Source organism: Lygodium microphyllum, chromosome 8 (assembly GCF_053477565.2).
Source record: "Lygodium microphyllum isolate KBCC chromosome 8, Lygodium_microphyllum_v1.1.10, whole genome shotgun sequence".
Lineage (NCBI taxonomy): Eukaryota > Viridiplantae > Streptophyta > Polypodiopsida > Schizaeales > Lygodiaceae > Lygodium > Lygodium microphyllum.
In genome coordinates, this window is record NC_141142.1 from 113,439,798 (window position 1) to 113,511,886 (window position 72,089).

The 72,089-nt window shown below is 40.7% G+C and overlaps 1 protein-coding gene across 1 annotated transcript; it reads left to right on the forward strand.

Moving 5' to 3' along the window:
- The first annotated feature begins 27,274 nt into the window (after positions 1-27,274).
- LOC148032754 (putative serine/threonine-protein kinase WNK9) lies at positions 27,275-34,670 on the forward strand. Its single transcript, XM_087683424.1, has 7 exons — positions 27,275-28,302; positions 28,433-28,470; positions 28,558-28,785; positions 28,866-29,089; positions 29,184-29,341; positions 29,500-29,986; positions 32,757-34,670. Exons 1-7 carry the CDS (start codon positions 28,183-28,185, stop codon positions 33,941-33,943), a joined length of 2,442 nt encoding a protein of 813 aa, XP_087539550.1. The 5' UTR covers positions 27,275-28,182; the 3' UTR covers positions 33,944-34,670.
- The last annotated feature ends 37,419 nt before the right edge of the window (positions 34,671-72,089 follow it).

The following is a 72,089-nucleotide window of genomic DNA, read 5'->3' on the forward strand; positions in this document are numbered from 1 at the left end:
GATGGTAGATAGCATGGATCTTACCTAGATGTCTCTCATTGTGCAAAAAAAGAAACCATGGAAACAAGGGTGCATTATCTCATCAAGAGAATTGCCCTTTTTCACACACACACACACACACACACAGAACCCTTTTTCTTTAATTTTCTAAAATAAACTCTTCTTTTTGAAAAGCAAGATATACACACATGTCAAAGCTAAGCAGACAAAATGAAATGTACTTCTTTTGTTCTCCATTTATTATCTTAACTACACTCATTAAAAGGATGAAAGAATGTTTCTACATATTCGCACTAATTCCTTTAGAATTGGTTGAGAATTTTTAATCCATGGATACATTATGTGTTACATCTTGCATATATCATTACATTACACATGTATTCTGATAGGCAGTGTATGTGAGGTGTCTAGAGCTATAGGTTAGATACACAGGTTCCTAGTGTAGGCTTGGGTAAGAAAGAGGAGAGTTGTGCCATAAAATCACATAAAGGATAGGACCCAATAAATCAACCCTAATTTGAAAGGGCACCTAAGAAAGAGGCCACGACATTCAATCGGGACGGTGCCTACATATATGTAATGTGTGGTGTATAAATCCTTTTTGTGTGGGATGCTTCCTTGGTTGGAGTTTAAGGACTATGCAATTAGAGTGGAATGTACATAAAGTGTTTCAAAGTATTAAAAAGTGTCTCTAGTGTACTAGTATTTTCCAACAATACTAGAGAGTGTCTCTAGTGTACTAATGTTTTAAGTATTAGAGAGTGTCTTTAGTGTAATAGCTAATTGCTCATGGGCATAGGGCCATGGGGGCTAGTTTGGTAAGGGCCAATTGTATTGTTAAGGGTGAGAGAGTTGTTTTTGGACCCATTAACAACAAGCTTGCTTGTGTTGGCAGTCATCTCATGACAATAGCTGAGCAATGATGCACATTTAGTGTACTTCAGTCTGATTCAGTGTAGTATGTAACCACTTCACTTAATTCCATCATCCTTGCTCAAAATTTGGATTCCCTATGGAAATCATAGTATCATCCATTGTTTGATAAAATTCTAACTAAAGAAGAATTTCGCATTGATGACAACGGCTTTGCAAGACCTTCCTAGCTTTACAGCCTACCTACTTACCTTTGTGGATGACTACTAACCCTACTGACTTTTCTCGTGCTCTTCGATTAGGTTGGGAGATTATAAAGGCGGTTGGACAACAATAGTTCATAGATGTAGGGATTTTGGTGAACTTGCTAACCCCTAATGTGCAAAGTAGCACTTACTATAGCCTCCTTGAAAATGAAGAACTTCACCAACTTGAGCTCCTCCATCTAATGGATTCACTTGAGATTGGTCTTGAGGTGGGCAAATTGGCTTACATCGATGAAGCAATAGATTCCCATTTACAATTATCACCATTCTATGTAGAGGGGTGACCATTTGTAGATCCTTTTGAGGAACATCCCTCCAATCATAGTTTAGAAAGAGTATTGCTAAGGAATACATGAAGTGGAATACCAAGAAAATATACCATGGATCTATCTCTCTCTATCACACTATTGAGGAAACTGAACCCTTTGTTGTTTAGGATATACCTAAGGTTTTTAAGATAAATTTTTCAAAGATACTCTTCTCATGAATTAAATCTAATTCAAACTCATGAAAACAAAATATAAGAAACCAAACATTTTATTTCCTAATGAAATGTTTTTATAAGCTTAGACATGTTCAAAGTAATGGTTTGGCCTAAAGCAAGGATCCTTAGGTTTTGTAATGTGTACCTTAGGGTACCTTTCTTTACATCAATGATGGTTAGGGGGTAATCCATCTTGGTTATACATTTAGTATAAGCAACATAAGATTTATGCAAGCATAATAAATTCAGTGGGCCTTCACCACCTTTAAAAGTTGTGAATAGGTATATTGGTCATGATTCACCAAATGACAAGTTACAAGGACGAGGGTATTGGGATCCCTTGTCTCTAAAATCCAAAAGGCTTTGCAAGAGATGTAATTCCTCTACTATTTGTGCTTTTCATATCCCAACCAATCTAGTAGGTTCTTGAGATCAACAACCTCTAACTCCCACCAACCCTTATAAATAGGTCTTGCTCTTTATAGTATTACAAGCTCATGATTCCCTTTAGGGTAATTATGGCAACAAAGAACAAAAGTGATAATTTCTTGATCTGCTAATCGAGCAAGTCCTTTCCTTATTATTAAATAAGCACAATCCACTTTCAACATTTAATGAAAAAGGTCAAACAAAAGCATTTACTTTCTATTTTTGTTTGGGTTGTAATACTATGTGAGATGTGCTCACCCTAGTAGGACTAGAAAGGACACCTTTAGTAGTCACCCATTTGCTCCTCCTAAATGGCACCACCTCAATCCTATAAAACTCATTAATTTAGTCAATTGGGTTACTTCTAGGTCCACCTCACAAGAGAAGCACCTAGCTTGACTTGCAAAGATCAACCTAAGGTATCTAGACGACTCAATTAAGTTATCTAACAAAAGACCATTTACACAAACAATTCAACTATATGCATTTGAGATAACATTTGTCCTATCTTTGTGAAGTGATAAGTAATATGGACACATGGCAAGGAGTCTTTGTAGGGGTTTCTAGGAACAAAATTGGACTTTGAAATAATCAGAGTATCCAATTTTAAGTATTAATGACTTAATGAGAACTTTGGGTGGATCTAAATACATGCAAGGATTTATCGTGTGTGGTACAAGTTGTCCAAGCTTAAAGACAACAAAAAGCACCATGTTTATAGAAAATTTACATTTACAAATTTTCCAAGAGAACTTTCATAATCTTACCCATGCTAACTTGACAAGGAAGTCTATTCGATTTGTTTTGAGTACTTGATTGACACTATTTGGGTTTTGTATGACAAAGTTATGGCAAAAATAAATTGTAGCCAGCAGGCTCAGGGCTTGTGGAAAAATGAAAATAGGGAAAGCAAAAGGCACGGCAAGGAAGGTAAAAGCAATTGTTTACGTTCAACAAGGGTAGAGAGAGAATATATGAAGCATAGATGCAAGGGAGAAGCCATGGGGTGTGATTTAAACCTATTGTATGGTAGGGGTATTAGGTTATGAGATTATGATTCAAGGTTCATGATAAAATATGTCCCTAATTTTTTTTAAAAAAAACTATAAATGCATATTATACACATGTTCATCTTCATCTTTTCTTTCTTAATTTTTATCTTGTTGAGTTCTCATAGCCAAAGACCTAGTGTCTTCTAAACTACACTCGCAAAATTCCTCAACATCTTTAGTAAACCTAATTATAGGGTGAGGGTTTAAACATGGAATTCACACTAGATGCAAATGTAGTTTGTGAAGGGAACGTATAGATGATTCAAACAATGGTAACACATATGCATTACCAAATAGTATATATGTAGCAACAAGAAGCCGCATTTGCAACCTATATGTAGCAACAAGAAGCAACATTTGCAACCTATATGTAGCAACAAGAAGCAATGCTTGTAACCAATATGCAACAATAAGAAGCCATGGAAGCTGATGAAAGGATGGAAGATTTAGCAATAGAGGCATTTTTGTCAATTGGCTATGAACTTGGTCTATTTGATAAGCGAGATATATTTAAATATCTCAAAATCTATGACAAGCAAATGCAATTATGAGGTGTTCCAGATTGTGAAGAGTAAAATCAAGATGGAGGTTCAAGATATATGATTGAAACTTGGTTCAATCTAGGAAAATTTCAAGCATGCTCTTAAAAAAGAATATCATAGGCTAGATCTAGAGCAACATGACGATCTAGGGATTGAGCATAATGAACTTGGGGATTTTTATATTGCTTCTTTGGATTATGTTTGTGGTGTTGAAGACATAGATGTCTTCTCTGATGTATTGACTAATGTTATAGATTTGCTCTCCACAAATTCTGTGACCATGATTATTGATGGTATAGGTATATTGATTGTGGGTGTAGATCCTATATTAACTATGAATGTAGATGATGCTTTGACTAAGGATGCATATGGTATATTGTCTAAGAATGTAGAAGCTGTATTTTCTAAGGATGCATAAGATATGCATGCCTTGTATGTACTGCAAATATGTTATCTATCGATGCTTTTTTATTATGAATGTAGATGGTACTTTTACCAAGGATGCAAAGGATACATATGCTTTGAATGTGGATACAAATGTTACATTACCTATGAAAGCAAATGATATATCAACGGTATAGAAGATATGCATGCTTTGCTTGATGATATTGATGTGATGGTTATATACGATATTCAAATGGCATCACCTTTTATGCTTAATCCAATTGTAGAGGTACCAAAAGGCTTGAAAGAAGGTAAAAAGGAAAAGGTTGTAGGATGTATGGTAGATATGCATGATACATGTGATGAAGTTTCTTTACATGAAATTGCAAAAGGGTTTATGTGATATGAATTATCAAAGTTGATTGGAATTAGTATATCTAGAGAACAGTGATATTGAGTTTATGTTTATGTAGCTATTGGATGTGATTCTAGAAGATCTTGTATAAGCGTTGACTTCATTGTGGATGCATAGAGTGGGTTACAAGGATAGAGGGGGTTAAGCTATTCCACTCGTGTTTCTATTTATGTTGCAAGGTGTCTAGACATGGATGCTAGAGAGAGGAACAATATGCTTATATGTACATAATGGAGTTGTAATGAATGAAGCTGAGATGAGAGAGAAGAGCTAAAGACAGAGAAAGAGAGCAAGGAGAAGAGGAAAGAATACTAGAAGAGGAGAGAGAAAGACAGAAAAGAGGAGAGGAAGGAGGAAGCCATGGAAGCTGGAGATGAAGGTGAAGAGTATGTTGTTGATAATAACTGGTTTCCCTAATCTGGGACTCTTACACCTAATATACCCCGATAAGTATGACTAGGTGTCTAAACCCTAGTCAATGTGTATCCCATTTGTTACAATCCATCCCCACCCTAAAGGTTTTAGCCCTCAAAAACAAGGAGAAGTAGAGGGGAGTGATGGGTGGGCTAAGGGAGGGTTGCAGAGTACTCCTCTTAGCCCTTTCACAATGAAAATCGGGTGGGTAAATACTAGGGACAACATGTTGTCTAGGATTGGCCTACTAAAGTAAACGGGCCATAATTTTTGATAGGCTACTCCAAATAGGGCATACCACATGTCGAAAAGGAGCTTATGAAGAGTACTTTTAGTCTATGTATAGTGCACATGCATGCGATTTGGATAGGTACAAAACTGTTCTAAAACAGTGTGCAGTCTGTAGGTAGAGGGTGGTCAAATGGGGCATGATCGGCTAGTCTTCAGGTCGTGGGGCCTCTTGGAGGTAGGGGAATTCATTGACAATGGTTGTTGGGTTCCAAGAGTCTTCTTCCAAGGGTAGGCCTTGCCATTTTATGAGGTATTATTTAATGGATTGAGATCATAAGTGCTTATCTCACTGCCCAATGATTGCCTCAAGGATATACTGAGTGATGCCTTCTTCATCTATGGGGGGAAGTTATCCCACATAGTCCATTGAGGAGCCCATGAAGGGTTTTAGCTGGCTGACATGAAACACATTGTGGATTTTGGTGGTAGCGGGAGGTTCTAAGTGGTAGGCCAAGTCACCAACTCTCTTCAGAATCCGATATGGACCATAGAAGCAATGGGCCAGCTTGTTACTGCCGCCCTCTTTGAGTGTCAAGTAGCGGGACTTAGGCACTTTCAAAAGGACCACTTCCCCTTCGTGGAATTCCAAATTTCTTCTTTTCTCATCAGCATAGAATTTTATATGTGTGTGGGATTTTTGAAGGTTCACTTTGCATTGTTAAAGTAAGGCTTGCATGCGATCCAACTTAGCCTGACTCTGAGGGTTGATCTTATCATTAAAAAAGACTATGGTGAGTGAAACCTTATACCCATATAAGGCCTCAAAGGGAAAAATCCAATGCTAGAGTGTGTGGAGTTATTATATGCAAACTCAGTCAAGTGGAACCACGTATCCCAACTATGTTGTACGTCATGGCAAAATTGCCTCAAATATGTCTCAATCCATTTGTTCACTCTTTCAATATGGCCATCATTCTGAGGGTAGTATGCAATGGATGGAGCAAGTTTGGTCCCATGGAGGTGAAAATTGTCTGCCAGAAGTTGCTCATAAACTTTGCATCCCTATCATGTACTATGACTTGTGGTAAGCCATGCAACTTGAAGACATTTTCCATAAATTGAGTGGCCACCTAAGAGGCAATGTATTGGGTCTTAGTGGGGATAAAGTGGGCTGCTTTGATGAGGCAATCAACTACCACATAGATATTGTTCCACTTCTTCTTGGTCGTGGGAAGGCCAGTGATAATGTTCATTGTGATTTGAGTCCATTTCCCTTCAGGGATAGGGAGATGCTGCAAGAGGCCAGCGGGCCTGAGAGTACTATCCTTGTTCTATTGGCATGGAACACATTTGGTCACAAAGTCCTTGACATCCCTCCATAAGCCTTTCCAATGAAAGCTCTTGGTAATCCTATCATATGTTTTGAAAACACCCAAGTGACCAACAGTGGGGCAAGAATGCATCTCTTCCATGATCTTCTACGTGAAGGGGGAAGTGTGTGGGATGACAATCTTGCCATGGGACCATATAAGGCCATGCTTGAGCTGATATTGGGAGTTTTTAGCCATGACCCCATGCTGTAATTTTTGGAATGTGTGGCTGAAATGATCATCTAACAAGTAAGCCTCTTGAAGCTCTTCAATCCAATCATTGTGCAATTCAGAGATAGAGGATACTCTACATGCCCACATTCGAGAGAGTGAATCAGCCAAATATTATCCTTGCCATGAGTGTGTGAAATATCCAAGTCATAGTTTTGTAAGGTTGCCACCCATTGCCTTTACTTAGGAGTCAAAGTGGACTAAGTCAAGAAGTACTAGAGGACACGGTGGTCACTTTTCACTTGGAAGTGGTTACCATATAAATAGCGGTGCCATCTCTTGATGGCATGGAGGATGGCCAACATCTCCTAGTCATATACATTCATTTGCATCTCCTTCTCACCAAGCTTGCAGCTCTCAAATGCAATCACACCATGCTCTTGCAACAATACTGCACCAATACCCCTGCCACTGGCATCACAATGAATGGTAAACAACTTAGAGAAGTCATGGCAAACAAGGATGGGGGCGAAATTAAGCACATCCTTTAACTCTTTGAAGCTATGATCAACAGTGGCATCCCAAATGACTCCTTTTTTAAGCGATCAGTCAAGGGTGCTGCAGAGGTGGCATAATGCCTAATGAAGCATCTATAAAATGAAGAGAGACCAAGGAAGCCACGCAAAGACTGTCCGCAAGGATGAAGACATGATTTCCATGGATACTTCCTTGAATGCGAAGGGTGCTAGGGCTTCGGGAAACCATCCAAGCCTCCAAGGAGATAGAGCAAAGGGAAGTGGTAGATGGGTAGGATGTCAAATCAAGTATACGTGATGGATCTCTGCCTGGGCCGAAGGAAAACCCATCCTCTGGGTCATAGAACTACTCGTGATCAACATCCTCTGTAGGCTCAGCCTGGTCGATGGGCAGGTCATCCTCATCATTGTGCCAATCTTCAATGACATACGTGCTATGAACCTTAACCTTAGCTGTCTTGTACGAGCATTTGGAGGCATGATCAACAGTGTACTTATCTCTGCATATAAAGCATAGCCCCTTTTCCTTCCGTTCCTTCACAACATCCAGAGAAATGAGGCATTGGCTACTGGATTCATGGGAAGGTGATGCAGTGGACTGTTTATTTTCAACATACTTATTCTCAGCTTTAGAGCCAAATGTTGTCCCAAAAGTGCCCGTTTTTCTTATAGCATAGAAGGAGGGGTAAGTGGGGACTTTGGGGCTATTATTAGGCATAGAAGTGCCTCGAAAACCACCTCCATATGGGGCTGATCGTGAAGGGATGTGGGGTTGTCTAGAACCTTGCCGAAAATATTCATTCTTACGATACTTTCTTGCATATCCCTCAGCTAGTTCAATTGCATCAAATAGTGTGGTAGGTTTTTGAGCCATGACATTTGCCGATAGGCTTGGTTCCAACCCATAAATATACTTGTGCAATTTAGCATCATCTCTCTAATAATCTACATATACATTGTCAAGTTCATGAACTAATTTGTGTAATCACATACAATGAGGTTACGTTGGTCAAGAGTGTACCATCGTCTTGCCAATCACTCTTTTTCCACACATGAGACACAAAAACTTGGACCATATGCATTTTAAAATCTTCCCAGTTAATGAACTGATGATTCTCTCGATTGATATAGTGCCACCATGTGTAGGCAAATCCTTTCAAGTGGAGAGAAGCAAAAAGTATTTTCTGATCATCAGTGTGAGGGTAGATATTAAAGTAGGACTCCAACTTGGACATCCATTCCTCCAAGTCAGATGGTGAGGGGGATTGCCCATTGTACTTTGTGAGGATGATCTTGTCATGCAATTCATTAGGGCCATGCTGCCCATACTTCCCATGGTGGCCATACATGCCTTGATGTCCATACATCCCATGTGGTGCATTTATCCCGTGTTGTCCATTATAGCTTGTTGAGATATTTGCAATCACACCTACTGTAGCCTATTTGTATGAGGAAGTTCTGGGCTTAGGACATGTAGGCAGACTGAATCCCATATGCACAGAAAGGGAAAACTACTACCATCCAACAACTATAAAGCATTGTACTTAACTACCACTTTTTGAGATATGATGAATACAATAGCATGATGCTTTCACTTTTCAGTTAGTGTCGTCATTGTCAGTCTATGCACAAGATTGTGTTTATGAGTCCAAGCTTCCATCTTGGAACCTAATTCACTTGTGCAACAATTCAAGTCTTGTCTATGTCATCATGAGCTTAATCTTCATCTTTCATCCACCATAGCTCCCTACCATGCTCTAGATCCTCATCCTTTCACATAGCCCAAGCTATCTATGATTGCCATGCTGGCCATTGGTACCATATTGTCCATGATGGGGCTGATTCATATAGGGTGCATGGGGGCTTCTAGGGAGAGCGGGGGAATTTCGACCAAGGGTGGGGGAGGGCCTCAACGGGATGTTGGCTACATGGTTGACGAGGGAATTCAACAAGGGCTCATCTTGTGCATGAGAGGGTTCACCAATCTCATAGGTAGAGGGGGGATTCCCTTAGCATCAAGTATACCCTATGGACCATGCAATGGATCCTGATGTGGAGGACGTCTGCACTCATGCCTAAAGTCATTGACCTTCTCTTGGGAGCTGAAGTGGTAGCTAATTGAGCAACAAGAGTAGTGAGCTGCTCCAAGGTCTGTTGAGTCTTTGAGTTTGAGAGGGCCATATGCTCAATGGCTTCATCAAACTTGGACATCATTTGGTGATGGTTGGTGACCATGTCATTATGCCACTCCATATGTGATGAAGCTCATGCTGACATAGGGTGTGATTGAGTAGGGTGTATGGGTCCGTTTCGGGCATTTCCTCCTATATATCACCATGGTAATCTTGTGCCGAGCTCGATTCCTCATTCATGGACGTCTAGGAGTCTCTAATCTCCCTCTAGAAGTCGTCTTGGGCCTTGTTTTTGCCTTTCTAGTGGCCAACCATCTAGATGCACCACTCCATAGGACCTGCTATCAGTAAATGGGGCGTACTTTTTGTAGGAAACTCTAATTGATGAGACTTTTGGTTTAGGTCGGAGGAGACAAAGTACTCTTTGAGATGAGCTATTCACTTTTGTGACTCAAAATGATCAGAATTTTTTGTAATGGAATTACTGTGTTTGTCCTAGAGCAATTTGCACCTTGTCCACAGTGACCCTGGAGCACAAAAATGGGCATAACTTCCAAATGGTAGCCCCAATTGGGGATATTTTTGATTCAAACCGGAGGGGACAAGGCCCTCTTCAAGGTGAGCTATAGGATTCACTCCTAGATTCAAAATAAAAATTTCTACAATAGGCTGTTCTTGACTATCCTACAGGACTATGACCAAAAACATTGCCTGGCTCTTATATTATAAAAGCCTTATATGGATGGAGCATAGTTAGAGAGGCCTAATCAGCAACATAAATAGCGTCCTGAGCATACTCCAAGCATCATTGCATACCCAATTTACAATGGCTATTATTCACTTTGAGGCTTATCCAAGGTCACAAGACAAAATGGGGATTAATGTCAGCCAATACAATGAATTTTTAGGATTAGATATGATGCATGCATGCATGCAAAGGGGATTGAGCTACTAAGCCTATGTAAATTTTAATCTCTCCAACAAGGGATTAGGCTCAGCAAGTGGCTAAATTTGAGAGATTAAGATCAGATTGACATACCTCTTCAATGCTTGGGGAGACCATTGAAGCATAGCTCATCATGATGCATGTTTGCTCCATCAATCAAGCCCGGTTGGTTAGGGTGTTCCCATGGAAGAAGGCTTCAACATTCGAATGCTCCCAATGATCATGATGACTCCCGTGCTTGTTTCCAAGCTTGAGCTTCAAAGGAGGAAAGCTTCAAGTGAACCTTTCATGGCTGCCCACAAAGCTCCCATCCATGTTGAGCTCCATGTCTTCAATCCGGGTAGGGAAGGGGCAAAAAGGGTTGAGAGATCTCCTGATGGCTGAGCTTCAGAGGTTGTGGGCTGGATCAAGAGCTTGGACTAAGCAATAATGGCTGCCCACAAGCAATGTACAACAAGGGATTCAATCAAGGGTTCAATGTCAAGGGGGGGAGAGAGGGGTCAAATCTTATTGAAGAGGGTTCAGCCCTTGCCCTAGGAGGCCAACTGTGCCAGGGGGAAGGCTAGAAGGAGGAGCAAGAGGCATGAAGAAGTCAAGGGCAGCATCGCAATTTGCACCGCAAATTGCGAGCTGCTGCATGCTACCTTTGGCAGGGATTCCCTAGCCATCCAGGTGTTCAAACTATAGCTGGAGATGGTGGGGATCAACCTCTGGGGTTGGCTGATGGTTTGGAGCAAGCTTGGAGGGGTTGTGTTGGTTGGCAGCCATGGCAGCTTGTAGGAAGGAGAGAGAAGTAGGACTGAGGCAAAAAGTAACTGGGATTTTTGCCCTCTTCCAACTCCTGGAACTCCAAACTTGGCCTGGGACCCCTAAAATTTGCATGAAAAGAAGTGACGACCTGCTATTTTAATCGTTTTACCTCCAGCTATGTCTAAGTCTCCAACCATACCTCCTACTTGCTCCAAAAAGTTGAGGTTAACTACAGTCCTTCTTACTAGTACTTGTAAGCTGAGTAACTAGGGTTTTTGGGATTTGAAAATGAAGAAAGGGGAAAGGAGAAAAGGACCAAAGCCTCAAGCTTTGATACCACTTGTAATGAATGAAGGTGAGAGGAGAGAGGAGAAGAGTTGAAGAGAGAGAAAGAGAGCAAGAAGAAGAGGAAAGAAGACTAGAAGAGGAGAGAGAAAGACAGAAAAGAGGAGAGAAGGAGGGAGGAAGCCATGGAAGCTGGAGATGAAGGTGAAGAGTATGTTATTGATAATAACTAGTTTCCCTAATCTGGGACTCTTACACCTTATATACCCCGATCAATGTGACTGGGTGTCTAAACCCTAGTCAATGTGTATCACGCTTGTTACAAGAACATATGCGAATATTCTTTGTGGGTTGAAACTATTTGAGTAGATTGCAAATGGATGTGGGAATACTGTATGCTATTGTATGATCCACATAGAACTCCAGTCTATGATATGCTTCAAATATTTGATGGGATAACTCTACCTCATGATCTAGGTGGAATTGTTGGTTATGATATGCTTCAAAAGTTTGACGGGTTAACTATACCATATGAGGATCTATGGATGGATACATGTTATTTGACCTACACAAACTATTGATATCAAATGATCCAAGAGGTGGAAAATGGATTGAATACATGCCTATATCGGCAATACAAATACGAGTTTATGATCTAGAAGGATTCTACGATGCTCGTGACTTACGCAAGAGTATTATCTGGGTTTTTGATCCTAGAGATGACAATATATTTCTTTGCATGATACTGCAGATGACTATGTGGCCATTTGACCCAAGAGGATTGAGCAGTGTGGCACATGTTGGAGAATGTGCAGGTTTAAAGGGGGTGGATTTCATGTGGCTATATGGTTGATGGGATGCATAAAGTATGTCAAGCATGTCAATTTGGAAAGCAAGCAGGGCATGTGTTTCCACATGAAAAGTATGTATGCAAGAAACCACTTGAGTTGATACATTCTAATGTGTGGGGTCCTACAAAGAGTGCAACTTTGAGTGGTTGCAAGGATTATGTTTCCTTCATTGATGATCATACTTGCAAAGTATGAGTTTACTTTATGCATAAGAAAAGTGAGGTGTTCACTCACTTTAAAAGCTTTAATGCTTTGCAATGAAGGAAAACCATATCTTGATGAAGTGAGACGCAATATGGGTACACAATAGGGAGTCTTTACAAAGCTTTCTAGGAACAAAACTAGTCTCTGAAATAATTGAAGTATCCAATGCTAAGTTCTAATGAGTTAACGAAACTTTGGGTTGATGCAATGACTTATGAGTAGTACAAGTCGTCCAAGCCTTAAATGATCAAAAAATGATGTAGTTATATAAAATGTAGCTATTCTAGAAGGAATTTTTTTATTTTTCCCATGTTAGCTAGTCAATCAAGTCTATTTGCTTCATTTTGAGTACCTAGACAACCTTGCTTGGAGTTCATATAGCAAAATTATGGGCAAAACAAGTTGCAATCAAACTCATGGCTTGCACCACCAAAATGGAAATAAGAAAAGCAAAAAGCAAGGCAAAGAAGATAAAAGCAAGGTTTTATATTTAGCAAGGGTAGGGAGAGTATATGAAGCATAAATGAGAGGGAGACCCCATGGGGTGTGATTTAAAGCTAATGTATGATGGATATTGGTAGGAAAATATGATTCATGGTTCATGATGAAATATCTCCCTGAATTAATAAAAACTATAAATACAAATTATACACATGTTTATGAGCATCTTTTTATCATACTTTTTTCTCTGATCAAATTCACACATCTAGAGACCCAATGTCTTCTTGATTGTGCTGGCAAAATTCCTCAATAACATATACTAAGAGAGATCACTTATGTGGTCAGTCAAAGTTCAAAGTAGGATAACACTACACTTGGTTCAATGAGAGTGAGAGACAAGGGGTAGTAGAGTATCAACCTCTCTACTGATAAGTCATAATCTCAACTCGGCCATCTAAAATGGTGTTGAGCTAATTCTAAGACACAAACCCAATGTCAATTCAATACATTGGCTCTATTAGCTTGATCCCAAGCTGTTGGTAGGATACTTCTATCATTAGGGAGGTTCTCCATCGACGTCCACCTATTAAATATTTGGAATACGCATTGATTATTTCACAGAAAATAGAGATTGAATCGGTACAAAATTCTCTCTCTCTCCCCACACACACACACACACACACACAACATTTATATTCATGCATGTCTAGGCATGCACCCAAGGCATCCTTTAGTTTCCCCATTTAATTAAATCCATTAGTTAACTTAGACATGGACAATAAAACAAACCAGTCCTTTTCAACCTATCTTTTATTTTAATCAAGAAGAATATAATCTATTTGACTTGAGATCATCACCATCTATGATTGGGTTGAGTTTGCCCATGAAATCCACCATCCATCTCTTTGAGAGATCATTGGGCTCACAAAGTATGTATCCCTTTCTCTACATCGTGGTTGTTATTATCAAAGCCCCACTAGTCACCACAATTCTCCAAAAAAATATCATAAGACTATAGGGATGCCTCTTGTCATCACAAGGTTGGTCTTAGCACCCATGATGATAATCGATTTCTAATGGAGGGAACCTAGAGATCAAGAAGCTTGGGGCTAGTCATTTCTACCCCCTATCATCTATATAGAGCTATTTGGTGAACGCCTTTTATTGAAAAGCATATCCAAAGCAAGCAATATAATTTGACTTAGATATCCTTTTTCTAGGGAAAACAATCCTTTTGCGATCAAGACTTTCCTTTTTTATTTGACTCATTACAAGAAAAAAGTATCACTTGATGCTTACATTCATACAAAATAGTTTCAAATTTACTATTATATCTCTTTAATTAGACTTGGGTATCCTTTGGATCAGGATCCTTGAGTTTTAAGTTTGTTGTCTCTATCCTTCCTTCCTATAAGTGATTTTTTAAGGAGTTCTTTGCTTCTTGATTACTGCTTAGATTTTACAGTACTATCCTTAGGCTAGGGTTTAGACATATTGTTTAGATTTTCCCCATCACAACTATCAACTTCAATTAAGATTCTATGGTATCGTGATCCATAGGGTCACAATTGGCAATGTAGAGTTGATCTAGATATCCTTTTGGCAAAGAAGTTCTACATTTTATTGAGAGAAGTTTAAGTATTATATGCATTTAAGAAAAGACAAAGTTTGAGGGGCTATTAGACCAGCTCTATTTCAACAAGTAAATTAACTTCTTTAGACTTATTGAGAGGGAGACCACGTTCCACATTAGTTTTGCTTATTCATTCTTAGAAAATTGACCTAAATAATCTTAGATCATAAGTTTAGATTCATCGATTAGAGTTCTCTTCATGTAGGTATCTAAAGGACTTACATGATGCTGCATTGCTTCTATCAATGCTTCTACTTGACAAATTTCTAACTAACAACACACTCTTAGATTGGTTTATCCTTTGTATGTACTGCTATTCAATTTATGCTTGACATGATATCTAAGAAGGCATTTTGAATGCTTAAGGAGGAGGACGAGAAGGTGGAGCTACTCTTGCAGCTACCACAACTTGCCCCACTCTAGTCACAATTGGGTGCCATCTTGACATAGTGCTCTGGTTGTCGATACTCTCTAATGGGTCATAATTATCCAAGGACTTGAGTAGCTAGATTCACAACTGGTTAGCATGATGAGCTACTCCTTTGCAACGATGAAGTTGTTGAAGCCTTTGAATTCTACCATAATCAAGGACCTTTATCAAACTCTCCAGTCACCTCTCAAGTTTGCTATGAATGATGATGGATTAGATGACAAGTTAGATAAAAAGAGTTAGAGTGGTTATAGATAATGATGAATTGGATGGTGGGTAGATGTAAAGATTAGGATTGCAATAGGTGTTATGGAATTGGGTTGCAAGAAGGGTAAGGGCAAGAATTGGAGATGAATATGGATTTTTGAGACCATGGTACGAAACACAAATCTAAGTTGCTCTAGCATCAATGATCTCCTAGATGAGCCAATCTACATTGATGATCTACATAGGAAAAGAAGTAGGGATAATAAAACCATAGGTAGTCTAAAGAAGCACTGATAGCAAGAGCTCTTGCAATGGCTGAAATATTGAATTTGTCCCGAGACTACCAGAACATGTAGTGCATCCATTATAGAGGAGACCTCCCTTTGGAGTGCTTAAGGCGGTTAGCATGCACTTGCACTAATTATGGATGCTTTGGGCATCAAGAAACTTATTGTAGAGCTGCTCAAAGACACCCGACCCTAACTTGAATTTTGGCTATCAACAATTAATAGTGGCTTCAACGATCCAAGACAATCACAATTAGCACCACCATTGGCCTTATTAGCTCCCAAAAAGCAAAGAGAAATAGCATAGAAAGCTAGAGTCAATCCCTTAGGAATCCCTAGACCACCAATCCTAATAATTTACTTATGCTCCTAGAGACTCTCTTTTTTATTACATTGAAAAACCAATGGAGGATGGGGAGCACATGAACCCCTTTGTTTGCTATGACAAAGAGAGCCATGCCATCCAAATGGAATATCTGCCATTGCCAATCATCATGTTGGGATGAGGACAAGGATATGGAATGAACCAACCTCAAGAGACAATAGCTTGTTGGAATTGTGAACAACCAAGACACATATCCTCATGTTGCCCTTAGAGACAAGACTAGATTAAAGAAAATAAAGTAGACCAATGGTGGCCCTAGTATGGATTCACTCACATGTATCAAGATTGTCATAGACATAAAGCGAGTAGTAGTGAGCCAATCATAACCTTGATATCCTTATCTTCATTGTTGAGATGATTAGCTAAGGACAATGCTGAGAATGTAATAATGGCAAAAAGAAAATCTTGAAAAATATTTAGTCCTCCTACCTATCCTAGCTCACAGGTCACCCATGTCTGAGCCTAGGTTGTCAAATTTAAGAAAGAGGTAGTCACCATTGACTCTTCATTTAAAGAAAAGAATCTTGGACTTGATGGCTTCCTTGATGAATCCTACAAATAATTCAAGGATTATCTCATTAAGCCTCTTCTTTCAATTTAGAGAGGACCTATAAGATTTGGATCCTTCATATTAGTATCAATTAAGGAGTTATTAAGTTGAGTTATAAAAGAGATGAGAAAAAAAAATTGCACAACTAGAGACCTATAACTTGTCTCACATTTGCCCCTAGCTAGAAGAATCTCCCCATACTTGGATGGCTAGATTGGGAAAGAACATAAAGGTTTTATCAAATGAAGATATATGCTTGATTCCATCGTTGCCTTATGCAAAGGGATGGAACATCCTCAAAAGCCACATTAAGAATTCATTTTTTTTAAAAGAACATGGCAAAGCCTATGACCAACAAGAATGGCATTTCATCTTGCAAACCTTGCATCATGTGGGCATTGGAAGCCTATGTACAAGTGCTTTTGGTAATGCTAATGCTATTAGCAATCAATGGTCGAATCGTTGAATCCTTCCACTTGAGGAGATTGAGAAAGGTTGTCCTCGGTCACCCTCCTTTTTTCCATAGCTATTGATGCACTTGGATGGCTAATTCAACCTAGCTTGGAAGCTAGAAATTTGTGGTATAAAGTTTTCCAATCTTATTAGAGATATGGTCCTTAGCTAATTTGTAAATGACACCAATGATACTTTAAGGGATGACCCTTAATCTAGTTCTATGTTTAGAGATGTCTTCAAACCTTTTGTAAAAGTATCCAAATTATAATCACATCTACTAAAGCTAGAATTGAAACCCTCATAAATGACCCCCCTTAGATATATTATTGAAGCCACTTGTAGAATATGTTGAGATAATAAGCTCAACACATGCGGACATTGATCATGGACCGCCTGGTTAGATGGGTCCACACGTCTACACTTAGCACATCGGTGGTCATTATGACTCTCACATGGCCACTAACTCATTACTTATTATATTCAGGTTGTTACACCTATTTACAGCTGGCATAGTTATAGCGCAAGTCGACTAGTGTAGTCGGTTATGCATTGTTTGACTTAGTAGGCCACTTTCCTTTATGTTGTATCTTTATCTATACTTTGTGTACATTGTAAAGTGTGTGGAAGAAGAAGAAGAAATCAGCAAGAAAACGTTTTGGCCTCCATCTCTCTTCTTGTCTCTTGAGTGAGCTTCTCCTTGTGCATTCTGTGTGTGTTTAGCGCAGCATCTTGAGCAAGTCCCCCCACCACGCAATTCTTGATATGGTATCAGAGCCGCGCCACTGAGAAAGGCTGATTTCGAAGGGGCTGAAGCAAAGGAGAAGAAGCAAGGTTCGAGCAAGCAAGCCACGGGTAAGAAGCTCTCCCATTCTTCCACTCTCTCTATTGGATAGTGCATGTGGAGGCAACGGTAGTAGGCCAGAGCAAAAATCTCAGATTGCAGTGAGATTTGGTGTGCGCGAAGAGCACTGTGTATTCTGCAGATAGACCCTTCAGGGCTTTCTCGCAGTTATTTTGGGCATCTGAGGCCGTTTCAGGCCCCGTTTTAGAGCCGCAAGGTTGCGAACATCAGTTTCAGGGTACACTGTGACTTCAACTATATTGACCGAAAGTGGGTGCACAAGTTACAGATTTCAAATCTGTAAGTTCAAAGGTGTTTACCAGCGAGTAAACACAAGGTTTATCTGCAAACTAGTTTGCAGATTGCATGTATTGTTGAGCAAACAGTGAAAAAGGCTGTTTGGTGTATTGCTGTGCACTACAGGTCAAGGGTTGCAGAAGATTTGCTTGCTGTTGGTATTAATTTTGTGATAATGGCAGAGAACAGTGAAAGCCCCATCATTAAGAAGCTCGACAAGAACAACTATCCTTCATGGAAGTTCCGTATCACGAACTTCCTTATTGGAAAAGGTCTCTACGAGTTTGTTTCAGGTGAAGAAAAGGAGCCGGAGGTGAGTGATCCTCCAAATGCAGAAGAGACAAAGGCACGGAAGGAATGGAATGCAAAAGACAAGAAGGTCATATATTGGTTGTCTGCAGTAATTGACAATAGTATGCTCGGACACATTAGAAATGTAGAGAATTCATATGCAGCTTGGACCATACTTGAAAGTATATTTTCTGTAAATACAAAGGCACGAAAGATTCAACTCAAGCAAGAGTTGAATACATTGAAGAAAGGAAAGATGTCTATCAATGAGTATGCACTGAAGGTAAGGAGCATTGCAGATGCCTTGGCAGCAATTGATGCAATGCCCGATGATGATGATTTGGTGTCGTCTACCTTGAATGGACTTAACAATGAAAAGGCTTGGAAGTCTTTTGTAACTTCCGTATATGTTAGAAAGCCATTTCCAGATTTCGATGAGTTGGTCTCCCTTATGATCACTGAAGAGATCAACATGCAGAGTGAGACATCTGAAAAAAGTGGTGAACAGGTCCAAGCTTTCTACTCCAGTTCAGGAAGGGGACGTGGCAGATTCTCTTCAAGAGGTCGTGGTACATGATGTGGTAGTGACAACCAGCAAAACAGATTGAATCAGCAATTTGGCGATATGCAGGTTTCAGGAGATCGTGGTAACTTTAGAGGCACGGGGAGCTTTAGAGGAAGAGGTGGATAGCAGAACAGAGGTTCTAACAACTCTGGTATTGTGTGTCACTACTGTGGCAAAACAGGTCATATGGCAGCCCAATGTTATGCTAAGAAAGATGATATTCGCAGTGGTAAGTTGCAGCAAGGAAACTATGCATCGTCTTCACGACAGAATGAAGACAAAAATGAACGTTTGTTTGTTATGCAGCATATGCTGAATGCTATTACAGGAAAGGGAACACATGATGATGTTTGGTATGTTGATTCAGGTGCATCCAATCATATGACCAGCCATGCAGAATGGTTTGGAGAGATGCAGGATTTGCAAAATGCAGGTTATGTGCAAACGGGTGATGATTCATGCCACCCAATTTCACACATTAGAAAAGTTCCCTTGTCCTTGCATGATGGTAAGACAAAGAGTCTTTCAGATGTATTACATGTGCCATCTATTACAAAGAACTTGGTGTCAGTCGGTCAGATGGTAGAACAAGGGCTGCAAGTCAGATTTAATGCAAAGGGTTGCTTTGTAGAAGACTTCAATGACAAGTGCATGTTAGTTGCAAAGGGAAGTAGAGTTGGACGTATGTTTACTCTGGATGCTGGAATTCCTACTATGAATGCTGCTATGTATGCTAAAGGAAAAGGTGTTGTTGTAGATATTGAAATTTGGCACAAAAGCATTGGACATGCAAATGTACAAAGGCTGAAATTAATGCAGCCCAAAGGGTTGGTTACAGGTTTGCCTACATTTAGAGTTGCAGAATTTCATAAGGTATGCGAAGCATGTCAGTTTGGTAAGCACTACATTTAGAGTTGCAAAATTTCATAAGGTATGCGAAGCATGTCAGTTTGATAAGCAGGCAAGACAACCCTATTCACATGACAGAGATGTAAGCAGAAATATCCTTGATGTTGTGCATACAGACATTTGGGGGCCTACACAAAATGTATCACTTGGAGGCAGTTCATACTTTGTCACATTCATTGATGATTGTTCTAGAAAGCCGTGGGTATATTTTATGAAGGAAAAGAGTGAAGCGTTTGAACACTTTAGAACTTTCAAGGCTGTAGTTGAAAGAGAAACAGGCTTGAAAGTAAAGTGCTTGAGGTCAGATGGAGGGGGAGAGTACCTCTTGAATGAGTTCAGTGATTTTCTGAGGTCTCATGGGATAAAGAGACAGTTCACATGCAGGTATACCCCACAGCAAAATGGTGTTGCAGAAAGGAAAAACATGTATATTGCAGAAGTTGCACACGCCTTGATGGCTGAAAAGAATATGCCTAAGCATTTTTGGTCTGAGGCTGTTCATACTGCTGTTTATATTATGAACAGAACTCCCACAGCTGCAGTTCATGGGATGACTCCTGAAGAATGTTTTATTGGCAAGAAGCCTAATGTATCGCACTTTAAAGTATTTGGCTGTGTTGCATACGTTCATGTGCCAGATGAGCTACGGAAGAAGCTTGATCCAAAGGCAAAAAAATGTGTCTTTATTGGATACTCTTTAGAGTAGAAAGGGTATCGCTGTTATAACCCTGTCACATGTAAGTTCAGAGTGAGCAGGGATGCCATCTTTGATGAAATGAGCAGTTGGTATGCATCAAGTGGTCATGCATTAGATGATGATGATGATCACGACACTCATGTGCAGGCTAAAAAGCAAGAATCACGGACTCTTAGTGGACCAGAGACATCATTTGGTAGTCCTTGGTCTGGGAGACTAAGGAGTAGCTCTACATCTTCAGGTGCATCTAGTAGCACTACATGTAAAGACAAAGGAAATAATAAAGTGTCAGAAGGCATTAATGCAGTACTTGATGGAGACTCCAATGGCTCAGAGAGCTTGGATGATGAGCTTGGCATTCCTTCAGTGAGGACACCAGGTGTACAGAGAGCTCATAATAATGTAAAGGCTCTATTGAGTGATCCGGTGGTACGCAGATCTAGCAGGGTCAGATACCCTGTTAAAAGATTTGGTTTTGAAGGTTATCCAGCTCACAATTATGCTTATATGGTGAAACTAGTTGAGGATGTTGAGCCCACTTGTTTTGAGGATGCTGTTGGTCATCCTCATTGGGATGCAGCAATGGATGAGGAGATGGCTGCATTAGAGGCCAATAAGACTTGGGATCTAGTATCATTGCCGAAGGGCAAGAAAGCTATTGGATGTAAGTGGATTTATAAGATTAAGCACAATGCAGATGGTTCTATTAGTAGGTACAAAGCTAGGCTAGTTGCGAAAGGCTATGCTCAGACATATGGCATAGATTATGATGAAACCTTCAGTCCAGTTCCTAGGATGGCAATTGTCAGATGTGTGATTGCTTTGGCAGCAGCCAAAGGTTGGAGGTTGCAACAAATGGATGTGAAGAATGCCTTCTTGCATGGTGATTTGCATGAAGAAGTGTATATGGATCAACCAGCAGGTTATGAAGATTTAGAGCATCCCACATATGTGTGCAGGTTGAAGAAGGCGCTCTATGGGCTCAAGTAAGCACCTAGAGCATGGTCTGACAAGATTAGAGAGTATCTTGTCAATATTGGCTTTTATGTTTTTGATGCTGATCACTCACTTTATGTGAGAAAGGGAGATGCAGGTTTGGTCATCATAGTCATCTATGTGGATGACTTGATTATTAGAGGTGATAGTGATAGTGGGATTGCTGAAGTCAATGACTTTTTGAAGAAGAAGTTTGAGATGAAGGATTTAGGTGAGCTAAGGTACTTCCTTGGCATTGAGGTGATCAGATGTGATGATGGTATATGGCTGTCCCAAAGACAGTATGGCTTGGATATGTTGTCCAAGTATGGTATGACATCATGCAAACCACTTTCAGTCCCGTTGGAGCAGAATGTAAAGTTGAGTGCTGATGTTGGGGATGAGATAGAAGACCCTACTATGTTCAGGAGGATAGTGGGGAGTTTGATCTACATGACCATTACAAGGCTAGACTTGAGCTACGGTGTTGGTCTTGTGAGTCAATTTATGCAAGTACCTAAAAAGCCACATTTGGATGCAGTCAGACGCATATTGAGATATGTGAAGTCCACATTACATTATGGACTTTTCTATGAGGCAGGTACAAATGTACAGGTGTTTGGATACACAAATCCAGATTGGGCTGGTAGTATGTCTGATAGAAGATCTACCAGCGGATACATGTTCTCTCTTAGTAGTGCAACAATTGCTTGGAGCAGCAAAAAGCAATCTATAGTTGCTTTGTCGAGTACAGAGGCTGAGTATAGAGGTGCTGTTGTTGCAGCATGTGAGATAGTATGGCTACAAAAGTTAATGGCTGATTTGGATGTGCAGGTGGAAGGTCCAATTGTCATTTATTGTGACAACATGAGCAGTATACAGTTGGCTAGGAACCATGTGTTCCATGCCAGGACAAAACATATTGAGGTACACTACCACTTTGTGAGAGAGAAGGTACTAGCAAGTGAGATTGACTTGGTGTATGTCAGCACAGAGGATCAGATAGCTGACATCTTCACGAAGGCATTGGGTACAGAGAAGCTTCAAAAGTTTCGAAGCTTACTTGGAGTTGTAGAGATGCAGTTGAGCTTGAGGGGGAGTGTTGAGATGACAAGCTCAACACATGCGGACATTGATGATGGACCGCCTGGTTAGATGGGTCCACACGTCTACACTTAGCATGTTGGTGGTCATTATGACTCTCACATGGCCACTGACTCATTACTTATTATATTCAGGTTATTACACCTATTTACAGCTGGCATAGTTATAGCGCCAGTCGACTAGTGTAGTCAGTTATGCATTGTTTGACTTAATAGGCCACTTTCCTTTATGTTGTATCTTATCTATACTTTGTGTACATTGTAAAGTGTGTGGAAGAAGAAGAAGAAATTAGCAAGAAAACGTTTTGGCCTCCATCTCTCTTCTTGTCTCTTGAGTGAGCTTCTCCTTGTGCATTCTGTGTGTGTTCGGCGCAGCATCTTGAGCAAGTCCCGCCACCACGCAATTCTTGACAGAATATAAAGAATGACCCCCCTAGATGTCTTATTGAAGCTACCTATAAAACATAGAGAATGGACAACTATTCATGAATTTAGACATACATATGTTTTTTGTGTCACTTTAACCCAAAGTCAGGATTCCCTCCAAGAGTAAACTAGCTTGATTCCACATCCATGAACTTTCTTTGGTCAAGGGATGGGGAAACTTTCAAGAGATGGAGAAAGTTTCAAGATTCCTTTGGTCAAGAGATGGGGATAGTTTCAAGATCCCTAAAGCTACTTGGAAAGTCTATATTGCTCCCAAGAAGGAAGGAGGCCTTGATCTTTCAAATCTTAGATCCCTTACTACCAAGTTGGCTATCAAGAGGGTAACTAGGAGTTTCTACATGATGGAAAAGGATTAGGCTATCCTACTATGTGCTAATGCCCTCAACTTTATGATTATAAGATACCCAAAGTGGAAGAACCATAATATCCTCACTATTGCCTTTAAGAAAAAATGCTGCTCTACTTTGGCCAAAATGTCTTTAGGAAGCTTGGCTCCTACAAGTTTGATATCTTTCTCAACTTTGATTAGGATTTCTCCTTGCTCTAATGTAGAGAAGACTCCATTTGGTCTAGTATCTTCCACAATAGTATTGATCCTCAATCCCTTGATCATCTGTATAAGTTGTTTAGCAAATGCATTATGTTGTGGAAAAACATTTGAGATGAGGAAGCTAGAGATTGGATACTTGATCCAGAGGTAAATCATAAATTCGACCTTAAAGAACATGACTTGATCATAAAGAAGAGAGAACCAATTTCTAGGGATCCCACAATAAAATATGTCAATCTAAAAGGAAATATCAACCCTAAAGGTATGGTTGAACCTTCCCTTCCGCTGCCTAACCTTCACTCCCACTCCACTTTCAATGCATGCAACAAATTGAACAAAAGGTGGCACCTAAAAGCTGGGACCTCCAACAATGGCATTATGAAAGAGCCTTTGAAATGAGTACAACATAGGAAAATGCCCAAGATGTAAGACTAGAGCAAAGTCAATCCCACATTTGTATATCAATTGCAAAGCTTACTATTTGACTAATTGATTTTACAATTTTTGTAGGAACTTATATTGCCCCCCCTACTACCCTTCCATTCTCAACAATAAAGAAATTTACCTTGGAGATATATATGGGATCCCTCGAATAACCTAGAATTGACTTAAAAGCTTTTAATCTTTGGAATATGGTGATGGGTAGAATAAAGGCTTTAGCAACATTGATTTTGACCCTATTTATTCTCTGAAAACGAAATTGTTGGCACAAGTTGATATGGATTGCAAACTTGTGGAGCACCAACATAGCCCATACAATTTTCATAAGTAGCATCAATACATCATATTTTGCACATTTTGGTGAAGATAATCTCTCTCCTCATTTATGCTATTTCTCTCTTAGCTTGTAGACTTAAAGTTCATGTCCACCATGCCATCAACTTGCATGTGGTGGGGCAATCAGTTATAGTCATCAAAATTCCTCGCACAAGGCATGTGACCTGCATTGTGATAGATTGATGAAACCAAAGAGCATAATACATGAAGACAATGGTAGCGATCCTTTAGCTAACGCACACAATGCTTTTGGTTTAAGAGACTTGAATATAGATAGAAAGGAAGAGGATGTGTAAATTCTAGAAGAATTTGACAAAAAATATACAAGGTAACTACTTTTGGGTCCTCTCTAAAATTTCAAGGGTTTTCATGGAATGTTCATAAGAAGTAGGGGCATTTTGGCAACTTTCCCTATTTTATTCTAGATATATCAACCAAGTGATTAAGCCATGTGACTCAAAGGTCGTGGTGGTAGTCAAGATAAAAGCTCTTTCTTTCTTGCAAGAGTTTGAAACTCATGATTACTATAAGAGGAAGGAGTCTCGTTGATCTAGTCTAGACAAAGGAATCAACCTACTCATTCTATGTTGTCTAACTATAATTGTAATTAATCACCTACGATATTCAATGAACACATAATGACTTTTCAAAGTTTCAAGACTCTTGCAATTTCTACAAAAGTTTGTAGGACACATGAAATCCTAATTATCCCACTAGATGTGAAGCCTTTGATGGGAAAATAAAACAAGAATATCAAACTAGCTTGAAAAGTTGAAGTGAGTGCCCATAAAAAACCCATGTGTATTGCTAGTCACTAGGATAATTGAAGGCCATGAAGAGCGCCCCACCCACAACTAGCTTGAACATGAACTAACCAAATCATTAAGCTTGTGGGGTGAGAGGGCCGATGTGATAGGGAAGGGTTGTGTTGGGCGTGCATGTAGAGGACCAATCAAAGCAAAGTGAAGCTAACAACTAGTTAGCTCCAATTTGGTCACATTCCTAGTCCTTTTGTTTTTTTCCACTCTTGCTTTTCCCAAAGTATCTCCAATTTTGTAGACAAAGAGCATGGGAAGTTAGGAATTTAATCAATTAACACAAAATGTTGATGCAATTTCTACGATTTTGGACATTAGGAATGGTGCCTAATAAAACGATGGGCTCATATGCAACAAACTTGGATAAAATGACAAAATGCAAGGCTTGCCCAACAACAAAGAACAAGCACCTGTAAGCTTTGTAGCTTTTGATTTCTGTGAAAGAGTTGATGTTGCTACAATATATAATACTAAGCACATATTATAATGTTAAGTCTATGTTTTGGGTTGCAAAAAAAAACTACCTCTTGGAGTTATCTACTAAGGGTTTCACTTCCCCACTAATACCTCGTGCATGTGACGGAAAATATAAAGGACTTGTAAGAATAATAGAAGAACATGCTAAACTTTTGTGAGATGAGCATGAACATGCTTCTATTAATGAGGGGAAGAAGGTTTGTAAGGTCCAAGTAGATGAGTAAGGAGAATTATAAGGTGACGTGACATTTCTAGGTTTGATTCCCAAATTTTGCATTTGTATTTTGGAAAATTGGCTGTTGTCTACTTGAAGGCATTTATGATGCAAGATGAAATACAAATTTGCATTTTTGGTTATGAGTTTAGCTTAATATAGGCCTCATGTGTGTGAGCTATCAAAAACCATTTGTAACTACACCTATCTTAAAAAAAACTAAATACCTATATTAAAGTTCCTTAAGAAAAAAAAAGGAAACTGTGTGGGGTAGATAAGAAACATTTGGCACATAATGAAGGGGTTTTGACCTGATAATAAGAACTACTGTGGGGGGGGGGGGGGGGGGGGGGCGGGGGGGGGGGCAATAGAGCTTTACTAAAGTGCTAGGCTTCCTTACAGTCACCCGAGGTGCTAAACCAATGGGCTTGGATTGCAACGAAGGTAGCCTGACAAAATTCTACGTGATGGCATTTGCAAATTAGTTGTTGGTAGGCTAGGCCTCCCATTCATTGGTTAGTGCTATCTCCCCCCCAACTAAGGGCAATGTTGCATCAAGGTTAGTAGGGGTAGTTCAAACCCCACTCCTCATGCTGACTCGAGGTTGCACTAAGGAGATGCAAGGTTAGCTTAACCTTGAAATTACCTTGTTAGCATATTTGAAATTTAGGGTTTTAACCTGGTGCTAGTAGGGAGAAAGGTTTTCTTGCTCTACAATTGGTCACGATTCACTGGGTTGATAGGTTGCTTTTGAGCCAAATCGATGGAGCCAATGAACTACGATTCTTTTTTACTTTTTGGCCATAATTAATTCTTTGTTGTAGTTCCTTTTCTCCTTTGAAGTGTGGTGCAACCATAGTGTCAGCAACACATTATTTTCACTACGTTGGGCGACCCAACTCGAAACTTGCATTTCTTGGTAGTATTTGTAGGGGATGTGAGGGTTTTAGTGAAATTTTCCACCTCCCCCCAAGCTGACCAACAGTCTTGTACCAAGGAGGATTGGAGTTACTTTGTTAGCATTGCGCATTAGGGCATATGCTTGTACAATGGTGCGGCGACAAGGTGGTGTAGGTCTAAAAAAACTTACATGTTATTAACTTCAATTAAGTGGTCTACTTAGCCTTGAAATGTATGGATATCTTGCTTTTCGAGAAAGAAAAGTTGAATTTAGAATATTAAAGAAAAAGGTGCTCTCTCTCTCTCTCTCTCGCTTTGCTGAAAAGAGGCAATACTTTTGCATTTGATTGTGTGCGCTTGTTCCCATTGCCCCTAGTTCCTCTTAGCATGACCTGGCCTTGAAGGAGGGTATTTTGGTGATTTGTAGGGATAAAGGGGGTGTTTTTGCGAAATTGAGATTTTCACTGTTGGCAGCGTGTGAACGTGCGTTATCGCATGAGAAGAGGGGACACGACGCCGTTAACAGGTGGAAGGGGGTCCGAACAATGCCGGTTCGGAACCGGCGATAGCCGGTGGGAGGGGCAGGAGGGGGTCCCGCGGATGGCTGTGGGGGCCGCACGCACGAGGCTGTTCACCCAGGCTGTGTGCGAAAGAGACCGACCGTCCTCTCACACAACACACAAAATAGAGACAGGCCAAAAACACCCCCTCATGAGAGAGAGGGGGGTGTAGCATTATTCGTCTCTTCCGGGGAGCTGGATGAGAACGCAGAAGACGAGCAGAGCATCTCGCGCATCATCGTCCCTTCTCTCTCTGTTTCTTCTGTTGCTGCTGCTGTGCCCGCAGGAGGCTCTCTCATCTCCCGGAAGACTCAGAAGAGCAATCCTCACAGCTGCGTTTTTTTGCTCAACTCTCGTCAGAGGAAGAGAATAACCATGCATTAACAGCCAGAAACCCCCGCATGCCTTCCGCAGGCTCTTCTTCAATCCTCGTTGACAGGCGCATCCAGAAATCCCTGAAGCTCCATCAATCAAACCCTTGCGACCGTTTGTTCGTCTCTCTCTCTTCTTCTCCTGTGGATGCTCCCCAAGGTATAACCTATTTCGGATTGCCACTATCTCGGATTGTCACAGGGTCCAGGTCAGTTTAAGGTCCCCAAGCTGTATTCTACGGGGCGCATCACAAGGTTACAGAGCCCGGGTCAGTTTGAAGTCCAAATTTACTTGTTTGCTCGATCGCCTGCTGTTTCCGCTTTCCATCGCTTCCCAATTTTCCTAAAAAATTTGCTGCTTCCTGCTGTGATTCTTAGACCTGCCTCTCGTGCATCGCAACTCCAAGCTCCCCCCTTCTGTTTTTAGCCTTTCTCCTTCTTGTTCACCCCTTGCAGTAGGTAGGCATGACCTTTGCCTGCACCCGCCTTCCTGCATTGTTACGAGAAGAACCCGGCCTAGGGTTTCTCAACGACCTCTGTTTTGAGCTGTTCATTACAGGCCGCCGAAGGCTCATTTGCTGTAAATTTCTTTATCACCAATCGTCCTTCGTGCTCTAGGTTGGAGCATCGCCTGTTGCTAGGCATTTGCTCGTTCCATCCGCCAATATGCCTGTGCACAGATGCGGCAGTAGTGCTCTATGCCTTCATGACATGGTCAACTCCAAACAGGAGGAGAACAGCAATTTTGAGTACGTAGAAGTTGATCCTGGCGGTCGTTATGGACGGGTAATATTTTTAAGGCATTATTTTTCGTTCATTAGATGGTGATGATGAGATTCTGTCTTCTATTTGTCTGCTGTAAAATTGCCCTACAGAAATTGAATTTTCTGTATTTGGTCTTGTATGTCGCAAACAGTACAAGGAGGTGCTTGGCAAAGGAGCCTTCAAGACTGTGTATCCTTACATCTCAGCTCAATATTGGGTTTCTTTATAAGTAATTACCTTATGACGTTGTCAAGTTTTGGCCTTGACTTTTAACAGTTACAGGGCTTTTGACCAAGAGGAAGGAATAGAGGTGGCATGGAACCAGATCCAGCTGCGGGACGTTCTTCAAACCCCTGATGATCTTGATCGTCTGTACTCTGAGGTTCATCTCTTGAAGACGCTGAAGCACAAGAGTATAATTAAGTTCTATCACTCGTGGCTCGACCGTGAAGCAAGCAATGTCAACTTCATCACTGAAATGTTCACATCAGGCACTCTCAGACAGTAAGTCTTGTCAGAGGGAAGTGTATTCCTGTTCAGTCCTTTGGCCATGGGTTGATTGAATCACTCTGATGCTCAAACAGGTACCGTCAGAGACATAAGCACATCGATATAAAGGCTGTGAAAAACTGGTCACGGCAAATCTTGCGGGGGCTTCTTTATCTGCATAGTCACGATCCTCCTATTATCCATCGTGATTTGAAATGTGACAACATATTTATAAATGGGAATCAAGGAGAAGTGAAAATTGGTGATCTTGGGCTTGCCAAGATTCTTCAACATGCTCATGCTGCTCGCAGTGTAATAGGTAAGGGATTTTCTAGTGTAATGCAAGAGCATAATATGTCTGCCAGCAGTAATTTGTGGCATTATTTTGTCTTGAGATGTGTTACCTTTATCAGGTACACCTGAGTTTATGGCTCCAGAGCTTTATGAAGAGGAGTATACGGAGTTGGTAGACATTTACTCGTTTGGGATGTGTCTCCTAGAACTGGCAACAGCTGATTATCCATATAGCGAGTGTACTAATGCGGCTCAGATATACAAAAAAGTCACATCGGTAATATTCTTAGTTGATTACTAGGGGAATCTATAAGCAATGTTGGAAGTTGAAAATTTCCATGAGCCAATATGTGCACTTATCAACCATGGAATCATTCCACTTATGAGTCTCTTTATTGAAAGCAATCTGATATGAGTTCAACTACTTCTGGCCAGGGTCAAAAACCTGAGGCATTGAAGAAAGTCAAGGATCCTGAGCTCTGCTACTTCATTGAGAAATGCTTAGCTTCTGCTTCACAACGCTTGGCTGCACGAGAGCTCTTGATGGATCCCTTTCTTCGATGTGAGGGTAATCAGGAACATGTAGATGTAGGAATGGCGACACTGAAGCCTCTTCCCATGGATGATTTAGCAGCACATGCAGATGAGTCACATGGAAAATCTGCTGTTGTGCATATAAGCTACAAGTTAATGGAAACTCTCCCGAATCATGAGTGCGAAAGTACTGGTGGCCACTTTCAATGTGGTGGGGGTATGAAGACGGGTCAAAAATGTTCTGAAACTGCAGAGGCAAATCTTTGCAAAACCTTGATGTCTCACAAAAATAAAGATGAATACTCAAGGAGTGTTGATTTCAGAGTACAGGGTAACAGAAGGGAAGATGATACTGTCTTCTTGAAACTTCGAATTGTAAATGCTGAAGGTACCATTTGTCCTCGTTGCATTTTCTTCTTTGAACTAACTAGTGTTGTGTTATGAAAGTTAAATGGTCCTCCTTTCTTTGCTAATCTTCAATGTCACAACCATATATCTCTATGATTGCTCTCTCCTAGCAACAGGTTTTCAATATAGAGAGATGGGAACAATCTGAATTCAAGGCTTGATGCAGAAAGGCAGCAGTTCCTTTCACAATTCTGCTGCAATTTGTAGCAGTTGATACTTTGATTTCCCAACTCACTGACTACTATGGATGCTAACTCTTCTTTGATAGTTTTTATATTATATGAGGCATTTCTTCAGCATAAACCTGAGTGCTCCACCTTGGCAAAACCCGAATGGTTTTATAGAGCCATTGCCACTAGAGAGTCAAGAATGAAATGGAACTTTACACCACCAATTACTTTCATGTTTGGTGTTAGCAAAATAAGGCAATGGCAACTTTGGAGGAACTTTTGTGTAGGGGATGACATTTACCAAGGTCTGTTTATGTAATATTGTCCACTGAGCTGGCTGTCTCAAAATGTTGGTTGTTCTTGTTGTCCTTGTGGCACACTTTACAGCCTTGAGAATTCATGACCTAGGAAAAATTTCCTATCCTTTTTGTTTCAAGGGACTTGCACATTACATGCCTCCACACACCTTTTGAATAGCCTGCTTTTCATTTACATTTGGCTCTCTTGTGTGTGCATGGTTGAGCTCATTAATAGACTCTTTTGATCCCGCTGGGTATCTCCATAATCTTACATTTCTACAGTCTCCTCAAAATTTTATGGCATTGGTTTACCACTTGTCAGACAAATATTGACACAATCATGATATAGGGTTTTTTACTTCTTTTCCTTGGAGGTAAGATACACAGCGCCAAACAGGTTTGCTTTATTAAGAGACTTGGCTCCTTTTTGGCTCCCTTTTTCCTTTTTTGGGGGGTGGGGGACTGGGGATCACCCATCCAAGATTTACTGTGATCTTTACTAGCAAAGTTGTGTAGTGTCCATTGTACAAGTTGTTGTAGTGTAAAGTGGTACGTTTCTCCTAGTCTCAAGACTTTTGTAAAAAAAAAAACAGCCACTGGTTTCTAATATTTCAAAATAGCAGTCATGGATTCTGTTCCCTAAAGTCCAAAATCTTTTGAAAAAGAGGCTACTGGTCTTAATCATTTCAAAATAGCTTTCACAGGTTGAGGTTTTTTAAACTCAACTGCAAGAGGTTTATAGTTTTCATAGTACACAACTTCTTGGCACACTTCCAGTTTAGGATTTCTAGGGTTACAAGTATCATCACGTGACTAAACTGTGGACAACCGAGTATCCTAGCCTTTAGTCTAACATGGGACTGGACCTTTCCTTCCACAGTCCTTTATATTTGGGTCAGTGCTGGCACTTACAGGGTTCCATTCAGTTTTTGTTAGTGCTGCCTATATAAAAGCATCTTTGCATACAGTCTCTTCCTCAGTTCCTTCCTTGCTCCTTGCTTCCTCTTGCAAGAAGCCATCTGCCTCCCTGCTTTGAGTTTGCGCTTCATGCTAGTCAAGTTTGTCAGCAGATGTGTCTTGTATGGCCACATCCTGCCTGTGAACCTCAGTCTGAGTCAGGCGAGGGCATTAGGAGCTCTGACACAGTGTTTGTCTGTAAGTTTATCTCCATGAGACATTTTTGGTGGATGTCCTTTCTGTAAATGGCATTTCCACAGCCTGCGTGCATGGCATTGATGACCAGCATCAGAGGATAGCCTGTTTCGCCTTGCTCAGGGCAGGTGTTGCAGCTACATGGCTGGCAGAGGCTTTATATGAGCAGAGATGGACCTGGGCAGCCCTGTTTTTGACCAGGTGACAGTTTAGAGTGGTTCAACCTGCATTAAATGCAGGTGGGCCAGGATCAGGTCGGCCATATTTCGCATCCTTGGCTATACATAGCTGCCCCAAGTCTACCAATTGTATGCAGCATTATCACTAGCCTTCCTCTCCATTTTGTCATCATCCTCTTGCTTCTGTCTGGTGCTCTCACTGACACTCCAGTTTTGTTCCTTCATCTCACTGTGTTCCTCTTGTCTCCATCTTCTTTTCTCAGTCTTCTTGTTTCTTTTTTCCAGAATAGAGCAGTGTGCAGACTGTGAGTTTGAATCCAGAATATAGAATTGTAGAGCTTCAATATGGAGTCTCTTCCTCAGTTTCTTTGTAGCTCCTTTGCCTCTTCTTGCAAGAGACTCTGTGAAAGCCTGCTCTGAGTTTGTGCTTCATTGCCAGTCAGATATCCATCAAGGTTTGGAAGAGAGCAGTGCTTGTGGAAAGGATTGGGCAAAACTTATGGCTCATTGCTTCTGGCCTGCGCTGAATCCAGACTGTTTTGCTAACATGTAAATCTTCAGGAAAACAGATTATTTTTCATAGGGCTTTATAGTATTTATGCTCATATTTAACTTCCCATGCCAATATCACTGTATTTTTATTCTTCGTAAGAAATTTCAAAACAGAATGAAGTCCATCTTACATGTTTATTGTGATATGTTATGCTATATTGAGACTTGCTGTGGTGAAGCAAAATAAAATAAAACAAGCATGATTAAACACTCATATTGGATTCGGTCAAGAATCACCACTTTTTATGAAGGTGCATAAGAGTGCCCCCCCTTACCCTATGGGATCCTTGGATATGTTTTGTTGTGAATTTTGGGTGGGAATATGTCTGTTTCTTTTCTCATCTCTTCAAGAGCATTTGTTCTGGGGGAAGAACCTTCTCAATGCTGTTGTATTGCAGGTGGTATTCGCAACATTCATTTCCCCTTTGATGTGGAAGGTGACACTGCGATGTGTGTGGCAAGTGAGATGGTTGCGGAGCTTGATCTTACAGACCAAGACGTCACTAAGATTGCAGAAATGATTGATGCTGCTATAGTGGCACTTGTTCCTGACTGGAAACCCGGTGTAGCTATTGATGAAAGTTGTGATATTGATGGTATTTCTGTCAGTGAATCTGATGGTGTTGAGCCAGTTATATCCAAATGTCCTGAAACTGAAACCTTTCTGGAGTCACGAGTTTCAAACCATTCCTCCTTTGCAGCAGGAGAGGATGTTGTGCATGATAGCTTTGAAGAAAAACTATGGGGGTTTCAAAGGTCTAGTTCTCCTGCTGTGGCAGATGAACATTGTACTGTGTCTACCAATTCAACTGACCTTTCAGTAGGAGGAGCAGAATGGGGCTCGACAGATAGGTTTAGTAGCTCATCACAGGATTCCACTGTTTCTACCCCCAATGGCAAAGCAACTAGTTTATCTTCCATGGACTGCCCTGGTATGACAGATTCTGGAATGCCTGTAAATATTGGAGTAGCAAATGCATTCAATGAGCTAGTGGAGTCCAAGAGAAAAGCTAGTGAGGCAAATTATACACAGAAAACTTGGGAAGACATTGTTCAAGGAAATAAAAACCCCTATGCAAGGGCTTTGTTGACCTCAACATCTCAGAAGTCCTTAATTGAGGCTTGTCAATCTGACACTCGAGTGCGAAACCTACAACATTCAGCCTCTGGGCATCTTAGTTACAGACTTCCGTGTAACTGGGATGGTACCTGTGATGATGAATCAGCTGCACAAGAATTAACAGAACTATCAATCAAGCACGAGCAAGAGCTTAGAGATCTGAAACAGAGGCATGAAGAGGCACTTGCAGAATTAAGGAGTCGGTGGCAACAAAAAAGGAACTTGAGATCTGGGTCAGTTCCAAAGGCCGATCAATTGCCATCAGAAACACAAGCTTCTGGGAACAAAAAGCTCGTTGACATTAGTTTTGATAACTTGGGAGCCCATGATGGTGAAGGGCTATGCAACGTTATAGGAAATTTAGCTCTTGAAAATGGGTCTCTCAATGGATCAGGTCGACGCTTGACAACTTCCCCAGCTTCAATGCAGAAACTCCCAGAAGCAGACTGCTTGCCAAGGATGTGAGTACATTGTCAGTGGGTGAAGTCCTGTGCCCTTCCACACAAAAGGAGGGTGGCACAAATCATAGTTGAGGGTGAGCAAAAATCTAAGCTTAATATTACTCACCATTCACTATGATGATTGGCCATGACTTCGCTTATGTAAGCATAGCTGATTTCCTAAGAACTACTTTTCTCTGATACAGGTGTAAAATTGTTGAGAGTGACTATAAAGCCTTGCTGCTCGTTAAAAAAAAGAAGTGACTGTATATAGCCTAGAGCTTTATCATCTCAGGAAAAGACCTACAAGCTCTTTCCTGCACGGGAGTATTTTTTTTTGGTTTTTTCTTTTCATTTATGGCGTCCAACAGAAGGTTGGAGACCAATTAAATCTGTTCATTGTCTTGCACAGTGAAGAGCTCTCTTATCAGGTTGTCTGAAAGCTGCACATGAAACTGGCAACTTGGCCTGAAATTTTGGTATTTGTAACATTTGTAGTCCTGAATGGGCTTGTATAGCTGAGAAAGCTAGAAGTAGGAAACCGTATTGAAATAGGTTGTCTTTCTGGATGCTGAAAATGATTGGGGGATTCTCATTGATGCTGTTACCTCTTGCAAGATCTTCTACTGATTTAATTGTAGCAGATGTGTTTCTTTTGCACTGTGTATCAAGGACTGCTACCAATCAATTCAGTTGAGCTCCTTCGTCTTTTAGGTAGGGTCCAGCGTTCTATGAATTCAATTATTGGTCTTGTTTCTTAAGCATGCGTTCTTATGAGATTTAGCATGTACAGGACCCAGTTCCTTTCAAGGAATCGTAATGCTGATCTGTCTTGTATTACATATGATGCTAAAGCAGGGGATAAAGTATACCTTGTTCAAGATGCTTAGCATTTTTTGTATTTTAATTTGAAGACATTTTAAGATGTTGATTTTTAGTTACAAGTAGAACGTTGTGGGTTGGCCTGCACAACGAAACAGGATTTGGTGTAGTATTTAATGAATTGATTGTATGATAAAGGAGATTAGTCTAGGGTAGGCTCTTCATTGAAATTTAGAAATCTGCAAATGAGTGTTTTCAGTGAAATAACAAAATGAATGATCCAGAGCCTTCAAGCATTATTGATAGTGAAGTTGTCTCGCTATCTGGAATGCAAGGAATGGTGTCTTACCAGTGAACATCAATGAGCTCACAACTCTTGCTTGTATTGGAACATTGAGCTCAGGCTTTGGCTGTAGAAACGTAACACGGACTATCTGCACTCTTAATAGGCTGGCTGTTGGGAGTCAGTGAAATGTGACAGCAAGCTTGCCAGCACAAAGTATATTGTGTGAAAAAAACTTTGGCTCTTAGTTCTTTCATTAGCAGAACACTGAGGGAAATTTTGGCTCTTAAAAGCTGCTTCCCTTTATTGAGTGTAGGGCTTGACAAGTAGAAGAATCTATGATAGTGAAAAATGTTTGAAATGCCAAGCAAGTTTTTTTTGTCCAACCAACCCATGGAATAACAAGGTATATACCATGTTAAAACTTGTGACTATAGTTGTTTTGTGGACAAGCTATATATAAGCTAGTAATATGTAGTGGTAGTGTTTTTTTTGAACTTGATCATAAAGTTGTGTATTCATTCTAGTAGAGGAATTTGGTATTGAAAAGGTGACCACACACACACATGCGCGTGCGCATGCATGCACATACACAAAGCCAAAACACATTGAAATAATTGCAAGCAAAGCTATTTGGCTGTCTTAAGGATATCCATTTGCTCTTAACTAGCGTTATTTAACCTTACAATGCATTATGTTTGAACTTTTGGTTCATTGTTGGAAGATAAATGCATAGTTCAACCTAATGTTTACTTACGCTCGTAAAAGTCTTGGCCCAACAAAGGCTATACTTCCACATACATTGAGTGTTTAGATTTGGATTGCATCCCTAGTAAGAAACATATGTTTGGGCTATTGCCTTCTTTATCTAACCTTAGATAAGCTTCATTCCATTTGAGGGTTTACTTAACTATATAGAGCAAGAGGCTCTTACATGAGTACCTTGAGTACCCCGTTAATAGTCGTGTGTCTTCTTTGGTCATCACACGTGAGTCTCCATCTGAGTTAGATGCGACATTAGGAGTTTTGACATTGTATTTGTATGCCATTTTATGTTTTTTAGGCACTTTAGATGGAGGGTATATTAGTGCATTTCTTTTTGGGCACTTTTGGGTGTCTTGGACGCTCACTTTGGGCATGGTTGCTTTTGGCTCCCATTTGCCTATATATTAGCGGTTTGCCCTTCCCCTCTCATTCTCCATCATTGATTCTTTGTGATAAGCTAGTCCTTTTCATTCTCTCATCCCCTTGCTACCATCTAGTGCCCACATTGACATGTAGAGTTGCGTGTTGGGGTTGATTGTTGTAGCTTTGTAACTTCAATCATTGCGGTCATTGTTTCTTCTCTCTCGCATTCTTTCTACAACCTCGGGCACTCTCGTATCTTTGGCAATACCCGTTCCTTAGTCAATTGCGGTGGTTCTCATGGTCTTTGCACCTTGTTGCTTTGGAGCCATTGTCGAGAGTGGGGTTGAGAGAGAAAGGAGGTTGAACTCGGGATGGGAGAGTGTGAGAGAAGATTGCCTAGTTGTTTGAGAGAGCGAGGGTTGAGATAACTCTCATTATCACTAACTCTCTATTCCTACTAGCTCCCTATCCTCACTAACTCTCTCTCTCTCTCTCTCTCTCTCTCTCTTATAGCCTCCCAGAGTATCTTCTTGCTTTGTTTTTTAGTAGAGAACATGCCTTTATATAGGTAGAAGGGAGTACATGCTACCTCTTCTTTCTCTTCTCTTTCTTCTCTCTTTTTGGCCATAATAGCTTTTTCAATCTCAATTTTAGAGTGGGAGTTTTTTCTTTCTTTTTTATTTAATGTATCGTAGATGATGACGTTGAAGATGATAATGATGATCATGGTCGCGACTTGTTTGCCAATCGGATTCGGGGAGGAGGCACCCTTTAAGGCGGCGATGATGATGCTTTTTTTCTTTCAATGCTAATGATAATGTTAATACTAGCCTTACTAACTTATTAAACTTACTAACTTATAACCTTATAAACTAACTTTCTTACTAACTAGCTTATTAACTTATAAACTAACTTATTAACTTAGTATCAATTAACATTTTTGCCTTTAACTAACCAAAAATTATTTGTGTGGAGGCACATGGATGTTATAAACTTCATAATCCAATTTTATGAAGATATGTTATCATGCCATGAAGATGTAGTAACCTCGATGGCTCCCCATTACAAAGCTTTCTAGAACCACACAACATGCTAAGAATATCCTTTGTGGCATGCCAACCCTCCATTACAGTGGCTTCCCAAGAGAACACTACAAAATAGTTATATGCCTACAAAGCCCTAATTGTATTGGCTAAAGACATTGATCATGATGATAAGGCACTTGTCAAACACTAGTGGCACTAGACATCAATGATGATAATAAGAGTAGTTATAATAAGAAGCAACCTAACAAATGCCAACATCACTGGATATCAATCATGATAGTAAGCTACATGAAAATTGCAATTTGGGTGGGGCATAGCATTGTTCTAACTGTTAGAAGTGTAGCATAGGAACCCTAAGTAAGCAAGGGTGGTGTGAATGAGCTAAAGGGCAAGGGAAACCCTAACCCTAGTCCACATTGAGGTTATATAACTAGCATGGAGGTCACTTTCAAATGTAGAGAGAGTGTACCGATTGTTGTACTTGTTTACAACTCATTAAGCAAGATTTCCTTCTTGTACTTGAGCTCTCTCTCCCTCTTATGCACACACCCTTTGGCTCTTACTTTGATTTTCAATATGGTATTAGAGCCATCTCTGATCCAACAAGCTCCCTCCAACTCAATCCTAACATAAGTGCACAAAAATACCTCATTCTTGTTACTTTACCTTCTTCTCCACCATAGCCAACCTTGACCACCAATCAATCGAGGACCTAGGGAGAGGAAAGGAGGCAATATTTCTACATGGTTTCTTATGAAGATATTTTTTCCTGCTCTCGGTGCAATGGCACAGCACAGTAAGGCATGATATTGTCCACAACAAAGGGTCGGCATTGTAGCAAACACAAAAACATGCACTATTTTAACAACACGAAGATCAGCAAGGTTCATTGGTCTACAAGGGGCACAATAATCCAAGCCATCATAGGGCAATTTTAGCCCCCCAAGTGGGCTATCTCCCTCTCAGAGGGTTTCTAGAAATTCCATCCCTATTGCTCACACTGAGCCAAACCCTAACTGTGGGTCCTAGAAGCAGCCATGAAAGCTTCATTGCAAGCTTTAGGGTTTTCTTAAACCCAATCACTATTCCAACTCTAACAGTGATTTTAATAATTGATTAACCTTCTCCCGAACTCATTGTAGATCTGGAAGCTCCATTTCAAGGTTGGACACACTTGGTGGATATTATTAAGTTCATGAAGAAAAAGTCGATGTATAGTATGAGATCGGTGCTTGTAAGCACTAATGCTCCACCTCTCTGCTGTCATAATCTTGGTTTAACTTGGATGTGGAAGGTGTTTTATGTCATCAAGGGATCAAGTGGGTCATTGTAAGCATATTTTCTAAAAGCTTAACCCCCACTATTGATCATTGTAAGGCTATGTGTCAAGGATAAACACATAGACCATTTGCTTCTCTTCATCTAATCTATTTATTCGAGTTCACATCATCAACTTGATTGCTTCTGCTTGTAGTGCCAAACTTGTAAAGGAATAGATACTACCATTTCCATTGTGCAATCCGTAAGACCTTCCTATCATGGCCTATGTTGATGTGAAGCTTCAAATCCACAAGTTTGATGGGAGAGACTTCCATCCATGGCAAGTGTTAGTAAAATATAAAATGAGGCATAAAAGGCTACTAGCCATTCATCAAAGGGACAAAATCAATTGATCCATCCAATCCTATGAATGTTGAAGATTACGAAAGAGCATAAGCCATAATAATGTTGCACCTAGATGAATCTTTAATTCACCATATTGACCAGCTTGCAATTGTTGCAAAAGACAAATTGGATAAGCTTGAGAAACTGTATGGTGCAAGAGGGAAGAATTCCAAAATCTTTCTCAAACTAGAGTTCTTCAGCTTGGAATACAAGCAAGGATAAGAGCTAGGAAAGTTCACTTCCCACATAAACTTGGGAAAGTTCATTTCCACATAAACTTGGGAAAGTTCATTTCCACATAAACTTGGGAAAGTTCATTTCCCACATGAAGGGTCTGATAGCTCAATTAGCTTCAGTCCAAGCTCTGGTTGCTGAAGAAGATGCCATTGCAATACTTTTGAAAGCCATAAGGAAAGTCTTCTCAACTCTTGTCACTAGCCTAACAAATGTACCAAATGCTACACTTGAAGGTATCATTTGGTCTTGTTTGGATGAGGAGAAAAGAAACCAAACAGAAGGCAGTACCAGCTCAACATCTACCTTGATAAACCAACTTTTAGTCCATACGATGACTAATAAATGTTCATTTTGCAATAAAAAGGGACATATTGTAAACAACTGATGGAAAAAATATCCCAACAAAATGAAGTGCAACAAATGTAAACAAACAGGGCATATCACTGGTAAATGTCCCAACTCTCCTAAAGTTCCCAAAGAATTAGAGGCCAACTATGTCTCAAAAGCACTTGATGATTGACTTTTCTAGTTCCTGTTGTACCATCTTTCCATAAAACATCCTTGTAGCCTATTTTATAAGGCATCCCACTAATTCATTGAGGGGGGGACCATTTCAATGCTATGTAATCCAATGCCACTTGGCATTGAGGGGCGCTATTAGTAGTGTAGCATAGGAACCCTGAGTAAACAAGGGTGTACGAGGAAAGGTAAGGTGTGAATGAGCTGAAGGGCAAGGGAAACCCTAACCCTAGCCCATAGTGATGCTATATAAACAGCCTAGAGTCACTCTCAAATGTAGAGAGAGTGTACCGGTTGTACTTGGGAGCAACTCATTAAGCAAGATTTCCTTCTTGTACTTGAGCTCTCTCTCCCTCTTGCGCACACATCCTTTGGCTCTCACTTTGTTTTTCAACACTAACCTCCCAAGAGAATAGAAGATGTGAAAGCATATCCTTGCCAATTTGCAACATGACACGTTCAATTTTAGATTGGGCACAATCATGATTTACCTTCCAAGGAACGTGAGAATATGTGAATGAAAATGAAGATGTGTAGACCATTAAGCTATTGCTATTGGCACTTTTTCCAACAAGGTAGAGATGCCTTGGCTGAAACTAATATTGGACCGATAGAGAGTCCTCCTACTATCCTTACAAGCTTACGGAGAGAGGAAAGCCTATCATGATTAAAGAGTTATCAATTTCCATAAAAGCATTTACTGCCATCTGTGTGTACCAAATTTGCTAGGTAAGATGTGGGAGAATGACTACTTTAGTGCATGAGGTAGTTAGACACCAAGAGTTGGTGGAATAAAGGTAGCTATGAGAGGACTGGCTAGATTTGACATGCTTTATTGCAATTTGTGGGGCTACAAGGTTGGAAAAGAGCATCTACTTTCTAGTTACTAATTCATGGAAATCCATTAGGTTTGCTTAGCCTTGTGATTTGCTAAGGTAAACTTGCCTAAGCTTTGAGTAAAATTGCATTGTAAGGTGTATGGTAGAGGCACCATATACCTTTGCTTGTAGGATGGGTATTCTCACCAAACTTCCCATACCAAATAGTTTAAGGGCTCTATTTCTGGGGGAGGTGAAACAAAGGGGACCATCCTAGCAAGAAAGTGGCTACAAATGCCAGGTTAGGGGTATGCAAGCATTTTTTCCCCCAAAAAAAAGGGCTCTTGGCCACCTAATGAGTGCGCATGTGATGTTTCGTTGCATTCCGATAAAGTTTAGTATTTTAAAAATTATCCCATACCAAAATTATGGATGGATTGATAATCGAGAAATCAACATCGCACTACTGGCCCTTAGAAACTTCACACCACATAGACTATACTTACAGAGGCATCACGAGTAAAGTTTGCAACAAGAAATGGTAAATTTTTGCACGTTTTTCCTATTGAAATTGACAATGCTAGCAAAAACTGTAAGTAAATTTGAAAATACAACGAAGATGCACAGTTAAAGTTGAGAGAGAAGGACAAGAGTAAAACTTTAATTCATATTTTAAGGGCGCGTACAATAGTTTTGCACTGGGACATAGTCATATGTCCAATGCACTAGGAGAACACTATGCCAAAAAAGATAACATTACAAACTGTGTTCATTTCATTGGAACAAATGCATACTTCACTGCTTGAAGATTTCTTACAAGTTGGAAGTCCTTGGGAGTTACAATGATGCACTTCACATGTATTGCACAACACTGAGCATCAGTCATCAAGTCAACTAAAAAGGCCTCTGCAGCACACTATAGAGCATGAAGACATTCTTTTGTGAAGCGATCTCAGGTCTATCCTGACCTTGTGCCAGAAACCACCTCCTGCTTTCTGTGTGATAGAGGTCTTGCACAATCTCACGAACAAGTCTGGAGAAGCTTGCCTTCGAAATGATGAGATTAAAAGAGCATTGATACCTCCTGATTTCTCTCAGGGCCATTGTACCTAGCTTCCACTTGCGTTTCTTGTGGGGATGTTGAGGAGGACCCTTGTGAGGGCGGTATGAGGAAGCTGGGTTAGGTTGAGAAGGGGGTGCATCTGAGCTAGTAGATGTTCCAAGGGGCTTAACATGATACGAGGCTTTGAGCAGAAGCTTATTTGCAACTACCTTAGACCTAGCCATCTTTCCTGCACAAGAGATGTGAGAACTCAATGAATAAGATAGAAAGTGAAACCCTCTTTTATATAACCCTAAATTGTAAGACTCATTCACATAGATGCACACACTCTCTTTCTCTCTTAAACTATGAATTGCATTCACATTGAACACATTGTTTATCTTACTATCTTAGCTCTCTTCTAACCCATTTGCTGCCTTGTCGAAGCCTTGTTTCTAGCCACTTGGCATGGTTTTCTTTGGCACTTGAGGTTTCACAATGCACTCTTCTAGTGACACGATGTGATTCCATCATATCTGCAACCGATTCATCAACACTTTCATTTGCTCTCTTTTGCAAGAGTTTAGCTTCATCCGCTACTATAATTCTATACCAGCAAGATAGCAATTGGATCATTGGATTGCTACCATTCATGCCTCCACCATGATCGGATTTTCTTTGGTATGCACCACATGCTATCCAATGTGAATTTTCCATCCCTTGTGTGGATCAAACTCCGATGCTTCCCTTTTTTGCAAAGTATGGCCCATGTGCCTCAAGGATATGTTACAAAGACAATATCACACATGAGTAAAACTATGCTCAATAGTTTATTCAATTTTAAAATATTAACTTAGTACGCACCATGTAACGTGTGATAGAGCTTTTGGCCCATGCTTCCACCATGTTTTTGTAGAAGCTATGCACAATATCGATAAATTCCCACTTATCTTCATTGTTAAACACCATCTTGTGAAGTAAGGGAGCCAATTTGTTAAGACTTATCCAAACCTTAGCTTTGGCCAACCTTATTTTTCCTCCATTACTTTGATAAGGGAACTTCAAAATGTAACTTTTTCCACCCATCATCGTAGTCTTGCGGCCTACGAACCATGACATTCCCTTCCTCATTGATGGGTACTGAGAGAAACTTCCTAGCCTTTGCTCCTCCAAAGCAAGGCTTTTTTGGCAAGTTACCAGATTTTCATGATCACTTCTTGTCTTTTTCAATCGTCACTTGATGCTTTTGTAGCCCGATTTCTAATAGCACTCGCTCCGCATTCCTACAGGTTGTAATGGCTTCTTTTTCTGGTTGCATCCTATAAGCAAAGCAAATGTATTCATATACAAGTTTCTCCATGATTCTGACAAAAGCATGCAATGAACAAATGTTAATACGATCCAATGGAATGTTGAAGATGGGCTTTCAAGTGGAATCTTCTCTATTGCGCATTGGTGTAGCACTTGTCACCCTTTGCCAGTTCTTCTTTCCGTTCTTTCCTTCCACCCTCTCTATCAAGCAATATAGGCATGTATTATTTGTATTTGCACCATTGGAGATTCCACAAATGCATTTCAAAATTTTCAAGTCTCCTGCAAGATGCCATTCAACCAAGTATTGACCATCCCCTTCAATCGAGAGCATCTCACCATGTTCCTGATGATCAATGATGCTTGGAATGCTTGTGTGCATAAAGAATAGCTGTAGCACCTCAAATGTTTCCTTAGGAACTTCAAATGCAGTGAGCCACTACACATGGCGCTCCGATTGAACACTAAAGTTCCATGGGTTGTTCTTGTTGAATTGTAAAGCTCTATTCATCAGAGTTACACTAACTCTTTCAAGCTTTACTCCTTTGACAACCTCACTTTCATCTAATTTTATAACAAACTACAATTTACCATTACATTCCTCAACATACATATTGTAGTACATTACCATTATTGACTACACATTGTACAAATCTGAATAGTAATTGTTGAGTTCTGTGAACTTCACCTCATACGCATTTTTGGTCCCAACCTTTAGTGTTTCCACACATTGAACATGCATGGGATCTCCTATCAGCTCCAAAACCTTTGTATTAAGTTTCCGTCAGGCCTCTATCAACTTTGAAGGTGGAGGAAGAGGCACGATTCGATTTCTCTTCAGCACACGACTAAACCCAACCTTCACACCTTTGAATATCTTTGAGTAAGTCATTGTGCTAATACCGGCCCTGTCACAAATGGATTGTGCATCCATAGCTGAGAACTCATTTGACACATCTTTTAATGTGCGCTCAATCACCTTTTCCTTCACAGCCTTAAACTTAGGATTGCTCAAAGCGTTTTCCAATGTACTTGCCTTAAGCAATCTACTAATACATGATCCAACCTCACCCTCACCTAGGTTCTCATTCTAAGCTAGCTTACATGCTTCGATATGTCGCTTCCACTGGCCGCTATTCACAATTAACTCATTGATTGGCTTCTTCTTTTATTTGCGCTCCTATGTTAGCTTGTTCTTGATCTTTTTCAGGTCGTCCAATTGTACCTTTGCCTCCTCATATGAGATACCAATGTCATGGATAGTGCCTTGCATTGAAATAATTTGATTTTTTTGTTGAATTATAGTGTCATTCAGTTGTACCACTTGTCTTATGAGCCGTTGTATATGAAGTTGATGTGTAACGATAACATCATGACAATTTTTTATGGTTGCTTGGCAAGTTGTAAATACTTTGAACGCCTGATCATTGAGCCGCCTAGTGTAACCGAGCAACCCATTTTCACCCTTGCACACATACTTAAGCAAATTTGTGATTTTTGAGAAAGTTGGAGGTCTATTATTTAAGGGGTTAATGAAGGTTGCATAAACACAGAGAAGAGGTCACAATAGAGCCATGAGAGAGTATAAACATGGGAAAAAATTGCTCAGAGGGTAAGGATGTCCAATAATTTTTATATTTTAGACATTTTTATTTTACCTCCAAAAACACTTCCAAAAAATATGAAATTTGACCAGTTGGTTTGTTTTTTGACTAAAAGCTAGAATATAAAAAATCCCCAAAATATCTTAAAAGGATTTTCTGAAATTTCATTTTTCTTATTCTCGATTAAAAAATCAATTACCTTGTATGTACTAATCATTTTTCATTGAAAACGAAGCACCACACTCCCGTAACTAACTCCTTTTTGAATATAAAATTTGGTTGAAAAAAACTACTTGAATGAGGAGAGAGAAGGAATCGGAGTGTATCTTTGTAGATAATATAAAAAATACAAAACGAGATTGCAAAAGTGGAGAGAGAAGAGGATTATTTTACTATTCTTATCTCTTCTTTTCCTTGTTTTAAAGGAGGAGAGAGGGGGGTCTAAAAGGCCCATTTGTGAGTTTATTTTTTCCTAATGTTAATAACAAAGAATTTAGTATCTATTAGATAAATATTAGAGCAAGGGTTGAAGGTTTGATTTAATGCAAAATGTTATTTTGTAGAAAATATTAATGATAAGTACATGTTGGTCAGAAAAGGAAGTAAAATTGATTGCATGTTCACTTTAGATGTGTTGGAAATCCTGCAATGAATGCTAAAGAAAAAGAAGTGGTTGCAAACATTGAAATATGGCATAAACATATTGGACACAAAAATGTGCAAAGGCTAAAATTAATATACTCCAAAGGATTGGTTATAGGGTTGCATGCTTTTAGAGTTGCAAAATTTCATAAAGTATGTAAAGCATGATAGTTTGGTAAGTAGGCAAGACAACATTTTTCACATGATAGAGATCTGAGTAGAAATATTACTTGATGTTGTGCATATAGATGTTTGGGGGCCTATAAAGAATGTATCTCTCAATGGTAGCAAATACTTTGTCATGTTTATTAATGATTATTCAACAAAGCTATCGGGTATATTCCATGAAGGAAAAGAGTGATATATTTGAGCAGTTCAAATCTTTCAAGGCAGTTGTTGAAATAGAAACATGCCTAAAAGTTAAGTGCTTAAGACCAGTGGGAGGGGAAGAGTGCCTCTCTAATGAGTTTACTAGCTTCTTGAGGTCTCACGAGGGATAAAGAGGTACTTTACTTGCAAATATACCCAACAAAAAAATGGAATTGTAAAAAGAAAAAAATGGATATATTGCAAAAGTTGCATGGGCATTGATGATTGGCTGAAAAGAATATACCAAAACATTTTTGGTTTGGTCTTGCTCATACTGCTATCTATATTATGAATAGAACTCACACAGCTGCTGCTGCTATAGTTCATGGGATGACACAAAGAATGCTTTACAAACAAGAAGCCTAATGTGTCACACTTAAAAGTGTTTGGCTGTATTACATATGTTTATGTACCAGATGAGCTACAAAAGAAGCTTGATCCAAAGGCTAAAAAATGTATTTTTATTGGATACTCTTTAGAGAAAAAATGGTATCATTGTTATAAGTATGTCACATAGGTGAGTTTAGAGTGAGTAGGGACATTATTTTTTATGAGATGAGCAGTTGATATGCATCTACTAGTGATGTACTAGATGATGATAATGATCATGATAGCTATGTGCAGAAAGAAAAGAAATAATTACAGAGCCATAGTGGACTAGAAACATCATTTGATACTACACCTACTATTAGCCCTTTGTTTGGGAGACTAAGAAATAGCCCCACATCTTCAAGTGGATCTACAATCATTGCACATAAAGACAAAGGAAAGAAGAAACCGTTGGATGGGTAATGATGCATCTACTAGTCATTTGGGATTTGATGGAGATTCTAGTGGTTCAGAGAATTTGGATGATGAGCTTGGTATTTCTTCAATTAGGACACTAGGTGTACAAAGAGCACATAGTAATGTAAAGGCTCCACTGAGTGATCTAGTGGTATGGAAGTCTAGTAGGATTAGATACCCTATCAAAAGATTTGGTCTTGAAGGTTATGTAGCTCACCATTATGCTTATATCGTGAAGGTAGTGGAGGATGTTGAGCCCAATTTTTTTGAGGATATTGTTGGTCGTGCTCATTGGGATGCAACAATGGATGAGGAGATGGCCACATTAGAAGCCAATAAGACACGGGATTTGGTATCCTTGCCTAAGGGCAAGAAAGCTATTGGCTGTAAGTGGGTTTACAAAATAAAGCATAATGCAAATGGTTTGGTCAGTAGATATAAGGCTAGGCTAGTTGCAAAAGGTTATGCTCAAACATATAGCATAAATTATGAAGAGACATTCGGTCTAGTTGCTAGGATGGCAACCGTTAGATATGTGATTTCTTTGGCAATAGCCAAAGGTTGGAGTTTGTAGCACATGGATGTCAAGAATACCTTCTTGCATGGTGAATTGAAAAAAGAGGTGTATATGGAGTAGCCAACATGTTATCAGGATTTAGAGCATCCCATATAAGTGTGAAAGTTATAGAAGGCACTCTATGGTGGGACTAAAGCAAGCGCCTAGAGCATGGTCTGATAAGATCATAGGGTATCTTGTCAATATTGGATTTTGTATTTCTAATGTTGGTCACTCACTTTATGTGAGAAAGGGAGATGCAATTTTGATCATTACAGTCATCTATCTGGATGACTTGATCATTATAGGTGATAATGACAATGGGATTGCTGAATTTAAGGAATTTTTGAAGAAAAAGTTTGAGATGAAGGATTTGGGTGAGTTGAGGTAGTTTCTTAGCATTGAGGTGATCATACATGATGATGGTATATGGCTATCCCAAAGGTAGTATGGCTTGGATATGTTATCCAAGCATGTTATGATAGCATGTAAGCCTCTTTTAGTACCATTAGAGCAAAATGTGAAGTTGACTTCTAACATTGGGGATGAGATAGAAGATCCTATTATATTCAAGAGGATAGTAGGGAGTATAATTGACATGATTATCACAAGGCCAGACTTGAGCTATGCTATTGCTCTTTTTAGTCAGTTATGTAGATGCCTAGAAAGCCTCATTTGGGTGCAGTTAGATGCATATTGAGGTATGTGAAATCCACTTTACATTGTGGACTTTTTAATGAGGTAGGTAAGGATGTACAAATATTTGGATACATAGATGCAGATTGGGATGGTAGCATGTTAGAGAAAAGATCTACTAGTGCATTCATGTTTTCCCTTGGTAGTGCAATAGTTACATGTAGCAGCAAAAAGTAACCTACAACTGCTTTATCAAGTATAGAGGCTGAGTATAGAGGTGCTGCTATGGCAACATGTGAGGTGGTATGATTGTAAAAGTTATTGGATGATTTGGATATGTAGGAAGATGGTCCAATTTTCATTCACTATGGCAACATGAGTAGCATATAGCTAGCTCAAAACTCAGTGTTCCATGCTAGGACAAAATACATCGAGGTGCACTACCACTTTGTGAGAGAGAAGGTACTTGTAGGAGAAATGGACTTGGTATATGTCAACACACAAGATTAGATAGCTAACATCTCGACAAAGGCATTGAGTGTAGAGAAGCTTCAAAATTTTCAATGCTTACTTGGAGTTACACAGATACAATTGAGCTTGGGGGGAAGTGTTGAGATAGCAAGCTCAACACTTGCAGATATTGATGATGGACTGCCTGGCTAGATGGGTCCACATGTCTACACTTAGTATGTCGGTGGTCATTATGATCCTCATATGGCCACTAACTTATCAATTATTGTATTTAGTTTGTTGCATCTAGCTATAGATGGCATAGTTATAGTGCAAGTCCATTAGTATAGTCAGTTGCATTGTTTGACTTAGCAATGCACTTTTCTTTATGTTGTAATTTATCTATACTTTGTGTACATTGTATTGTGTGTGGAAGAAGAAGAAGAAACCATCAAGAAAATTTTTTGGCATCCGTCTCTCTTCTTGTGTTCTTGAGTGAGTATCCTCTTATGTGTATGGTGTGTGTTTGGCATAGTAGCTCAAGAAAGTCCTCCCACCATGGGATTTTGGACATCATGGTTGCCTTATGTGTGGGCCAATGTAAAATGCATGAAGGTTTGAGCTTTGAATATGATTATCTATGAAAAGGACATCAAGTATCTTCCAATGGAGCATGAGATTCACTTCGACTTTCTTGGAAGACCACCAAAACATGTGGTATTAGTGGATTGGAAAGCCCTATGGATGCAAGGTGGCGAGACATTGCCAAATGGAATAAAAAGGTTTTCTATTTTCTATATCTTACCATACTAGAACTCCTTGTTGATCAGTCTTGATCCAATGCACATGTTCAAGAACATTGGAAGTCCCTTGTGGAAGCATCTCATAGGGTCAATGGACCATTATGTTAAAGATTTGCACATCGACTGGTCTTATGATTTAAATTGCATGGGGCCTTCATGAAAGGAAATTGGCTAAGTGGTTTGAAGTCCCATGACTAGCACAAGATGTATCAGATATGTATTCATATCTAAATCTAGAGTTAATGGCATTCATTTCTTGTCATTACTTCACTTTTTTATTTCTCTTGTTTTATTGGAAGAGAGGGAGAGACAGAGAGTGGTGCAGAACCATGAGCTTCAACTCATCTTCATCTTCTTCACTATTCCATTATCCGACTACTAATTGAAAGAGAGAGTACCACACCTTGATACTCAGCTTATGTACTAGACAATGCAACTGTAGGCTATTTTTTACTTTGCCAATTGATCATGTTGCTACCCAATCCAAATGCATATCCAGTGGTTGACCTCGTGTCACAAGCACAACTAGCCTAGTCAACATCGATATATCCCTCTCTCTTTCAATTAGTAGTCGGATAATGGAATAGTGAAACAACCCATAATTAGTAGTTGGACAAATTATGGGTTGTTTTATCCCTCTCTCTTTCCATATGCATAAAACAACCCATAATTTGTCGTACCCTTTACATATCTCATGATTCTCTTGGCTGCATCCAAATGTGGTTTGCGAGGCTTTTGCATGAATTGACTGATCATCCCCACAACATAGCTCAAGTTAGGTTGAGTAATAGTCGTAGGTAGATCAAGCTGCCCACCATCTATCTATACATGGTAACATTCTCTATCTCAGTCCCAACATCAATTTGCATATTGACATTTTGGTCTAGGGGTGTATCCATAGCCTTACATTCAGCCATACCATACTTTTGTAACATGTCATAAGCATATTGCTTCTGTAACAACCATATGCCTTGAGGTGTAGATACTATCTCAATTCCCAGAAAATATTTCAGCTCACCAAGATATTTGACATTAAATTCAGTCTACAACAATGAATTTATTTCAGCAATCCCACTCTAATCATCTCCAATAATGATTAAATCATCGACATAGACAACCAGAAACACATAGCCATGATCTGCCTTCTTCACAAATAAACTATGATCTGCATCACCTAATCTAAATCCATGCTGCTGTAAATAATTGCTAATTCAAGCACTCCAAGCTCTGGGTGCCTGTTTCAGCCATATAATGCCTTTTTTCAGCTTGCATACATATGTCAGAAAATCCAGATGCACATAGCCCTTAGGCTGCTCCATATAAACTTCTTCTTGTAAGTCACCATTCACAAAGGAATTTTTTACATCCATTTGCCATAATTTCCAACCTTTAGCTGTTGCCAATGCAATAACTGTTTTGATTGCTACAATTTTAGCTACAGGGCTAAAAGTCGCCTCATAGTTAAGGCCATACTGCTGTGTACACCTTTTTGCGACCATCCTGGCCTTATAGCGTTCCAATGACCCATTTGACTTGCATTCTACCTTGTACACCCATTTGCAGCCAATGGAAACTTTGCCTTCAGGCAACTGAACCAAATTCCATGTTCCATTTTCAGCCAAAGCTGAATACTCTTCATCCATGCAGCACACCGGTTCTTAACTGCAATTGCCTCACCAAACTTAGTGTTTTCATTGAAACTTGTCACCTTAGTCATGTAGGCATAATGACGGGTTGAATATCCAGTGTATGTGTACATGTCAATTGGTCTTTTGACCCTTTCTAACCTCCTCAACTGTGGCTCACTCTGAGCTTGCCTCTCATGATGCGGTATATATCAATTCTGCCTTGTATCAGGCATCATAATAGAAGGAATCCCCAACTCGCTGTCCAAGATATCACTATTGGACGACTCATAACCTGTAGTAAGTGGACCTGTTATATAAACATATTTTCTTTTCCCTTATCCAATCTCCCCTCACTGACATGTCCGTGTCACTGGACATAGGAGTGCGATTCCACAACCGTCCTGACCAAGGACTCGCTATAGATGACACATCACCTATTAGACCACTCATAGATGTACTAATTGCAGGTGTATTTTCAACATTACTTGTGCTGACTGATCCATCAGTAGCCACTGCAACTAGATTCTCATGGCAAGAGGCCAGCTCATCAAAGATAACATCTTTGCTTATCATCGTCTCATGAGTAGATGGCACATAGCATTTATAAGCTTTCCTGTCCTATGCATAACCCAAAAACATGCTCTTGACAGCCTTAGGATCCAATTTCTTCCTCTTTTCATCCAAAATATGCATGTATGCAATGCAGAAAAATACCTTTAAGTGCCTAATGTTACATCATGAATCCTTGTTATAGGGGTTCTATTCAACACATATACAATAGTCACTGATGCAGCCTAGTAAGCATTACAAAAACACTTTTCATTCAACATAGCTATGGCTGACTCCATTAGTACCCTATTTTTTCTCTGTGCTACACCATTTTGTTGCGGTGTATAGCTGCAAGTAAGTTGTCTTCTGATTCCATACTTTGCAAGATATTTGTCAAACTCCCATGAGAGACATATTCTCCACCTCCATCTAACCTAAGACAAGAGATATAGTAGCCCAACTCATATTTAGCGTGCTTCTTGAAATCTCTAAATGCATTAAACACTTCATCTTTATGTTTCAATATGTATAGCCAAGTGTACTTGAATGAAGGATACATAGTAACAAGCACCTCGAAACGAAGCATTATGAGACAGACCCCGACATCAGAGTGTATCAACTGCAAGGGTCTCAAGCTATTCTTCACATGTCTCATAAATGGAAATCGTGCATGCTTTCCAAACTGACATGCAAGACATACATGGCCAAAGTCATTATACTTGAATTGGGGTAATCCAAGTACCACTTCCTTTTGCTCCATAGATTTTAGCTTTTGTACATTAACATGGCCAATCCTCTTATGCCAAATCTCAACATCCCGTATAGCACCCTCATCATGTGCAAACATGGCTGCCTTAAGTTTTGGAATGGTCGCATCCAATGTAAACATCCTACCATCCCTTTTGCCTTGAGCAATTAATTTGCAGCCATTACCATATTTTTTAATACAATAGCCATCTTTATTGAATCTAACTTGAAAATTTTGTTTTGCCATTATCTGTCCCACTAACAAGAGATTCTTAGTTATTGATGGTACATGCAATACATCATGCATGATCTTTTTCTTGCCATCAAGCATAATCAACGGAACAACTCCTTTGTATCGAATGCCATGTTGGTTGTTATCCCTAGTACAAACATAACCATGTGAATGTGCGACCAACTCATCAAACCACTCTCCATGGGGTATCATATGGTTAGAAGCCCCAGAGTCAATGTATCATCTCTCATCTTTGTTCTACCTAGGTGCATTCTTGGACACATGCTACATGGCAAACAAACTGCCACCTTGCTCATCATGAGTACCACTAGAAGACGCATAGTTCCCATGTTGTCTTCCTTTAGCTTTCGTGTTTGCATATTTCTTATGACAATCCTTTGCAATGTGCCCATATTTGCCACAATAATGACAGTACTTGTCCCTATTGGACTGATCATTCAACTGTTGGGATCCACCATCTCTACCTTGGGGTGATCTCCCCCTACCTCTAAAGCCACCAGATCCATGCTGACCCTATGTATTTGTGCCATGCCAATTACTCTGATGCTATTGTCCATAGGTGTTTTGAGTGTCTCCACGACCTCAAAAAGAGCCACGGCCTCTGCCGCCTCTGCCACACTGGCTAGAATAAAGGACAGTGTCTTTGTTTTGAGATGTACTAGAGCCTGTGTTCAATCCAAGCTTTACCTCCTCATGCAACATCAAAGCAAGAAACTCATCCCAGTCAGGGGGTTTAGATCTAAGAGAAATAGATGTATCAAACACTTTATATTCCTTGCCATGACCATTCAGAGTGATTGCAATCATATTATCCTCAGATACTTGCGATCCAATAGTGGAAAGTTGGTCTGCTATGGTCTTTATCTTTGTTGTATAAGCCTGGATGCTTCTGCCATTCCTAGACATGTTGTCGAATTGCTGTTTCAGTTGAATCTTACGTGCATGTGTTACATTTCCATCGTTCTTCATGAGTATGTCCCAAGCATTTTTTGAGGAATCATATCTAGTGATCTATATTTCCATAGCATTAGATATATATAAAGAAAACCAATGTAGCACTTTGCATGCTCTCTTTGTCCATTTTTTATGAGCTCTTCTCTGATCATGTGTCGGCTGTTTAAGAAATTCAGGTTCAGCTTCATCACCAGTGCATAGATCCCAATATCCTCTTCCAACCAAAAATTTCTTCATTCTGAATTTCCACAAGGCAAAATTCTTATTATCTGAGAGTGGAATTTAGGAGACGGCAAGTGCTTAAAAATAGCTAAAAATTATGAATATCAAGGGAAAAATATTCATTGTCAAAGGCGGCGGCTCGATCTAGGACGATTTTAAGCGCCAAAGTGCTTTAAAGGCGCCCGAGCGACACTTGTTGATTTTTCATAATTTTTCAGACAGTTGTGCGGGTTGACACAAGCTACTGGCCAATGCGGGATGCTAAGCCGGACGCCCAGGATTTTTCAGAGCTCAATTCGGAGTCCGGACAGGGAAATGGCCAAGGAAACGGTCAAGATATGAAAAGGTGGACACTTGGGAGGCCAAATTTGAGCATGTCTTTTGAGTTTGGACCCCCCCCAAAAAATTTATGCACCTTATGAAGCAAAAAACGTGGAGAGAGAATGAAGAGGCATGAAAAAACGTGGAAGAAGATGGCGCCCGAAAAATGCGCCATGAATGGATGAGAGGCATCATGGCTGCTGCAAACAACCCCCCCAATGGATTATGGGGCTTCATTCCCCTCTGTCTGTGGACTCTATCGCCGCCCTTCGCCCGTGGAATGATGGCCTGGTTTGAAATTTCTGATTCTAGTCTTTCTCTCTCCTCCCTCTCTCTCTTCTAAGAGGCAGTTCATGTGTGGGAAGGAGCAATGAAGAAAGAATGATGGAGACTTGTCCGGCATGGACCGGATTGCTACACGGGCTGAGAATGGTGATTTGGGATGTTGCTGGACATGAAGTGTTGCTGTTTTCCAAATCTACAGCCATGGACACAAAACCCGAAACACGCGTTTAAGCGGTAAACCAAAAAATTACAAAGAAAATTTAGTGTTTTATGCTTTTGATTGATGGAATGCCGTTCATATGGACTAAGATTTGATTATGCTGCTGATTCTTCTGAGTTCTTACTGTTTATAACCAGAAATTATGAAAAACATGCATTTCATGGCCCGAAATAATGTCAAGAAACCCGAAAACCATGAAAAATGGGGAAAAACAAGGGTTTTGGGCATATAAATGGGGAAAACCGTCGATACACATCAACTAATCTTTCAATTTTGTTGCAAATGAACTAAGGGCCACAGCCCACAAACTGGTTTTCATTTTCAGCAATTTAAAAAATACAAGAAAATGAAGAAAATGGGGAAAAATGATAAAAACACCATGAAAAATAGGGGAAAAATACATTTGGGGCTACGAAAAATATAGAAAAATAGGATTTATGTTTGTTGATGTATAGCAAGGCTGGGGCATGAAGTTATGCTTCAGTTCAGCCTTGTTTATATGTTGTAGTGTGTGTTTCCTTCCTTTCTCCACATAAAAATGGCAAGGAAACCCTGAAAGAAATGAATGCAATGATGCACTATCAACGGGGAAGGGTAGAGTTGTGGAAAAATGGTTAAATGCCGTTGAGCATGAGGAATAATTTGCTGATTTTATATGCATTGCAACTAGGACGGAATAATAATGATAAAAATCAAAACCTAGTAGCACGAAGATCACTTCGGTGCTAGGTGTTACAGCGAAGCACAAAGCGGTTAGAAAGAAAAGCATGAAAGAGATGTTTTGCACTTGCACGCTGGTGGTTTTTAAAATGTTTGAGCACTAGGCATCCACCTCTTTGCATGATCATTTAGAGGAAATTAAAAGTATCAGAGTTAGCTCCTGGATACGCATAGCAATTGTTTTCAGTAGGCCTGTGACCCACCGTTGAGAGTGTGAGGTTCCTATGCTGTAGGCTAGTCGTGGGATCATAAAGGGGAAGTCAAGTAAGGACAATGGTACATTCCTGGATACGTTTATTTGGTACCTTGAGTGACGTTTGTGCGAAATGTCTAAATGATGAGCGGCGCATCGAGGGGCCAATCCCCAAGGTGTAGGAGAGTCGCAGAGGGTTGACGGCATTCAGCCGTAGGAGGAACCCCATGTGTATGTGATTCGAGCCTTTTGGCTATGTGAAAGGGACTCCCTCTGAGGAGCAATATTGGGTTAGGATCAGTTGGACTACAACGTATTACAAACGCAATGTTTAGGAAGGCAGAGATTTTGATAGACGCTCCTGGCCGCGAGGCCGAGGGGGTTGTCTTGCGCATAGTGACGAGGTCCGGCTAGTGCATGAGCCAGTGCCGGCCCGTTTTTAGGTCCATCAGTGGTGCGTCTGCCGGGAGCTGCTTAAAAGTGGCGGTTCTCGAATCCTGGTTTTCTAGGGACCAACTAGCAGTTTATGCCAAAGGATACTGAGATCGATCCGTTATTTATTGATAAGCATCGTCTAGCAGAAATCCAAAAGCAAGAAAGAGACGAAAGAGCTAGGCGACGTGCTGAAATTTTTAGGAGATATTCCCCTAAGCGTAGCGGTGCTGAACCCTTACGAGGGAGTGGATCTAGTGGTCTTAGGACCCCAAGCAATAAGTTAGGAGAAGGTGGAAGCTCTAGTGCTCCCCTTCCTGCCATAAGCCAATCCACGTCAATTGCGGGAGGTGTAACCCCACCGTTCCCTATTCCTAGTGCAAATCCAATCCCCGTCATGGCGCAGCCTATTGCAATTCCAGCAGGAACGACGGATTTGCCGGCTCTAGGTTACCCGCTACCCATTTTTAATGGGCTAGTTGAGGAAGATGCGGAACTCCACATTAGGGAGTTTCAAAAGTTGATGTTTAACTGTCGCATTCAAGAAGAAGGACATTTAATGATGTTCTTCAACATGACTCTCAAAGGAAGAGCCGCTATATGGTATCATGGTTTAGAAGCCGGAACCATATTGAACATTGATGCATTTTATGGAGCTTTTCGAAGGGAGTTTGCCCCTGAAAGGGGTGGGCAATATTGGTTGCGTGTACTCAACGTGACCCGCCAAGATCCACACGAGGATATTCGTGCTTATGCGAAGAAGATAAAAGAGGTCTTCCGTAAGTTGGACACCTCTATCCCTATCCCCGCAGCTGCCCAATTGCAATATTTCCTACATGGTTTGGACTTTAATATCCAATTGCAGTTGAGTAGTGTCCCCTTGGGGGATATAGATACTGCCATTACACGAGCACAAGAGGTGGAATCCCGACTACAAGCAGCCTATGCTTCTAGAGGCAATTCGAACATGGGTTTAGTATTGGGAAACAATATGGCAATAGCCAATGGCAGTAGTGGCCAAGGGATAGCGATGGCTAACCCTAATGGGAGAGGGAACATGATACAGAATGTCCCTTTATTACCAGCTCCCCCTAGCATGTCGATGCCTACGGGCAGTCAAATGGCTCCAAATGGTGGAGGCCAGGCGGTCAATTCTAACACCATGCCTGTAGCTCAACAGCCTGTGCCTAATCGAATTGTTAGGCCGATTGAACGACATAGTAATGACCAAGGCTATGAGTCGAGTTCTTCCAATGTTCTTGGCGAGGTTAAGGACATGATGAAGCATTATACCGACATGATTACGGAGCAGTATCGGCAAATAGCCGTTGATGTCAACTTCCTTAAAAAACAACAAAATTTGATAGGAAGTAGATACTCAGAGGAGGGTGCACCGTCGAGGTTTAGTTGCAAATGGTGTGGCGGGCAGCACTATCCAAGAAATTGCCCAAATGTTAAGTGCGACATTTGTGGAAAATCCGGCCATTTAGCAGCTACTTGCTGGAGTAAGATCAGTTCTCTCCAGCGTGGAAGTCGGCAACCAGGGCCTGTTAATCATCGTGCTCAAGGAAATGATTCCCAGCCAGAAAATGGGCCTAAACAAATACTTCAACGACCAAAGACTACGGTGGAAGAACTACCAAGTGGTAGTGGGGTTAGTTTGATTGAGGCTGTACGCGTTAATGATGCTGAAACCTCTAATCTACGAGCTGTCCTTACAAGAGGTAAAAAGGGTAGAGAGGCTGACAAGGATAAGCCTGTCGACGGAAACCCTAAACAAGGCGACAAAGGAACGCAAGTTTTGGATCCTGCCCTAGAAGGGGGACCTTTGAAGCCCGTAGAGAGTAAAGCCGATAAGGAAGCACCAAAGAAGAAGGTGAAAGTTAAGAAAGAGGCAATAAAGCCAGCTCAGCGACCTAAAGAGCGGATGATTTGGCGTGAAAAGCGAGCTCTTTCGAACTATCATGAATTCGATTTGGCGGGCTCTCTTTGCGAAGTCAAGCCGGATGTGAACCTTTTGCAGCTTATTAAGCTTTCCCCAGGAGTACGCAAGGAATTTAGAAAGATCCTACGTACCGGGTATATCGTAGAACCTTTGGGTATTGCGCGAGTTGGTGATGACTGGTTTGAGCATGCTGAGAAGCATTGCCCAAGGGTTGCAGCCTATGTCGATGGGATATTAGTAGATTATGCCATTGTCGACACGGGATCATCTGTTAACATTATGAGTTCTGAACTGATGGAAAGGTTGGGTCTTGCGATTCAGAAAGATACTTCCACAATTCTCAGAATGGCAGATGACAGTTTGAGACAGCCGGAAGGCTGCATTACTAAGGTCCATGTCACTGTTGCAAATGTAGAATGCATGTTGGACTTTAGGGTGATTCGTTTTGCAGGGCGGCCAAGTTACCAAGTATTACTTGGACGACCTTGGATCTTGCAAGCGGATTGCCAAGTGGATATACCCGCCGGTCGATTAATATTCGGCAGAGGTGCTCAGTGTGTGGTGGTTGATGCTTATCCTGAGTCCCCGCAGAGTGAGAGGGCTTCTCTATCTTCTACAGAATTGGAGACATTAGAAGATTCATCTGTTAGTGAGGCATCATCGAGTGATGAGTCCAAAGAGGGATCCACCACGGAGGACATCTATCAGATCACTTTGAACGAGCCGATAGAGGCCCAAGATCGTATAAGAGATGCAGATGTTATCGAGCTAGACCTTGGTACGCTTGATGATTCGCGGCCAATCAAATTAGGGTCCATGCTCAGCACAGCAGAAAGGGAGGACTATGTGGCCTTGATCCAGGAATTCCGTGATATCTTTGCCTGGAGTTATGATGAGTTGAGAGGCATCCCTCCCAGTCTTGCTGTTCATACAATTCCGTTGAAAGAGGGCAGTCGTCCTGTACGGCAGAAAGTAAGGCGTATGCCTTTCGAATTGAGGGACGGGCTGTTTGAAGAGTTACAGAAGCTTCGAAAAGCGGGTTTGATTTTTCCTGTGCAACACACGGAATGGTGTTCGCCAGTTGTGATTAGAAAGAAGAAGAATAATCAGATCCGTTTATGTGTAGACTTTAGGGAGCTGAATAAGCAGACAATTAAGGACTACTACCCATTACCATTTATTGACCAGATTTTGGATCAATTAGTGGGTAGGGAGATATATTCGTTTATGGATTGCTTTGCAGGATACAACCAAATGGCAATTGCAGAAGAGGACAAGTTGAAAACAACTTTTATCACTGTATTTGGCACTTTTGCTTACCACGTGATGGCTTTTGGTTTATGCAATGCGCCTGGTTCGTGGCAACGAACAGCCGATAAGACATTCGGTGACATATCCCCTGAAGAGTTGAGGGTGTTTATTGATGACTTAGGGGCCGCCACCGTGAGAGAAAGGCAGTTGATCATTTTGAGAAAATGCTTTGAGCACTGTAGACAATTTTGCATCGCCCTAAACCCACGGAAGTGTGCTTTTGGAGTACCTTATGGGCTATTGCTAGGCCATGTGGTCAGTTCGGTAGGAATTGCGACAGACCCCGAGAAGGTGAAAGTTATAGTTGCCATGGGTCCACCACGCACTCCGAAAGAGGTTCATAGCTTTCTGTCTTCGGTTGGTTACTACCGTAGATTCATTAACACCTTAGCAGAAAGAACGTTGCCACTTACAAATTTATTGTCCTTTAGCTGTTCGTTTGTATGGGGTGACCCTTGTAAGGTAGCATTCGAGGATGTGAAACAAGAGCTAGCAAGAGCGCCCGTTTTAAAAGCACCTAAAAGAGGTGAGGTGTTCTATATATTCTCAGCAGCCACCATGTATAGTATCAGCTGCTGTTTAGCCCAAATTTGGGAAGAGAAGTGGTACCACCCGATTGCTTTTGCTAGTCGGAAGCTGGGGGTATCCGAAATCAATTACACCTACATGGAGAAGTTGTGTCTAGCGATGGTCTTTGGGACCAAGAAATTCAGGCATTACATTCTCTATGAGAAAGTCGTACTTTATACGAAGGCGGAGGGACTTCGACTATTGATGAATAAGTTACAGCCGCCTGATCGTTTAGCGAAGTGGTTGATCACTTTGCAGGAATTTGATTATGAAATCAAGAGTAAGCCACCAAGGTTGCAAGGCATCGTGGAATGTCTAGTGGACTTTGGGGAGCCGAAAGAATCTGTGGCTGAAGGTAGTGACATGGAGATGATATTTAAAATAGATACGGCATCTATTCCCTCTTGGTATGCTGCAATAACGCATTATTTATCAACAGGAGAGGCGGGATCCGAATTATCTAAGGCTGAGAAAAGGAAAATTAAGCAGCAAGCGTTAAAGTTTGCCTTGATCGCAGGTACATTATATCGGCAAGGGGTTGATGATATCTATCGCCGATGTGTGACGCCTGACGAGGTGCCATTCATTTTGGAAGAGTGCCATGATTCTGCTTGCGGTGGCCATTTTGCTGGACGGCTTACAGCACAAAAGGCTTTAAGAGCAGGTTATTGGTGGCCTGCCATCTTCCAGGATGCGTTTGCGTATGTTAAGCGATGCGATATTTGCCAACGACATGATAGTCGAGAGAATAGGAAACGACCACTCAACCCTATTATGGCGATACTTCCATTTGAGAAGTGGGGAATAGACTTTGTGGGTCCTATTACTCCGTCATCGACTACGCAAAAGAGGTACATCATTGTCGCAACTGACTACTTCACAAAGTGGTCAGAAGCACGTGCAACAAGGAAAGATGATGCTAAAGAAACTGCTAGTTTCCTTTTAGAGCAGATAATATGCCGGTTTAGTCCACCGAAAGAATTAGTGTCGGACCGCGGAACTCATTTCCTGAATAAGGTGATCAAAGGTTTGACAGAGTTGTGGAACATCAAGCATAACAAGACAACCCCATATAATCCGCAAGCCAATGGGCAAGTTGAGAGCACCAACAAGCAGCTTGTGGGCATCCTGTCCAAAATTGTGTCGGAAAAGAAACGGGATTGGGATAAAAAGTTATACGTGGCAGTGTGGGCCTATAATACGACCTTCAAACGAGCCACTGGCCATACCCCGTTCAAGTTAGTATATGGGGAGGAGTGTGTCTTGCCTTTAGAGATTGAGCTGCCGACTATTCGGTTTGCCATCAATCATTCTTTGAGCGATGAAGACGCTCTTTTTGAGCGCTTGACGACACTGGCACATTTAGATGAGCTTAAGCTGCAGAGCTTATTGCACCAAGAAGTGGCGAAGCGCCGAATGAAGAAGCTACACGACCTCAAAGCCAAGAAATACACCTTCAAGAAAGGACAGCTTGTTCTGTATTATGACGCACGACGTGAATTATTCCCAGGCAAGCTAGAACCCAAATGGGATGGGCCCTATAAGATCGTTAGAATAGGAAAGAATAAATCCACAGTTTTGTTAGCTGACCTTGAGGGGATAGAATTTAAAAATAAGGTTAATCTTAATAAGATTAAATCTTATTACTTCTGATTGTACTAATGCTATAACTGCCTTGCAGGTCTAGGCAAGATTGATCAAACATCTGCAAGGAAATCGTGATAGAGGTTGATGGGTCGTCTGATCCCTTATTTAGAACACCCATATTTGGAACAGAGGTATCATCAGGGAAAGCTCATTTGGTGGAGCAAAGGATACAAGGTGATTGAGCAAGAAGGCGGGACATTTATTTGGGAAATCAAGGTCTTCTGCCATCATTGCCTACAACTTTTGACGAGCATCCCTGTTGAATTCAATGATGATGGAGGGATGGAGCCTACAGTCCACCCGTTGAATATGCTGAATTTCGATTACCATAATTACGAGTAGAGTTCAGGATGGCAGGATATGTAAACCCTTTATGGACGTACACCTTGTACTTTGATGGGGCGTCCAGGGGTGCATGCAAAAAAGGAAGTGTAGGAGTTGTCATCCGAGACCCCCGACGACGCATTGTCATGAAGTTAGCTGCTTATCTTGGGGTGAATTTTACCAATAATATGGCAGAATACAAAGCCCTGATTATGGGTTTGAATATTGCAAAGAAGGGTGGTATCTGCCAGTTGTTGGTGAAAGGGGACTCTCAGTTGGTTTTAAATCAACTCAATGGGACGTACATGGTGCGGAACCCGATCCTTTGTATGTACCATCATACTGCCATAGCCCTGCTAGACGAATTCGATAGAGTGTCTTTTCAGCTGATTCCACGGAATTGGAATCAGTTTGCCGATTCATTGGCTAATCTTGCGTATGAAGAGGACCTCATCTTTAATTGTGGCCCTTGTCCCGATATATCTATTGATGGTGAGACAGGACCTGGTCGTTTGTGGGGTATGCTTTCTGAACATGCCCTCTTTGGCAGACGATGGTTGATTTGGGTGATGCAGAGGGTAAGCGAGACTCATCTACCTTTATTATCTCAGACCCACAGACTGATTCGACGACATGTGATGCGCACACCTCTTGCGATGTACGCAGGAGGGATAGGTCATAATTTAATGCACCTAGTTTAGGGCTACGAGCCTCTGTTCCCCTGGGAATAGTATGCTTTGATGTCTATCATGGTTGTTTCCATGTGGATGTTCTGCATAGTATTGTTTGATTTCATTAGGCCAAGAGGGCCGATTCAGTTTTGTGGCAAAGTCATGTCTGATTTCATTAGGCCAAGAGGGCCATTTCCCTGTCTAGTGCGGGTGCGTTTAATTGGGTTTTTGTTTAGTGTTGTGCTGGACAGGTTTCGTGGTGCGTGGAATTTGGTGGAGCCTGGAGGAGCCTTTGCTGCGATGGAAGCTTCTTGTGGCCACTCCAGGTGATATTTCTCCTTTACGAGTACCTTTCTTTCCTGTTATATGTGTATTTGTACTTGTTGAGGGGATACTTTTTGTTGGGGACCGGCGACCAAGGCATGAAGTCCCAGGTTTAGGCTACGTATGTTTGAGGGAGGTCGGAGTAGTCATTGCCTCCTGTAAAGACATTGTTAGACATTGAAAGATCTGTTTTAGAAGGAAGTCCTAGTGGCTCTGTTCTGCTAACCTGCTAGGCAGCCGTTCTAGGAGTTCTTGTTAGTAGTGAGGCAGTTAGAGAAGCCTGCTAGAAGATAATAATAATGATGCCAAGAAATCCTGAATATCCTAAAAGATGAATATAAATACGAAGGTGTGTAAAAAGGGGTTCTAACCCCTATCAATGAAAAGAAAAGAAATGAAAATATATAAGCAGTTGATCATCGCCTTGCGAAGGCCTGGTAGGTTCCTGGGGACGAGTCAGACCCGGGGCCGATACCTTGTCTTCCTAGGGGTGGCTTCTTGCTGGAAAAATAATATCAAAACAAGGAAGGTTGGAGCGAAAATAAAAGTGAGCGTTAGAAAAGGATTAAGTGTCGCCTTGCGAGGGCTTGGTAGGTTCTTGGGTGCCGAGACAAGTCCTGAGACCGATGCCCTGTTCTCCTTGGGTCACTACGCTCAACTCCCTCCTTTTTACATGCCCAAGTATGTTCATCCAATCAAAACCCTCAAAGAAGAGATATACTGAAAGAAAATATCCTTTGCTCAGGCTATAGGAGTCCTCGCCTTGTAGGAGCTCCTAGTTGCGTTGTCTTTAGTTGGTCAGTAGTTCAGACTACCACTTAGGGCAACCTCTTTGGCAGTTCTTTTTAGTTTGGCTGTGTTGGAGCAGCTGGTTAGTGACTCACTTCGGATCTTCTATTAGATGATGCTAGGCCTATTCCTTGTGGATGTCATGCCTTGGTTCTGTCCAGGGGTAGGGGGAGCATTGTGCTGAGTTTTATGATGATAATTGTTTTGTATCAGTTTGATGCTTCTTTGGTTGTTTATGTGCAGATATGTTCGTGGATTCGACGGGCTGAGTCGCCCTATCCCGTGGTCGCCAATGAGAGTGGAATTTAGGAGACGGCAAGTGCTTAAAAATAGCTAAAAATTATGAATATCAAGGGAAAAATATTCATTGTCAAAGGCGGCGGCTCGATCTAGGACGATTTTAAGCGCCAAAGTGCTTTAAAGGCGCCCGAGCGACACTTGTTGATTTTTCATAAATTTTCAGACAGTTGTGCGGGTTGACACAAGCTACTGGCCAATGCGGGATGCTAAGCCGGACGCCCAGGATTTTTCAGAGCTCAATTCGGAGTCCGGACAGGGAAATGGCCAAGGAAACGGTCAAGATATGAAAAGGTGGACACTTGGGAGGCCAAATTTGAGCATGTCTTTTGAGTTTGGACCCCCCCCAAAAAATTTATGCACCTTATGAAGCAAAAAACGTGGAGAGAGAATGAAGAGGCATGAAAAAACGTGGAAGAAGATGGCGCCCGAAAAATGCGCCATGAATGGATGAGAGGCATCATGGCTGCTGCAAACAACCCCCCCAATGGATTATGGGGCTTCATTCCCCTCTGTCTGTGGACTCTATCGCCGCCCTTCGCCCGTGGAATGATGGCCTGGTTTGAAATTTCTGATTCTAGTCTTTCTCTCTCCTCCCTCTCTCTCTTCTAAGAGGCAGTTCATGTGTGGGAAGGAGCAATGAAGAAAGAATGATGGAGACTTGTCCGGCATGGACCGGATTGCTACACGGGCTGAGAATGGTGATTTGGGATGTTGCTGGACATGAAGTGTTGCTGTTTTCCAAATCTACAGCCATGGACACAAAACCCGAAACACGCGTTTAAGCGGTAAACCAAAAAATTACAAAGAAAATTTAGTGTTTTATGCTTTTGATTGATGGAATGCCGTTCATATGGACTAAGATTTAATTATGCTGCTGATTCTTCTGAGTTCTTACTGTTTATAACCAGAAATTATGAAAAACATGCATTTCATGGCCCGAAATAATGTCAAGAAACCCGAAAACCATGAAAAATGGGGAAAAACAAGGGTTTTGGGCATATAAATGGGGAAAACCGTCGATACACATCAACTAATCTTTCAATTTTGTTGCAAATGAACTAAGGGCCACAGCCCACAAACTGGTTTTCATTTTCAGCAATTTAAAAAATACAAGAAAATGAAGAAAATGGGGAAAAATGATAAAAACACCATGAAAAATAGGGGAAAAATACATTTGGGGCTACGAAAAATATAGAAAAATAGGATTTATGTTTGTTGATGTATAGCAAGGCTGGGGCATGAAGTTATGCTTCAGTTCAGCCTTGTTTATATGTTGTAGTGTGTGTTTCCTTCCTTTCTCCACATAAAAATGGCAAGGAAACCCTGAAAGAAATGAATGCAATGATGCACTATCAACGGGGAAGGGTAGAGTTGTGGAAAAATGGTTAAATGCCGTTGAGCATGAGGAATAATTTGCTGATTTTATATGCATTGCAACTAGGACGGAATAATAATGATAAAAATCAAAACCTAGTAGCACGAAGATCACTTCGGTGCTAGGTGTTGCAGCGAAGCACAAAGCGGTTAGAAAGAAAAGCATGAAAGAGATGTTTTGCACTTGCACGCTGGTGGTTTTTAAAATGTTTGAGCACTAGGCATCCACCTCTTTGCATGATCATTTAGAGGAAATTAAAAGTATCAGAGTTAGCTCCTGGATACGCATAGCAATTGTTTTCAGTAGGCCTGTGACCCACCGTTGAGAGTGTGAGGTTCCTATGCTGTAGGCTAGTCGTGGGATCATAAAGGGGAAGTCAAGTAAGGACAATGGTACATTCCTGGATACGTTTATTTGGTACCTTGAGTGACGTTTGTGCGAAATGTCTAAATGATGAGCGGCGCATCGAGGGGCCAATCCCCAAGGTGTAGGAGAGTCGCAGAGGGTTGACGGCATTCAGCCGTAGGAGGAACCCCATGTGTATGTGATTCGAGCCTTTTGGCTATGTGAAAGGGACTCCCTCTGAGGAGCAATATTGGGTTAGGATCAGTTGGACTACAACGTATTACAAACGCAATGTTTAGGAAGGCAGAGATTTTGATAGACGCTCCTGGCCGCGAGGCTGAGGGGGTTGTCTTGCGCATAGTGACGAGGTCCGGCTAGTGCATGAGCCAGTGCCGGCCCGTTTTTAGGTCCATCATTATCCAACTTCTCACCAACAATCTGGATAATGTTGTCAGTGCCATGTGCATTTGCCATGTTGCAATAGACAATGTCTGCTTGACTCCCTGCAAGCCAATAAGTCTCACTAACCAACTCCAGTCTTTGACTATTTATGATAGTTTTCTGTAAGAAATTCACTATTAAAACTAGGGTATTTCAGCCCATCAACATCTCAAAACCATCCACAACATGTGGCATAACCCGTAGGTACATCAATTAATACATAGATCATGTAGTTGCTTTAAGTCTGTATCATGCAACCTTACTGCCAGGGTACATACATGCAATCTGAAATTTGTAGGCTATAAATGACCAACAGTTGATTTACAGCCAAAACTAAGGTGTATGCATGTCATACATGTCCCAAAAGCTCACAAACATCTACTAGTACATGTAGGGTTCCATACATCATTCGAGCATAGATCAATGTATACACAGCAAGTACAAGTGTCAAATATCTTGCCTACAAGTTGCAATCAGAAAAAAAAAGAATATCTAGCTCCAAAATGTCTTCAAATCACTTCATACATTTGCTTTAGTGTGTTAGGGTCAATACATGACCATACATACAACCATATACACTCTATCTTCAAGAAGCCAAGTCATAGATTGCATTCCCTGCTTGTAACCAACCAAGACAATGTAATTGCATTAATTTCCAACTCCACACTTTAGTTTTCAATAGTATCTAATGCTTGTCTTAATGCTCCAAACATTCCCCAAGACATATCCCAAACCATACATTTGATAGGGACCAATCAATGTCATGTAGTGCTTCAGGAAAAGACCATGCTTGTTGCTCATAGACTTGTGACAATTTTTAGCATGAGAAAGGCTTCTAGATCTGAATGTTTTTAACTCCAAACTTCAGCTCCAAGACTCAAGAGTCAATACATATGTCCTTTAGGGTGTATATTTGCTTCAATGAGTGTTCCGGTCTATGTTAGAGAGCTTCAACCTCTAACCAAAGCCACATATGTGTTGTATGCTGTCTATGTACAACAATTAAAGTTTATTCTAAGATCTGCATACCTGCATTTCAGTTTATATCTCTTCCCCTAGCCAAGAATTGGCATGTCAAGCCTTGAAAGTACAATCTAATATATGCATACAAGCATTAGTCCACACCATAATCACCTTATGTGATGGATTGTAATCAATAGAGGCAGCTTGAAAAATAGGCTCAATCACACTGACAGTTCCAGAGCTTGCTGCTGTTGCTTGTGTAGTTGATGATGACAAATACACCCTTACAAGTGCTCAAAGAAGCCTTAGCAAGTTCCCAAACAAGCTATAGCAACCAATTGAGCAATGAGAGCCAAGAAGAACCAATGCATACCTTTCCAATGAACAATGGCATATTGCTTGTCTTTAGGGAACCTAGATCTTCACTTTCTCTAGGTCTTCTTCACTACCTCTTACTCCAGAGAGCCCACCTAACATGGCTCTGATACCATATTGGAAGAGAGGGAGAGACAGAGAGTGGTGCAGAACCATGAGCTTCATCAACTCATCTTCATCTTCTTCACTATTCCATTATCCGACTACTAACTGAAAGAGAGAGTATTACACTAGGTTTCACTAATCATCATCTAGTCTTGACTTATTAATGTCACACACATGTACAACTGTATCTAGCTAGTGTCGGTCAGTCACACACATAAAGAGATATGGGTGGATCTTGATTTATAATAGCTTTTTATGTCTAGTTTATTCTACTGATTGAGATCATAGGGTTACTAACTCTAGAGGCCTACTCAGTGATACAAGCTTGGCTAACTTGTGCAATGGATATCATAAAAGGCACTCCATAAAACTTCCCTGGATGCAACAAAGAAAACTCCATTGAAGTAATTGTGCTATTAGAGAAGCTCTTTCCTACCTCCATCGTCACCATTCAAGTGCATTTACTAGTAGACCTTGCTATAGTGGGCACACTACACAATACTAGGTGGATATTCTTCCTTGAACGTTTCACAAATTTATTGAAAGTCTTTATGCAAGAAAAGACAAGGCCTAAGGACTCTATGGTAGAGGGGTGGTTGATCCAAGAGTCGTTGGTTTATATAACATAATATTTAAGGAATTGAGATGATGATGTGAAATCCTAGGGCATTTATAGAAGGTTCCTAGAATTCTTGGAGAGATGGCCCAAGGCCAAAGATAGGAAAAGAGGATGGATAAGTACCTTACAGAAAAAATAAATAGGTTTTGTATGCTACATCATCATGTCATGTGGAGAACTATTGGAATTTGTACAAGTTTGCAAAGGAGGAATGAAGGTTGACAAGTCAACCTTCAAGGCATCTCACAAAGTACAACCCATGTATTATTTATGGCATTTGGAGGCATTTCCCACCTTCATGACACCCATGTGGTTGTATGAAGAGTTAAAAAGAGCTACACAAGAGGGAATCAATGTAAACACAAAAGGATGGGAGTCTTCTAGAGGCTAGATACTCAAGATATGCCATTAGTGGGGCAACTTACTTTATTACCATACTTGCATGATTGTCGTACATTTTGTCATGGTCCATGTTCACTTGTCTTTTTTAGTACAAGACATATTTTACATTGTGATCTTATGGCTAGCATTTTTGGGTGGAGCACTTAGACAAAAATGATACACCTTTGATTGTGACATAATGAAATTTTGGGAACAAGGGATCCATCTTAGGGCCATAGATGCAAACATCATGGTGGCTAAAATGGAGTACTTTGAGAAGATCCAAGAGATTTTGGGGGTCGATTACTATACTTTCAACATCTTTATCTTAGATGTCTAATGGTACAAAGTGGTGAGATGGAGGGCCTTAGTGCAACTATTCAAAGGGGCCCTTGAAGATTTGTAGAGGTAGACTCCATGAGATTTTGGATTGAAATTCATGGCACCTTTGTCATTCCTAAGAATTATGATGTAACATACCCAAAATTCCATAATAAAATATACATAATCTAGCCTTACTTGTCATTTATTTTTACTAAAAATAGATTAAACTAAGACGATTAGTACTTTTTCAGGCAAAAATAAATGTTAATATATTAATTAGGATTTTCTAGATTTATTTTTCAAGATTAACTTTAGAAAAATTTAAGATCTAAAACTAATTTTCATTATTTTATTAATAAAAAATATTTTTCTACTTATGATTATTTTTTAAATATTATTCTTATTTTTGAATATTTTTTAAAATAATCTATTTTTACATAATTTTTCATTTTCTTAGTTGTATTCTTCTTAAAATAATCTTGATATTATCTTAAAAAGTTCACAAAAATTTTCACATTTTCAACACTTAAAAAGTAATCTTGTAAAACTATATATAATAAAGAAAAAAGAAAAAAAATCAAAAACAAAATGAAATTTAATTAAGGCTTTATAGGCTTATAAAAGGGGGCTAAGAGGAAATAATGAGTCACTTTTCGACAACTGCCCTTCCCTTAGATAAGGGATTTATACGTATACCATGGCATTGCCTACAGAAACACCTATATAGAGGATAGTAGTGACTCCAAGCCCTTTTTGGTTTCCACTCTACATGTGATTGCCTATACCTTAATGATGAGCCCTCACACATGCATCGCTGGTGTAGTCTTGGGATGTGCCTTTGTTGTACCATTTCTTTCATTGAATAATACAAGAGTGTACCTTACTGTCATATATCTTGTTATCTTTCTATGCCATGAATGATTGAGTGCAAGTGCATCACACTTGGTATCAAAGTAACTCTTGCTCAAAGTTAAGGAGTGCTCATGAAAGAAGAGAAGACCATGTGTGACGAAATCATGTTGTGATGCCCATGTTGCAATGCTTCATGTGCCTCGCCCCATATAAAAGCTTTCGCTCAATCGCCAAGACCCACAGACCGCTTATTGTTTCAAGCGTTCCAAGCTGAGCACTAATGGCTACCTCTCACATAGCTGACACGCCATCCATATCTACGGGTGTAGTGAGCTTACCTCCATGCCGATCGAGTTACCTCCTCTCCTGCGCACTCCAGTAGCTCCACGATCCAAGTACAAGCTTCAAGCAGGCTCCATCCTCAAGCTCCACACTCCAAGATCCATAGCCGCGAGCAAGAGAAGAGAAGAGAAGAGAAGAGAAGAAGAGAGGAGAAGATGGAGAGCTTCTCCTCCCCGGTCCCTTCCCCTCACACACTCACTCCCTCACACTCTCACACTCCCTCTCTCAAGCACAAGCGCAAGCAAGCAAGAAAAATAAGAAGAAGAGGAAGAAGAGAGCCACTTTTGGCCACACACAAGAATGAGCTTCTCATTCACTTTTCAACTTTATATACAAAACCCTAAATCCCTTTTTGGCGGTCATCCCCTTATCCCCTTTTTTACATGGTCAGCCGTGGCCTAGGCCCTTTTTCCCATTATCCTTCTATCTTCCTAGCTTCCTTTTCACCGCCCTTCTACATTTACAAATTGCACGGGTGAGAGGCGGGTGCTCTTTAAATTAAATCATGATGCGCTTGCGCTCTTTTACAAAAGTATTGACTTGCGCTTTTCCTTGTGTGCCTTTTTCCCTTATTTAGGACTTTTCTGTGCTTTTTGTGTTTCTAGATTTTTCTTGGCATGCCTTCGTCTTTCGTTTCACTTTGCCTTGGCCTTTGTCTTCTTCTTTAGCTTTTCCATATTTTCCACCTTGTTTGTCTAACGGTTAACATTACCCCCTCCTAGACGAGTGCCAGTCCCATGGCACTCACCGTCGTAGGTAACATGCTTTGGCATGCACTGAAGACGTGGGTGGAAGGGACATCGGTGGTTGCCGTGGAGAGGAGTGTTGGTGGTGGTGTGGAGGAAGGTCGTTGGGGGCACGTTGGTGGCCTAGGTGGCTGGTGGTAGGGTTTTTGGAGTTGGTGGTAGGGCTATTCTTTGTTGGGGATTGCACTGATGGCCAGCACAAGTGTTGGTTTGTTGGGGATTCTGCACATGACGATTCTTGGCAAGCTTGCAGGATGATAAAGGATAAGAATTCAGAGTTGGGTATCGATGAAGAGTGAAAGACACTTTTGTTGGAGTCTTCAATACCTGCAATTGAAAACCTCTCATAGGTGGTCTCTCCCTAGGGGTAGTGCTAGTCTTCTCTATCCTGCACAAGATATAGTTCAATTAGTTTGGGAGACAGGTCAAACTCTAAGCAAGCTGAGAGTATTTTCCTGCACTTGAGGACCCAAACTGTGTATATATTTCAGTGTAGATATTATATGAGTGTTCGTGCATACTTAGATATTATGTAGTCAGAAGACCGTGGGTTGATTTCTCATAACAATGTGTAGATGAAGCAAAGTTTTCCATGTTGAGAAGAAGTACACGTGAAGGTGTATGAGACATCCTTTGCGTTATGACTGCACGATGTAGCATAATTGAACACAGGGACACCGCACTTTCGATAGCTGGGAGCTATTGGACTTGCTTGATGAGGACGGTGTACTTTTCATGGCTATTCGTGCGGTGCTTACCACAATTGATTACAATGGTATCAAGGCAGAGTGTAAGAGGGAATCATACGAATGGGTTAGGGTGACAGGTCTAACCATAGGTAAGACAAGCTCCCTAGGTATGTCCTTCCCTTGATGTGCCCTGAACAATTATGGGTGATGCTAAAGGGCTAGGGGACTAGGACCGGAGCCAGCCAACCAAGGTCACTGGATGTACCTAATTTGAGGACCCCTAGGTGCTGTGCTGTGATCGTGGGTGCTTCATATCTTTTCATTCTTTTCTTTTCTTTTTCCTTGTCTGTTTTCTTTTTCGTTTCTTTTTCTTGTGCTTTTTTCTTTCTTTCTTTCTTTCTCTTCTTTTTTTTTTTTTTGGACTTGCCTGAGTACAACCATTGCAATATATTGAGGCTATCAGCCTTTCAATGGGTTGGGAAATGTCAAGCTTCGAAGGCTCAGGAAATGGATATTACAGTGATGATTGTGCTCTAGCCTCGTTGTTAGAGAAACAGTTGTTGAGATAGGGAGATACACTTGAGATATTGCAACCCTCTTTGGGACGTGCGCTATTGGTACAACTAGGGTAACAGTTGCCGTGAGTGCCTGGCGTAGAGTGTAACCCAAAAAGAGGAAGTGGTTAAGATCATGCCTTAGGCCATGCGATGTGGGCACTCGCAAGGGTGATTTTCACTTTTGGCAGTGTGGCTTTGTTGTGGCTCTTTGTGAGGTTGGTGGTCTTGCGGTGACTTAGGCATTGAACACGTTCACACGAAGACCTACGTCGTCCTGCATCCACTTGTCACTTCATGAGAGTATATGCAAGTTGCATGCCTCAAGTACAATGAATAGATGCAATCATGTCAAGATATTACTTTATCAAAATCCTATGATACTGATTGCGATGCATATTCCGGTGCTTGTTAAAGGCATTGCATATAGGTAAGGAAAGTGTATACAGGTGGGGAGCCTGCCCCTTTAACCATTTTAAGACAAAAAGTTATGGCAGGATGGCCTTTGTTAAGCTGCTTATATATCATAGGGGCTACTCTATTTGCATGAGGGGGGGCGAGTTCGGGTGGTTGGGCGACTAAGGCTATGCCGGTGAGGGACTCTTGTGAGGTTGGGTGGGAAAGATGTCGGCCGAGATCTGAATGGCATAGTCCCTGGCAGCAACTTTTTCCAGAATGCTTTTTAACAATGCGTCAAATTCCTACTTGTCTCGAGCTGCCCTCTCCTCTTTTGAGCACATGGTGCTCGAGCGTCTGGTGGGAGCCTGCATGGCTGGTGTTGCCACATCCCGTGTGCTCCCTTGAGCCCTCGTCCTCCTAGCTTGGGGGGTTTTCCACCTGCATCTTGGGCGGTGTCGTTTGGAGCCTCTTTTTAGCGCGTACCTCTTTAGAGTAGGCACATAGCGTTCTGGTGGGGATGCTAGTGTCTCATGGTCTTT

Coding starts and splice junctions, on each gene's coding strand:
- LOC148032754 (XM_087683424.1), top strand. CDS start 28,183: ATGCCTGTGCACAGATGCGGCAGTAGTGCTCTATGCCTTCATGACATG. Junction 28,471..28,557: donor AAAGGAGCCTTCAAGACTGT/GTATCCTTACAT, acceptor GACTTTTAACAG/TTACAGGGCTTTTGACCAAG. Junction 29,987..32,756: donor TCGAATTGTAAATGCTGAAG/GTACCATTTGTC, acceptor GTTGTATTGCAG/GTGGTATTCGCAACATTCAT.